Raw genomic sequence first — 72,089 nt, forward strand, 5'->3', positions numbered from 1 at the left:
TCTTCTATGACATTTTTTGTGATGATGCCTGATTTCATCATAGAATGGGAGGGTTGCAGGATCGTCACCATATTCGTCATAAAAACAATCTTCTATGACGATTTCGTATTCGTCGTTAGCATTTTCGTCATAGAAGTGGATATTTCTAGTAGTAAAGCATGGTGCTTATACGTTGTTTACCTGTGGGTACACCCTATATTCCAAGTCATGTGGTAGATCACGGATGTGACACTCCCGTTGAGTCCTTTATAGTCCACTCCCCGAATATAGGTATACAAGTAAGATCTAGGTACGAAGGAAGACAAGCTCTGTTCTTAATCTTCCTTAGTAATATCCCTTATGTGTATATATGAAGTTGATACTAGCCATCACTGCTAGGTGTAATTGCACTAATCAATGTATGCTTTGATTTGTAATTACGAATAACTTAGGAATTATTCCTCTAATATTCTACTTAATCATGCTAATGCCATAGATAGGAGTATTCTAAGTGATTAATGATTAGTTATTATTTATTATTCATATACATTTACCTCTTGACTTACCCCTGTTATGAGTAGAATATTAGTTATGGTTTACTTCTCTATCAATCATATAAGTTATCAATACACATCCTCGCCTGACCTTCTCTGTAGTAAAAATATAAATAACGATACCTGAAATAATCTTGGGTAAAGTGCTACAATGGTATATTATTTGTGCGCTTGTAGATCCCTTCCCTTTCATATCTATATATTTTATCTAGTCAGATGAAATAATAAAGAGCTGCTTAGTATCATTCTAGTAGTGATGTTAGGTAGTGCTAACAAGCATCTCAGCCATCATCACTAGGGATGACAACCTAGTAAAGTATTAAGAGATGTAGACATATAGGCTACTTAAAACAAGTGACAAGTTAATAAATACCAACACCGACCATCAACGAGCCTAGCCGCCATGTCATCGGCGACCCAGGCCATCGAAGATGGTATTGTTCTTCCCCATCTCTTTGTAGAACTTCCTATAACACCCAAGACGAATGGCCACCAGCAAGCCACTACAGAACCCAATCTTGAAAGCCTTCTCTCAGCAACGGTGGAACCGCTGAAGTACGCCATGAACCATGGTGGACGAAAGGAGTTGCCGCTCTCTCACTCAGTCTAAAGCTAAGGGATTTAGAGGGAGGGGAGGGGAGAGAGACTTAGTGCACCCATACCCGACTTCAATAGGCTAGCCTTGAAGATGCACCCAGACTCAGTGTAGTTAAGATGCGTGATCTAGGGAGCACGCATCAGGGAAGACATGGTATACGATGGTTCCCGGCATAATAAGTGGTGGGGACGGTGTTGGAGGTTAGGACATTCAACACTCACGCACTTAAATACGCCAACCTTGAAGATGCACCCAGACTCAGTGTAGTTAAGATGCGTGATCTAGGGAGCATGCATCAGAGAAGACAAGGTATATGATGGTTCTCGACATACTAAGTGTGGCAGAACCACCCAAAATAACACACTTCTAGAGGCGCTCGTCTTCCACTAGACACTAAGCACCTCAAAAGGGAGCTACAATGGGCAGTTCCATCGAGCACACCCTAAGAGAGAACTCGAACAATCCATGTTTTTATCTAGAATCCAATAATGAGAACAAGTTTATAATACTTAGTCCATTTCATACAACAAGAGTTCTCAGAAATATATTATTACAATACCAAGTTCAGAGTGCGGAATTTAGACAACAAAATTGAAATAAACATCTAACGATAAGATACAAGGATCCATCTATGCCCACAAGAAGAATCCTCCACACAACAGCCACTCCTCAAGCTGCACCTGCAATAGGGGTAAATAAACCCTGAGTACACAATATACTCGTAAGACTTACCCAACTAGTGAGAATAATTTCCCGACTCCAAAGGATATGATAAGCTTTATGGTTTGCTAGGTTTCCTTTTTGTGAAAAGCATTACTAGTAGTGAATCCTTATGTATGTATTTTATTAGCAGTCATGATTAGTTTATTAGCTAACCATTCTATGTAAGCACTTGTTCTACTTTCAAGCAAGAGTTGAGCAATCAGATCAATTCATCCCCTTTCATCTTCCAGATCTTACTACGGTGCTAGACCATAGCCAAGTCATACCGTATCACATGGCAATTCACGAACCAATGTATCCCAGCTAGGTATCCCAAAACACACGCCCCACTTGTACCCCAGGTACAAGCAAGACCAACCCACCACTCTCCTATCATGGGGTCTAGGTCCCTGTTCAAACTTAGACTCCAAGCCCCCACTCCTGAGTCACGGACTCAGTGTGGTGCTTACACCTCCACCATCCCTGCCTCCAATCAGTCGGTCCAAAAAGAGCCAGAACCCATGACAAGAGAGCAACGAGCCTTTCTGCTCCCATAAGCAAGTATGTGGTCAGGATAATAAGTCTGTGACTTGACTACCATCCACAACAACGGACGGTCCTTAACCAACACGGATAGGGAAAATAGTGTAACCAAGCTATGCCCTATTGGCCATGGGAACAACCTATTACACCCACCAATGCGCGTACCATATCCTTGCCCAGTCTCCATTTCCTTTCACCATTTTATCATGAGAGTAATAATAATAATCACCTATTGTGAGTAACGGTAGATTACTCATGCTATCGATAGCCTAAGCATAGCAGCTTCTTGACCTATGCTTGTAGGACTCATAGGTAGGTTTATATATGCATGTAGTTTTAATATAAATCCTATAACGTAAATGCACATCACATATATATATATATCCAGTGATTATTCAAAATAAGGGTTATGCACCGGGGCTTACCTTAGGTAGGCGGATTGTCAGCTAAGTCAATCGTCGGTGGCTCCAAAGCTTCCTCCTATACAAGAACCTCCTCCTCATACTCCTCGATCACCTCCTCGCACTCCTACTCTCCGATGGTCACGAACACCACCAACTCGTTCTCTACATGCATACAACGATGATGCAACACTTAGTATTTTAGCAACAACAACTTTTAAAATAAGAATACATCTAATAATCTACTAAGCTAACTCTAATGACTAAGATACTAAGCTAACTAGTATTTTCATCAAACAAGGTACAAATTCACCTAACACATATTAACTTAACAACTAAAATCTATTCTTGCTTGTACAAGCGATTTAACATATATTAAAACAAGGAGTATCTAACTACCCTAAAGCTTAGCATATTCTAAGGCTACAAAAATTACAGCAAGCACATAACAATACCATGATGCTGCTATAAAATTTTTAGGGCTAAAGCTATCACCAATTTAGTACAAAAATTCCTACAATAATTCTCCTAACAATATTGAACATTTTCAAATGATTTAATAGATCCTAGTATCAACATGTATATATATGAACTAAGTACACTAACAGATAGAGCACAATTTTAGGAACTTAACAAAATTTGTTTCATAATTTTTGGACACCTACATGATTTTATATGATTTACCAAAGATTAGCTCAAAAATTATATTAGAAAACTATTTCTAATTCCTTATGAAAAAGAAAAATGAAGCCTCCCGCGCGGCCCACACACGTAGCCCACAGTGTGGCCCACGCGGAGATGGCCCACGATGGGAAACCCAGCACACGCTGATGTTTTTGCAAAATAGACCTCGCACTTCTTACAAATTACAACTAAGTACTAACACTATTTCTCCTCTCTCATAACTTCTCACTTAACCCCTAGCCTTTCCCTAATTCACCCCCACGCACACTCGACGACTCAGTGCATGGCAGCACGACGAGCGGTGGCACTAAGTGCCTATGTCGGCCACCTAGGACCTACGCGGGCCCACCTAATGGGTCGATCACCATCTCTGACCCGAGCGGCTACGCTAAGCGAAGGTGCAGGGTGACACGACTGGCTGGGGAAGGCTATAGAGGCGCACGACCATCCACGATGGCGGCGCCACTGTTCTAGTGGGCTGAGGTAGCTATAGGCCTAATGGATTAGTGCATGAGCATTAGGAGGCTACCATGGACTAGGCCAAGGTGACAGTTAGGGCAGAAGATGATAGAGGAAGGCTAGCCACATCCGGCTGAGCCATGCGGCGGTGCACCGTGGTGGCACGGTTGTGTCAGCAATAAAGGGGAGGCAGTAGCGGTTCGACTAAGGTGCGCAAGGTGGAGAGGGAGTCAAGGCGGTGCTAGTGGTGCAAGTGAATTGTCTCGGGAGGGACGATGGGAGAGCTCTCCACACCCGCAGCCGAACACGGCCTTATCGACACGGCGGTAGGGAAACTCCAAAATTGGAGCTCGATCGGGCGCCATTAAAGACAGGGTGGGGATGGGTAGCTAGGTAGTTGTGTGACGGAGCCAACAACGCGATGAATTGACTTGAGGTGATCTCTCCCTGATGAATTTAATGGCACGGCTCGACGGCGACAGCAGAGAGAGACAGACAGGACACGACAGGTGGGCTCGGCTCATCCTCGCCTTAGTAGGACATGGTCGATGCTATCAGGACACCCACACGCAGGCAGTACAGACAAGGCACGTGCGCATCCGACTAGCATGGCCCGTGCGACCGCATTGTCTTAAATGACAAGGCGACTGTGGCTCGACCATGTGGGCGCGGTAGTGGTGGCCTCAAACTGGGCGGGTAGTGGCACAGGGTTACAATGGATAGGCACAGATGCGATGATGATGTGACAGCAGCGGCAGCGTCATGACGCGAGGCTGGTCAGTAGTGCATCGATGCGATAGCAGCGGAGCGTGGCCATGGCGGCACCAATGGCGGTAACGCAAGGTAGGGCAGCAGGGCGCAGGCCAGCGGCTCACTATGGCCGTCCTCGACCAAGCCCAGGTGGCCCGATCGACCCAACATGGCGGCATGGGCTAACCGCGTGGGACGCGGTCATGGGCGCGGCGCCAACCATCCCGAGACATGTGATGCGCACGAATTTTAAAGCACTAATCACGACCAAACCGTTGCTCCTAAACCTAAACCGGCTTCACTCCACTCAAGATGGCATATGGAACTACTAAATTGAATCATAGCACTACACCACTCCTTAACCCAATCTCTCCAAATAAATTGCTAAACATAGCAGTGTCTAGCTATCCACAAGCTTAGAAATTTTCTAAGTGTTTGAACTAATCTTAATTTCATATTGCATTTCTAAGCTACTGAAAATATTACTTAGCAATATTCTTTTTCAATACCAAGCATTTCATTGTCATCTACAAAGTTCACATTTCAAACTTCATTTAAGTGTCACATACATGTTCTATAGCATTTTTGTTCAATAAAAATTAGTTTACACCCCTACTTGTTAACTGTACGAATCGTGGAGCAAATTTCGTTTCGCATTTTTGTTGATCATTTTAGTTGCAATGCATTATCTACTAACTTCACCACATGCATTAACACACAAATACGATGCTCATGACATGTTTTAGTAGATGATTAATGGTGTAACACCGAGGGCGTTACACTAAGTGGTGGGGATGGTGTTGGAAGTTGGGACAACATTCGACACTCACGCACGCTTCCTTGAGTTTTGGGCTTCTTGTGCATCTTCCTAGATTTTGGCATGAACACATGCCCCTAAATTTTGGAATAAATTTTGGTGTGAACACATGCCCCCAAATTTTCGATGAACCCACTATCCCCTAGGGCTATAAATTTGGAGGCAAGGCAGAGTAGAAGGAATACTGCTTGTTTTCATTTGTTGTGCTATGTCACATATCTTTTCTTCTTTGTTTTCTCCTTCTAGTCTTCTTCTGAATAATGGCTCATAGCAAGTGTCCAAGGGAGGAAACTATAGAAGCCACGGATCTGCCTCCGTGCCTTCGTGTCCCTCTTTGTCGCCAAGGGTGAGAGGGAATGCTTTTTTATCTCTATGGCCGCCTTGCATTAATCCTTTGAATATGTAGGCTACCTCTCATGCTTGTAACACCCTAGTGTTAAGCTTGAATTTTTCACTTACTTTGCATGAGCATAAGCATCATCCATTCATTTGCACTCAAGAGCATGAAATGATAAATTTACTAATTGTGATCCCTTTCATAAAATGCTTAAATTGCCTTGTGACTGCTTAGTGATCATGCTTGATAATGCAAGTAGGTGTTGGTTGGTCACCAAAACCACTTAGACACACTTATAATGAAAAATGGAACCAAGTTTATATTCATGAGTTGGTCCAAAGATGCTTCTAAGTGATGGTATTACTAGAAAGGCCCTTTATTAGGTTGATTGTTTGACCTATGTTGACTAATTACTTAGAGGGCTTGCATGGTAGTGGGACTTCAATAAAAGTTGTAGTTTAGATTATGTAGAACAAACTTTGTTTAAGGGTCAAGAGCTAAATCAGTGCCTAGCTTAGCCAAACAAGGCTCACAAAAATCAAGTTAATGTTGTTTTAGAACTCCAAAAATTTTCCTAAGTCTTAAACTGCTCTACAGTTTCAATGTACCCACCTTTGGTGATTTTTAGTTTGCAAACCAGTTTGAATTAGACGAAACTTCCTTAAGCAAACTTGGAGTACTCCTGTAGCTCTACCAAGTGGTGAAGTTGGTTTGCCAAAATCCATCACGGTTTAGGAGTTCTAGTGGTTCAAATTGAGTTTGAGACACTATTTTTAGGCCTGAAACTGGCCTCGCCGCGCGCCGTGGTGGCCGACAAGGCGCAGGCCACGTGCGCTGCATGGCAGTCGTACACCGGCGTTGGCCTGCCCTATCGAGCCAGATAGGAGAGCACTCGGTCGCCCACACTCCCGCGCACTCACTCACTCTCTCGCTCTCCCTTTCTCTCGCTTGCGCTCATCAAAATGGAGAAAAGTGCAGCGCCGTCGATGTCACGCCATCGCCAGCCGTGCTAGCAACCTATGCCGCACCACCACTCAATTTGTCTCGCCCATAGCTCTACCGCATAGTGCGCTACCCCATCAACCCGCTAGCAATGCTCCTTGAGCATAAGTAAAGCCCCTCTGTGCCATCGCCATGGTCGCCATGGCCGTAGTGCGCCACCGAGCTTGCGCTCGCCGTGGCCAGGCCACCTCATGCATGAATCGCTCTCTCTCTCTCTATTGTTCCATAGTTGTTAGGTTTAGTGGATGTTGTAGCCACTAGCTTTTGCCCAATGCTGGCCTCGCTGGAGGAATGACGGCACCGCACCGCCGTGAACCAGCCGTGCCGCCACCATGCACGTCATCATGGCCATGCTTACCTAGTCTTCTTCCTCTCTTGCTTTTAGATGCTAGGGATCGCCTAGGGATGGTAAAGCTCATGGGGAAGACGGATGCATGATGCCTCACCTAGCTCATCGGAACACCGCAGCGTAGCCATTACGCTCATGCCACCGTGCTGCCATGCACGCGGCCATGCTTCACCGGTGCCTCCTAGAGCCCAAATCCTAACCCTAAATCTCCGCGAGGTCACCCTCAAGCTGTAGCCACGCTCGTCCAAGCTCGCCGTGGCCAGAGATGGCCAGAGCACCACCGCACACTGCTGCCGAGCCACCATTAGCACTACCGCCATGCCTAGTCGGTAGAGCTTTGACCACATAGCTTGTTGGGTGCGGAATTAAGAGGGGAAACCAACGGTGGTGGCCGGTGTCGCTATATACCTCGTCATCGACGAGCTCTCGATGCTCAAAACCATGCCCCTGCTCTCTGTGTCTGATGGGTGGGGCTAGTTGATCGTGGGGCCGGGCGTCAGTCACAGTGGGGTGCGCTGTGCTCGGTTGTACCTAGCGTTTAACAAGGTTTTGATGATTTTCTTTAATTGTTTTTCAGAAATTGATGCAAAGTTGTAAAATTCATAACTAATTCTAGGAGTGTCCAATTTAGGTGAACCAAATTTTATTAGCTTCATCTTGATGAGTACTATATGTTAAAAATATGAAACTTGTTATATGCTACAGTTTTATACCTTGTTTAAATTATCTTGTTTACTCTCTATTAATCTTGAAAATCCATAACTTGAGTTTGGGAGATGCTAAAACTATGATTCCAATTTTATTGGTCATGTTTTGACATGCTATAGCTAGGAAAAATATAAAACCTATAGTTAGCCTACTTGGAATATGACTTCTTATTTTGGCTCAATTAAACGCTAGTTTCTTGTGAAATTTATTGTGGTAGATCCATGTAACATATGGACATGGAATTATTTGTATAGTATTCTGGTGTTATGAGAACTATAGGAAAAATAGTAAATCTGTTGCTTAACACTTTTCGCCATGCTAAACATATTTAAATTGCTATAAACTATATAACTTGTTATTTTTGTAGAGGTTGTTGTACTTGTCCAAATAGCATGAAATTTTAACACTAGTCTCTTGAGAGCATGTATAAGCTTTAGTAATTTTTCTAGAATTTATTAAGCACTGGAAGTAGCAGTTCCAATTTTTCACCTGAATTAATTGATAAATTAATAAAGGCATATATAAAATTGATTTGGGTCTAACCATTATACGTTTTAACATGTTGGTGATATATATAACTAGCTGGTATAGTTGGTTATTCCTAGTTTTGATTGGTTGTATGTGCTTAGTTATTTATTGCTCTATAATTCACTTGCATCTAGTTTCTTGACTTGATTGCTTTGTGTGAGCTTGATGCTTGTTAGTTAGATGATTTGGCTAATTGAGATAAGTTGTTAGATGCAGGTTTAAGGCCTCTTACTAATGATGAACAACTTTATCTTAGGTTGCTAGAATATGGTGAGTGTATGTTTGCTTTGCTAGAGAAGAGATATGCACCTACTCAGTAAACAAAAAATTATCTACTAGAGAGGAGATATGCACATACTCCATAAAGCAAAGTAATCCTGTCATTATCTTGTTATCTTGTTGCTAAAGATTTGTATGTATATGCATTTCATCGTACCATAATTGCACTTCATCCCTTGTGCATTCTCTGTATTTATCTATACCTTCATGCATATAGGATCGCCGGAGGGGATAACACTTCTGGAGTTCGAGGCCATGGGAGAGGAGGACCAGCAGGAGACCCAGCAGTAGGAAGTTCTAGAAGGTGAAGAATAGGTCCAAGAAGAACTGCCTAAGTGCCCGTACTATAAGCCCTTAGCCTACTTGAAAGGCAAGTCCCAGAGTATTCTAAGTTTCCTACCTCTCTTTTTACAAATGCACATAAGTATAATTTTTGTATGCTGCATTAGGTGATAGGAGTTGAATGAAACCATTGGTGCATAATTCCTACCTTGTCCACTATATATAAATATACCTTGAACCCTATGTAGGTCTAGGATCAGATAAATGTTTAGCCATGCTTAGTTCGGTCGAAGTCGGATGATTTTCTGTCACCTGTGAGCTATAGGTGGATACCTAGTCATGGTTGGCTATATTTGCTATTGTGGAAAAGAACCATGTGATGATGTAATTGGAGGTTGGACAAAGTCTATGTTGTAGGTTGACTCATATGATTCCATCTATGCCACTTAAGGACCGCATCATTGTTGGTCCTCGGTCATTTTGAACATAGCCTCTCACTTAGCTGGCCAAATAACTCGTTCCGACCATGAAGCCGAGTAGCTCAACTAAGACTAAGACTCATTCTATACTAGTGCACACACTGGAGGTAGTAAGGATGTGCGGGGAGCTAGATGTGAGCCCAAGGGGAGGCTAGGCCTGAGCATCCTGGCAGCTGGTCAGTCCCCGAGGGTACGGCGCTGATCGAACCCACGAAGTTGAGTCCTGAGTTGTACCAAAGGTGACCCAACGCGACCCCGACGAGGGAAATGTGGGTTTGTGTTAGGATTTCTTCCCAACTGGTTGCAATCGATTCGAATTGCTATCTCTCCCAGATAGTGAGAAACTTGACTGAGCTTCCTTCATCATAGTAACACTGGATGGAACATGATGGTTATGATAATTATATGATAAACCGGATATGGTTACTATTGAGATGCTTATTAATCAAGTGATTGCTCTGGAATAGGTGCAAAGTTAGCCATAATAAGCTTCACTAAACTTGATGCTAAAATATTGACTAAAATATTAAAAGTAAGGACTTATGGTAGTAATGCTCTTTTTGCAAAGTTATGCTATCCAACCAGCTCCATTAAATAAGCCTTGCATATCCTTGAGAATCTTTTTATTTCTCTCCTATTGGGTAAGTCTAGCTGAGTACATTCGAGTACTCAAGGTTTATCCCACCATGTTGCAAGTGAAGTTCTCGGTCTGCTGAAGATGGTGGCTAACCGCTGCTGGACTCGGTGACTCTATATTTATTTCTCGCCTATATGCTATTGTTGGAGGATATTACTTATGCTAGCAATATATTTAGAACTTAGGTTATTGGAATCATTTCAAAGCTATGTTGTTTTCTCTAAATCAGATTTGAACTTGATGTTGTATTATTTATTTGTGAACTCTATTGTAATATCATTTCCGTTGCAAACTTCATATATGTGATGTGTATTTGCTTAATCGTGCGATCTTGGTTGTGATGTTGATTTACCAAGGTTCTTCGTGACACTCGACAGACTACCGGGTTTATATAAGTGCAAGTGTGTGCGTGCCAATGCGTTAAGCGAGGGTAGCTGTGCTTGAGCTTGTATAAATTAGACAGTTCTGTTGCAATGCAACAGTACATTGGCCAACTCCAGCGGAGGTTGGACAACAATTGATTATGCATGCTATCGAAGCACATCTTGCTAGGTCCATGGTATCTTCATCTTCATCCTCCGAGTCGGGTCAGGATATCTATAATCTTATCCGTGAAAGGAGGGAGGCCAAAAACCTGTATTTTGAAGCCACGCTTGAGGTAGGTCGGCTCAAGCAATGTCTCGATGCTATTAAAATAGCCCTGTCTGCATCTGAATAAGAGACCAATGTTGCTCAGATGAGGGCTGATGAAGCTCATCTAGGGCAGTAGGTAAAATTTCTTTGAAGAGTCTTTGCTTTTATATTCGCAACTTTATCTGGTAACCCTTCATTTTCATTAGATCTTGAGGAACAGATGGTTGCTTCTCATTGCGAGATTGAGGAGGCTCGTCATTGAGAGATCGACCTAGAGAATCGCCATGAGACCCTCCAACGTGCAGCACTTGGCGTAGTTGCAGCAATCAACGCCAGGGGTGTTTCTCTTTAAGATCACCTGCAAGATATCTCGGTTCGTGCCACAGAAGTGGCAACTCATGGCATCCACTATGATGCCAGTGCTGCTCTTGCTATAGTGCAACTACGTTTAGGGCATGAGCTCTGTCACCTAGAATCTAGTTTTCCGGACACTAATCAGCTGGAAGATCAAAAGGACCTGATTGGAGACTTCACTGATGCTGCCAAGGCTATCGTAGTGACCATCCATGCACAAAATGTTGTAAACAATGTTTTCATAGGACCATAGATTATATCTAGGGTCTTATAAGTTATAAGTAAACAATGTGCTATTTAAATGTCACTTTTGATCCTATGTCTTTTATTGTTATTTTTTGTTCTAAAGGTGATACTCTAGGTGTCAGCTATTTTGAGCCGATGAGACTCGGCTATCAAGCATCAACCCAAACTAAATACTTTGGTAGTACATCTTTCCATATTTTCCATTGAGGTCTACGCGATAATAGATCTATACCATATCGTGGTTTGCACATACAAAGCAATAGATCCTTCGAGGTATAAAGATTATAGAATCTAAAGAATGACGTAGCACATCACAAAACTTCACCCTCAATGAGGTTCTCTACCTTTCATCTTGCAACCCTCACAGTCAAGGGATGTGATCTGCTTCTTGACCGTGAGAGCTACAAGATGGAATATAAAGCACCCAATCTTGAAGAAGGAGCACCTCGCAAACTTGAAGCACCCCCAATTGAGTTTGGAGTCCCTAAACAGGAGAGAACTAGATGATTACAAATCTTCTATTAACACAAGATCTGCAATCATTAAGGTCAAGCTCCTGTTCAATGGCAGCACCTCGCCAAAGATGGAGAAGGAGCACCTCACAAAACTTGCACCTGCATCTCAGTGAGGTTCTCTATATTCCATAATCTTGCTACCTCTTAGCGTCGAGGGATGCAGATCTGCATCTCGATGCTAAAGGGCAGCAAGGTTATAGAATCTAAATCACCCAATCTTGAAGGCCTTTTCCAAAACACCTGGTGAGGTGCTTCATCTCCATCTTGCACCTCACAGCTAGGAGGAGGCCATGAGAGGTGCAAAGATGAAGACAAAGCACTTCTTGGCGATGAGGAAAGATACAATAGCGCTCAGGAGTGTGTGGATTGAGCCCAAGAGGTGCATCCAAACCCTAGTTAAATAGGCCAGCCTTGAAGATGGAGAAGTGCAAGTAGTTGGGAAATAACTCATGCTGACTTTACTGCCAGAAGGCCAAACAGTCGTGGAGGGCCGATGGCCATAACACATATCCCAGTCGGCTTAGCTTTTCATACGACTGAGAAAATACCACTGCCGCATCTATTGTTAACTCATCGATGGTAGAAGTTTTAACTGCTGGTTTCCTTCCTCAGAAGGCCTCACTATCGGTCCAACCGGTGGTGGAAACATAACACAGTCCCTTCTATCACTACGGCAGTGAAAGTGGAGATAATGATAAGTCAATCAATAGTAGTGTTTGAAACATAGGAATCCTTTACTCTCTTGTTGTCCTCCCTACTAGCTAGCCTGCTTATCCTTATGTTGGGATTTCTCTTTTGTGTGTCACTACAAATATCATATACATCCTTTACCCCCTCTCTAGTCTAGTTGGTATATTAGTTAGTAGATACATGATGGTTAGCTATCACATTCTTTAACCATTGCTTCCCTAAGGATAAATACGATACCTTGGAATACTCCTAGGTGAAATGCTACAACGGTATTTCTATGTGCTTGTGGAATATTCTACATGAGCATAATAAATACCGATAATGGTAATGCCACGAAGAGACTTTTGTCAACTTACATCCAAGGTGGCGCCCAAGACAGGTAGGAAAGACCTCCAAGCGACAACCAAAACTATTCATGGGAGACTAAAGGCCCGACAATGGTAGGGGAGTAGTTGGACCTAGAGCACCAAAAGACTAAAGCACCCATAGATATGTTGAGAATATCCCCCTATTATACCATCATAATTGTAATTTGACCACCCATGCATGTGTCAACTATAAATACGAGCGTGGTGTAGATGACGAGACATGATCCATTGATTAATGCCATTTGTTCCATTTTGATTTGAGTGTTTCCTAGTACTTTCTACCCCCCTATGGGCAAGCCTTGCTCTCCATCCTCGTAGTTCCTGTGTTGGGGGTTTGGATAGTGACGACCAGCCCCACAGTTGGCAGGGGGCATCGCATCACACGTGGCAGGAGGAGTGCTGCCAAATAACTTTCTACCGGCGAGGCAACCCATGCCTCATCTTTGGTGGGAAACCCAGCTTGCCCACCACCCTAGCCCCTAATCCTAAACTAGATGTCGGTATCTCCACTCGCCCTGGGCATGGGCCCATCTACCATTGATATCCTAGATTTTGTTGTTTCTCTCACTATGCAGCCATCCAATAATGGTCATCCTGAGGGTAATGTGGAAACCTTCGGGAACAAGGAAGACAAAGAATCTTGATGAAGGGGAAGATGTAGCAGAGCTACGTGAACACTAAGCTGAGCTGAATGAGAAAAAGCGTAGGGTCAAAGCGATAGAAAAGCCCAACCAAATTAAAGCCATTTGCCATTGGCGGGAGGGGGCCTAGGAAGAGCTAAGAAAGATGGACAAATACCTCATAGTGAATGACAACCTCCCTCACCCACACCTAGAACCACACCCTCACATTCTTCAACCCAATCGTTATCGCTACCAAGACTCACAATCCCTCAACTCCAACCACTCTACCCCCACAACGTCGTCCACACCACCAAAATCTCCAACAACCCATGCCATATGACCTATAATCCCCGCTATCACAAATCCTCTAGACATGAAAATGGCCCTGCCTACTGTAAGGAAAATAGACCCCATAGGCCATTTGGTTTGGATTTTGGTGTTTGATGTGCATCAAGACCAAATTGGACTAATATTATTTGCAAGTGTTTTTGATGTAGCTCAATAGGATGCAAGGTGTACTTGGACCAAGAGGAAACAATGAGATGATTAACACCTCCATGAAGACCTTTGAAGCTTGGTAGAAGTCCTACAAATAATAAAAAGAGTCCAAGACACAAAGCGAAGAAACCCGAGACGATACACGGAGAAGACAACATGAGGGAAGAAGAAGTGTGCTCCTACTGTTGCTCACAATGGGACCACCAGCATCGAACTGTGCTAATGCTTGTGGAGTAGGGGCGTCGAACCAAGAGGTTCAAGGATTGGGCCATGAGCCCACTCATGGTGGAACCACCATCCATGGTGGTTGGTGTGTGGAAAGGACTAGGAATTCAAAAAGGATCCTAACACATCATCCGATGCAAACTGACAGCCTAGTCCAATGGTGGGCTAGAGCTCTCTGGTCGTGATGATAGTGGCTCACTATCAAACCACCCTAGGGCGTGGTCAGATTGCTAGGGTGTGGCACTGATAGGTAGGCCCAAGGAGGGCAGGAGGACCCTTGGAGGCATGGTAGGTGACCATTGCCATGTCACGGTCGGACTGCCTAGGCTAGCGGTTGGACTGCCAGAGCTTGCCCGAGGGTAGCTTTGGCCCAACGGCCATTTGGACTGGGGAAGGCTATAAATACCCCTCAACCGGCCAAGACAAGTGTGGTGGAGTTGGGAAACATACCAAGAGTGTTGCTACCCCATTTTAGATCTCTCCACTTGCATAGTGCTTAGTGATTCACATGATGATTAGTGTAGGTTCTTTGCAAAGTGCTTAGGCTAGTTAGACCACTGCTTATGCACTTACTCTAGGTTTAGGCGGCCTAGTGTTTAGTGAGTTTTGCATACCTCTTACCACTCGGTGCTTGCACACACCATTATTTTGCACCGGAGGGGCTTGTAGCCATGTGAGACCACACCAACTATGTTTGTGGTGTGGCTGCCACCATGTACTAGAGAGAACGAGGCTCATAGCGGTTTGGCCAAAAGCTTGAAAGTGAAGAAGGCAGAAAGCGGTCCGGGAGAGGGCACCTTGGAGACCCACTTGTGCGTGGGGAAGGCCCGGGGGGCTATCTACAGAGTTACCCGACCAGGAGCTTGGCCCTTGCGACGACATCCTTGCAAGGGGCTCCAACACGGACTAGGGACAAACGAGGAGTGATAGGGATGGGGTTCCTGATCTTCCGTCAGGTTTAAGATAACTATTGATTTGGTCAGAGAGCGATACACCGATCTGGCTTCAAATCATAAAGACCCGAACCCTACAACCTTAGCATCACATCTCCTCTAGTTATCAACCATGTCACAATCCAGTTGACATCGCCAAGAAAGCTAATCTCTACTGTGAATTGAAGAACACAAGCAAGAACAAAATAAAATGAACTCAAGTGAAGTGACAATTTGCGGATGTATGATTAAGATCTCAACGTGGGGTTTCACAAACCAATAACGGCGATTATTCAAAGATAGATTAATCTAAATCAAAACCCAAACCCTAATTTCCATAAAGCATCTCAAAACGTTACAGGACCCAACGACCCAAAAGATGGCGACGTAGCGCCCTAACAGATTCTAGATGTCAACTTGTTTTGATGATTCTCGTTGATTCTGATGGAATTTTGATGTGGGACTACTTGCATTAGTTATCTTATCAAATTATCTTTCCATCCATATGTGGATCGTCAATAACGGAGTTTGTATGCGACCTAGATGTCTGTTTTACTACACGCTGCTCTTGGAGTCCGAGATGGACTCGAACTTGACTTGGATTGGGCCTCCAACTTGGCTTGGATGCCCTTGATTGCCTCCTATGGTGGTGCCCAAGGAGGAGGACGTCCTTTGGCATCTCTAAGGTGTTCTCCATCTCCTTGGGGCGTGCTTCAACTTCGGCCAGGGTCCCAAGGGTGAATATCAGGCCCACAACGACGACACAGCTTTCGGCAGAAATAGTGGCAACTTGTCATGATAGTTTGGAGGCCTTGCCGACGTGATCTTGAGGTCAAACCTGATCCATTTGTGAAAGCTTATCAAATAAGGTTTCCATCAAGTGCTCATGGACCTCAAACTCACTCCGAATGAAGCAGTTATGGCCTTGCACTCAGAATGTTGAGGAAGATCTATTCCACTTGCTTTTCCACTGTCCATTTGTAATGTCCCGCTGGTATAGTCTGGGTATTATTGTTCCTAATTCAGCTGATATCTTTGAGCTTGTTTGGCTGAGCTGAACTTTGGCTTGTTTGGCTTATTTTTCCAGCCAGAGCAGTATTTTTCTCTCACAACATTCTAGCATGAACATGAACAGTGAAAATTTCAGCTCAGCCGAACAAGCTCTTTGTCATTCTTGAATACCTGAAGGATCGGCTTAGAGTGCCTTTTTTCTTGGAAGTCATTGTATCAATGTGTTGGGCTATCTGGATGATGAGGAATGATATTATCTTGAGGAACCTTGCGCACTCTATCTCCATATGTAAGCTAGTCTTCAAGCAGGAGTTTGCTCTGGTTATGCTAAGAGCAAAGGCTAGTTACCACCCTTACATAGATCAATGGCTAGAAGCTTACGGCCCTGTTCGCTTCTCTTATAATCCGTCTTTTTCGATTTGTTTTTTTAGCTGGAACAGTATTTTTCTCTTACAACAAATCAGCCGGAACAGTGTTTCGGCTTGTTTTTTTAGCGAAGCGAACGGGGACGTTGACTTCTTTTTGTTTCCTGAAGTCATGTTTGTAAACAGCTTGCTTTATTTTTTAATAAAATTCCAGTAGGGGTCTTGACCCCTCCTGTTCCATAAAAAAAAGGTAAAAGCATGCTCTCGAAATGAGTGACAATATTTCAAGACAATCTAATCCAAAGAAAATCTGATAATCAGATCCAAGTGGCAGAATATAGTAGCGTGGCATGTTTGAAATGGCCTGGCAACAAAAAAAGATCATTACGTATTTCATATGTCTCTCCTGAAAGAAGTCGTTGCATTATAAGGAACAAGCAAGCAGAAAACATTCAAACCAGCAGTGAAGCAATATCCATACCCAAATCAAATGCAACTAATTGAACTTTCAGCTCAATTTGACTCATCCTACGACGGACTTGAAGGAGCTCCTCAACATCATCCCTGATGCAGGGTGGTACAAATACAGTAGGAGGTTTCAAGTGGTAGAGGCCACGGGTTGCTATGTACATTGGAAGAGCACCCTGCACAATCACCATAGCAGAAATTGATGTTGTAAGAGCTGGACTTAGCAATTGCACATGTAAATCTTAGTTAGAGGTGTGTAAATAAGCAAACCAAGTAAGGCCATGTTTGGACGTAGTCGGATTCACATCAATCCATATGTGGTGGTGTAGATTGGACTGGAACTTGAATTAAATTATACCCCAATCCACCCCGACATATATGGATTGAGTTGAATCGAACAACATCCAGGCCTAAAAGTAGAATTAGAGCCTGCAAATACGAAAACAAGGCCCGTGCGCTCACGATGTGGTCAAGGTGGGCATGAGTGATGAAGAGATAGTCCTAGCAGACGGCGAACTGCAGCCCACGGCAGATGACCGAGATCCCTTTGATGGCGTACCCTTCCACCTCCACGCTGAACAGTAAAGAGAATACAGTAGAGAGGGAGGGCTAGATAGCAAAACTGCCATCTTCTTCCTCTAGACACCACCATGGATGCCCGGGGGAGGAGTTGCGCAGGGGATGAAGTGGCTCCGGCCGGCTTGCGACTGGGCGGCGGCGCTAGGCGAGCTTGCACGGGCCCCGTGGTAGCCCGCAGGGCGATAGCGGCGTAGGCAAGCAGCAGACCGACAGTCAGTGCGCGGTTGGGAGACAACGACTACCCACACCGGCAGCGGCAGTGACCTTGGGGCAGGTCTGAGCCTTTGGAGGTATGATTTGGTGGGAGACTATCCGGAGCGGCTCGCCGGTGATGAGGAAGGCCGACCTGGGGGGTTCCGAGTGATCGAGGTGGGGGTGGAGCGGAGAGGGAGGCAGAGAGGGAAAAGGAGAATAGGAGAGAGCGCACGGACACCAATGGCGGCGGCGACCACCAAGCTAATGTTTGGGGTGGGCGACATCACAGCCGGATCAGGGGTCGCCCTGCCCAGTGCCGCTAGATAGATAGATAGGAGAGAGGGAGGCAAGCCGGGAGGGAGAGAATGAGGGGAGCACGCGTGCCCGCTGCCGGAAATCGGAGACGATTACGTGGGGATCGGGCGCGTGAGTCGCGCGCGTGAATTGTGGCATCAAGCGGCTAGCTTTTGTTGCGCGCGGGAGGATGACGAGGATGATAAACACGATCTTGACCGTTCGATTTGAGCGAGTAACGAATGAGAAGACTTAGAAGTAAATCTCGACAGTTGGTTTTAAATATGTTGTTTTTAGGTATAGTTTTTTGATTGGATGGATATGGCTTCTTAGTGGGGGTCGTTCCCTGGGGCAGGTTTAGCAATGTAAATGATGGTACATTAGTAGGTAGATAGATAGATTGAGGCCACGTTTAGTTCGGCTGAATTGGCGCCGCCAAATACACTGTAGCTACACTGTTAGCTTCGTGTAAATCATGGTATATTAGTAGGTAGATAGATAGTTGTTTTTATTTAGTAATAATTGTCCAATCGTTGACTAATTAGGCTCAAAACGTTCTGTCTCGCAAAGTACAACCAAACTGTGCAATTAGTTTTTAATTTCGTCAATATTTAGTACTCCATGCATGTACCGCAAGTTTGATGTGACGGAGAATCTTCTTTTTGTATAGTGTCAAAGTTGGAAATTTGGTGGAACTAAACAGCGCCTGAGTTTTTCAGAACTCTAAGTCGTCTAAGCCTCTCTCCCATCGCTTCTTGTTTCTAGCGTTCAGTCCCGTTAGCTTCGCGTACTCTTTCCGCCTGCTCCGTTTTTGCATGTAACAATACATCAAGGCCACGAGATGCTGCTAAGGCACCGTTCTGCTGGGCGCTGCAACTAAATACTCAGGAAATAGAACTAACGCCCGTGCACTAAGCGCGCCGTGGTGATTTAAATACAAATTGGTGATCCTTTTGTTAGTTTTCTTTTTAGGCATGTTCATCAGATCGGGAGGTCTTGGTAGTAGAAATAGATGTTCGGATTTCACAGAGAGAGAGGGGGGTGATAGGTCACAAACCATCGAATGCCGTAGTTGTTGAAGCTCCGGCCGGGGTTTCGTTGACGGACGCCATCTGCGCGCCGGCAGCGACGTTCGGTGAAGAGGGAGTCGGCGCTGTGGCGTCCTCGGTGGCGGCGTGTGCGTCTCGGTGGCGTTGCCGGCGTCGGTGGTGCTTCCCGTCGCTGGCAGCGCCCCTTCTTTCGATCGGGTCTAGGGTTAGGATGTCGGTGGGGTGACTGGCGGCGCGGTGAACCTCGTACTGCGAGCCCCGGCCCCCACCTTTCCTTTATAGCGCTGTGCGACGGAGGCCCACCAACCATGTAGGGTTGGGCGCCCCCGATCAGGGCGCGAGGACAAGGCCCAGTTAGGCCGTGGGCCTAACTGGTGGGAGATCAATCTAACATTCTCCCCCTTGATCTCTCATCTATTCTTCATTCTTTAATTTCATACTCAAAACTTTCAATTCATATTTTTCTTGCTTCCATCCTATTTCATCACAGATTAGTACATAGAACTGTCCCATCGTCACAGCAATTAGTGCCGTTAGACTAACAGCCACAATACACTTCTCCGTTTTAAAATGTACACTTTCTTTGGGCCCTTCATATATTCAAGAATTATAGGTTTTCCCTTAAACCCATGCGAGCATTTTTTCTATACTTATATGCTCAAGATTTATTATATGATCCCGAACTTTATCTTTCACAACATAGTACTTTATGTCAATGTGTTTGGCAGCACCACTTGACCTATTGTTGTGAGCATACTGTACCGCTGGGTTGTTATCACAATACAACCTCAGTGGTTTATTTATATTATCAATCACTTTCAATCCGGGTATGAATTTCTTCAGCCAATTCACCTGCCCCGTTGCCTCATAGCATGCTACAAACTCGGCATACATTGTCGAAGATGTAGTTACGGTTTGTTTGGAGCTTTTCCACGATATAGCCCCTCCTGCGAGAGTAAATACATATCCTGACGTGGATTTTCTTTCGTCTTCCGCATAATCAGAATCTGAATACCCCTCTATCTGCAGGGAGTCAGATCTTCTATACGTAAGCATGAGGCCTTTCGTACCCTGCAAATAACGCAGGACTTTCTTCACTAATTTCCAATGTTCAATTCCTGGATTCTTTTGATATCTGCCAAGTAACCCGGTAACAAAAGCTAATTCAGGGCGTGTACACACTTGAGCATATTGTAAACTTCCAATAGCTGAAGCATACGGTACCGCTTTCATTCGGTCAATTTCATATTGGTTCTTGGGACACTGATATTTCCCAAATCTATCATTCTTGACTATAGGAGCAGGTGAAGGACTGCACGTATGCATACTAAATTTCTTCAGGACCTTTTCTATGTATGCCTTTTGCGATAATCCTAGAACCCCTTTTCTCCTATCTCGGTGAATCTCTATTTTCAAAACGAACGAGGCCTCACCGAGATTCTTCATATCAAAGTTTGAGGACAAGAATTTCTTCGTTTCCATTAGTAGATTGATATCACTACTAGCAAGCAAGATATCATCCACATACAAAATTAGGAATATGTACTTTCCATTCTTAAACTTTGCATAAACGCAATTGTCCTCAACATTTTCTTCAAACCCAAAACCTTTTATCATTCTATCAAACTTCAAATACCACTATCTTGAAGCTTGCTTCAATCCGTAGATTAATTTCTTCAGGCGGCATCCCATATTTTCCTTTCTTTTTACGGCAAAACCTTTCGGTTGTGCCATATAAACATTTTCTTCCAAATCCCCGTTTAGGAAAGTCGTCTTTACATCCATTTGATGTAACTCTAAATCATAGTAGGCTACAAGTGCCATTATAATTCTGAAGGAATCTTTACATGAGACTGGAGAAAATATCTCATTGTAATTAATCCCTTCTCTTTGCGTGAAGCCTTTCGCCACAAGTCGCGCTTTAAATCTTTTTATATTCCCTTGGGAGTTATATTTCGTCTTATAGACCCATTTACAACCTACTATTTTGGCTCTTTTAGGAATATTTTTTAAGTCTCAAACTTTATTGGTACTCATTGATTTCAATTCATCTTCCATGGCCTTAAGCCACTTTGATGAGTGGTCGCTTCTCATGGCTTCTTCAAATGAGGTGGGATCATCCCCTATCTGAAATTCTTCTGTTTCATAAACTTCATAGTCATCAGTAATAGCTGATCGTCTTATTCTTTGAGACCTTCTAGGTGCCTTCGGCACTTGTTCCACATTTGGCTGTTGTAGTTCTTCCTCATGTGCAACATTTGGTTCTATAGGTTCCTCAAGGATAGGTTCCTCAAGGACAGGTTCCTCATGTTCATTCATTGTCGCCACGGGAGAACTTACAATAGGTGTTGGCACTACAGTGTCCTGCACTGTCGGTGCAACGGCAGCAGGTAGCGTGAAGAATGGTTCTTCAACCATTGGAGTGGGCACATGTACCCGCTTCTCCTATAGGCTGATTTCTCGTGCTACCATGCTCCCCCTGATCATGTTATCCTCTAAGAACACAGCGTGTCTTATTTCTACAATCTTCGTATGTCTGTCAGGACAATAGAAGCGATATCCTTTCGATCTTTCTGGATAGCCAATAAAATGGCAGCTGACTGTCTTGGAGTCTAACTTTCCTATGTTTAGGTTAAACACTTTTGCCTCAGCTGGACAGCCCCACACACGCAAATGGTTAAGTGAGGGTTCCCTTCCTGTCCATAATTCATACGGTGTTTTAGGCACCGATTTACTTGGTACTCGATTAAGTATGTGAATGGCGGTTTTCAGTGCCTCCATCCATAAACTAATCGGTAATGTGGAGTAACTCATCATGCTTCTTACCATATCCATTAAGGTACGGTTACGTCTTTCAGCCACTCCATTCTGCTGAGGCTCCCCCGGTGTGGAGTACTGAGCAACTATGCCATTTTCCTGTAGGAACCTTGCAAATGGTCCAGGAATTTGGCCATATGGGGTATGTCGCCCATAGTACTCTCCACCTCGGTCTGATCGTACTATCTTAATTTTCTTATTGTGCTGATTTTCAACTTCAGCTTTAAATATTTTGAATTTATCCAATGCTTCCGATCTTTCTTTAATTGGATAAATATTGCCATAACGAGAGTGGTCGTCTATGAATGTTATAAACAAGTCATAATCATCCACACTTTTCACAGGAAAAAGACCACATATGTCTGTGTGGATTATTTCTAAAATTTCTGTGCTTCGTTTGGCATCTTTCTTAATTTTCTTGATATACTTTCCTTTAATGCAATCAATATATTGTTCTAAATCTGAAAATTCTAAGTGCGGGAGAATTGATTCCTTAACCAATCGTTCCATTCTCCCCCTCGAAATATGGCCCAAGCGACAATGCCATAATTTCGAAGAGACAGTATCAATTCTCTTCCGCTTCTTAGTTACATCCGTAGATGGGGAATCATTCATATTCTCATCACATACATTGTTCGCATTCTCAGCAAGAGATAATAAATAAAGCTTGTCTTGTCGGAAGGCAAGACCAACACATTTATTATTAACCAGTATCTTACACTTGCCATCACCAAAATGGCAATCAATTCTATCATCATCAAGTTTCGAAACACTTATCAAATTTCTATGCAAAGAGGGAACATAAAGTACTTCTTTAAGTCTAAGTACAAAACCATTATTCAATTCTAAAGAAAAATCTCCAATGGCTTCAACATTGGCTTGCACTCCATTCGCAACTTTAATCGTTCTTTCTCCTCTTTGCAAGGTTCTCGTCCCACTTAACCCCTGTAAAGAATTTGCAACATGAGTAGTTGCTCCTGAATCAACCCACCAAGTGGATTTGTCATAACATAAATATAGGGATTCATCTACAAATATAATAAATTCATCATCTTTCTTTAGTAGGGATTTCAGGAAGTCTGGACAATCCCTCTTGTAGTGTCCCTTCTTGAAGCAGTGCTTGCACTGATCTTTTTTAGCTCCACCATACTGCTGATTCTCAGAATCCTAGGGTTTCTTTCCTTGTGAACTGGAGGAAGAGGTCTTATCCCACTTAGGTTTTCCTTGTGGTTTAGAATTCTTGCCATTAAAGTTCTTTTTTTTGTTGTCCTTCACAAAATGAGCAGATTCACCTTGTGAGGACTTTATCCTCTCCTCTTCTTGAGCACACATTGAGATGAGTCTTTCTATGCCCCATCTTTCAGGCTGCATATTATAGTTCACAATGAAGGTGTCATATTCTTTTGGCAAAGAAGCAAAAATCAAATGAATTAGGAAATCCTCCTCCTTCAAATTCATTTCTTTTAGCTTGGATGCCATAGTGTTCATCTTCAAAATGTGCTCTCTTATGCTACCTCCAGTGAATTTCTCATTCACAAGCTTCTTAATCAGTGAACTTGTTATGGCCTTGGTAGACCCAGTAAACTAACTCTTGATTTTCTCAAGATATTCTTTGGCAGTAGCACATTCAAGGATGGAGCCCCTTATCTGTTCTTCTATGGTGGCTTTGGCTACCAACAGGCACTTGCGGTTGGAGAGAGTCCATTGCCTATGTTCAAGGTCATATTTTATTCTTATTTTAGCATGATCACGCTTTCGAGAAGCGAAATCAGCGTCAGATTCATTGTCACCTCTCACCGGGTCCTCTGGCTCAGTAGGACACGGTGAGGTGACGGCAAAATCGACCTCTCCCAATGCAAGTTCCAATTCATATTTCTCCCGCCACACACGGTGATTGATTCCGTTGAGTGTTGGGATGTTGGCAATGTTCACAATGCATTTGCCTCCTGAAATCACACCAAAGTAAGTAAGAAACATTTATACATAAAATTTCATGCTTTAACTCAACGTTGGTCAAATTAAAACTTATAACTCATCCATGCAAACATTTTACATCACCGTTGGGCAGAAGTAAAATTAATGCACAATTTCTCATGGATAAAAAATTATAATATTGTTATTAACAACGTTGGTCAGAAAATAACAATATCATAATCGCATCAAAATTATCAGAAATTCATTTCTCTTAAAATTAAATTATCCCGTTGGTTCAAATTTAATCAAAGAGAACAATAATTATCATGCACAGCAGAAACTTTAATAATCTTTCATATTATTATTTTCCAGAAGCACTAAAAATTTACTATTTTTCTGAGCAAAATATCGTTGGATAAAATTTGCATAGAAAAATTACATCAAAATCATTCAAATTCATCAAAATATGCATTTAAATTACTCCTGGAAAATAATAACAAAATTTTATTTTTCTTCATTCTTTCATTTTAGCCCAGCGTGGCCCAGCTCACCCAAGCACGCGGCCCGGCCAGTAGCCCCAGCGCGGCCCAGCTCGCCAGCAGCGCGCGGCCTGGCCAGCAGCCCCAGCGCGGTCCAGCTCACCAGCAGCCCGCGCTCTAGGGTTTCACCCCAGCGCAGCCGCATCTCGACCGTTCATCATATCCGACGGCTGTCCAGTGATTTCGCCAGATCAAAACGACAGCTGACCTCTACCCCTGAAAAAACCCTAGAGCTCATTTCCTTTCTTCTTCCCCGCCTCTCTCAGTCGCAGCGAAGACAGCCGCCACCGAGCAGCCGTGAGCGAGGAAAGCAGAGCGGGCGGTCCTTTGCGTCGTCGCCGGCCCCCTCGCCGGCACGCGTGCTCCCCAATGGGTGAGCACGCCGCCATCGAGCGGCCTGGCCACGGCACTCCCTTGGCCGAGCCCGGCGAGCCCGCACCCCAGCTCGGCTTCTTCTCCGGCGCCGGCGAAAAACCGGTTCGGCTCTTCTTCTTCCGCGCCGGTGAAAGTTCATCGACGCACCCTAACCCTACCCCTTCTTTCCCCTTTCTTTCTTTGAGTTGTTCTTTTCGGGTTTATCCGAATGGGAAAAAACTAGGGTTAGGTTTAGGGTTTGTTCTTGCCGATTAGTTTTCTTTGCCTTTTATTTCTTTCTTTTCATTCATCCGATTGGAAAAAATGAGATTAAGGTTAGGGTTCGACCCTTCTTCTTTCTTCTTCCCCTTTTCTCTCTTTTGGATTTGTGTCTAGGGTTCTCAGAATCCGACCCTCCCTTTTCCCCTTCTTCAATCCCTTGTTCAGTTTTGATTTTGGGAATTAGGGTTAGGTCTTAGGGTTTGGTTTTCTACTTTCTTTCCCGATCCGCATCAGATCGGTCGGTTTCACTTAGCCGATCTGATTTCTTGTCGAATCGTGGCTCCGGTACCATTGTTAGTTTTCTTTTTAGGCATGTTCATCAGATCGGGAGGTCTTGGTAGTAGAAATAGATGTTCGGGTTTCACAGAGAGAGAGAGAGAGAGAGGGGTGATAGGTCGCAAACCATCGAATGCCGTAGTTGTTGAAGCTCCGGCCGGGGTTTCATTGACGGACGCCATCTGCGCGCCGGCAGCGATGTTCGGTGGAGAGGGAGTCAGCGCTGTGGCGTCCTCGGCGGTGGCGTGTGCGTCTCGGTGGCGTTGCCGGCGTCGGTGGTGCTTCCCGTCGCTGGCAGCGCCCCTTCTTTCGATCGGGTCTAGGGTTAGGATGTCGGTGGGGTGACTGGCGGCGCGGTGAACCTCGTACTGCGAGCCCCGGCCCCCACCTTTTCTTTATAGCGTTGTGCGACGGAGGCCCACCAACCATGTAGGGTTGGGCGCCCCCGATCAGGGCGCGAGGACAAGGCCTAGTTAGGTCGTTGGGCCTAACTGGTGGGAGATCAGTCCTAACACCTTTAACCCTCCTTCATCACGGTACCTGATGCAAATAAGATTTGGATGGGGGACACTATATGTCCACCTAAACACATCATCGTAGAAAAAAAGAGTCAGGCCGGCCACCACCGAGAGACCCGATCTTTTCTTTATCGGAGAGACCCCTCTTCTTTAGGTTGTGTTTGGTTGGGAGGCAACGTAGAATGAGAAAGTCCTGCGCTAGTGGGATGGGACGAATACGTTTTCTGTTTGGTTGAGAGGGGATGGGACCAATCCATTTTCTGTTTGGTCCAGAGACATAAAAAATGGGATCAGATACTGACATATTAGACCCATTTGTTGCATTTTTTTTCTTCCCCTGGCCTTATCCCTTCGTCCCCAACCCATTGAGCTTGGCACCCTGATTCCACTGCCCATGCCTGCGCCTCCTCCGCTGGTGACCATGCAACGCGATGCCCGCGCCTCCTCCACGTGGCGCCCCGAGCCGCCTCCTCCACAGGGCCCGGAGCAGCCACCTCCGTCGGTGCCTCAATCCTCCTCTGCCTGCGCGGTGCCCAGAGCTCGCCTTGGCATGTTAGCAGGCCACAACTCGTCCGTGCACTGGCGGGGTCGCAACTCGTCCGCCCAGCGGTGAGGTCAAAACTCGCCCTTGTGGTGGTGGCGGGTGCAGCTCTCATGCGTGGCGACCATGGCGGAGCCCTCCCACGCAGCCACGCTTGGTGTGTCTCCTCTTCTTCCTCCTCGCGAGCTTGCGCACTCATCCCACTGTCTGCACCGAATATTCAGACGTGGGACGTCCTCGCCCCCAGCGCCCCCCCAACCAAACAGCACTGATCCTGGGCCTGTCCCATCCCGTTCCAGTTGGTCATCGAACACTACCTTACATGACATGTGGTGTATAGTAATCTCAAAGCAAGTTGTGACGCTCATCCTGGCAACGCCGTTAGTTTATACGAGGTTCTATGAAAGGCAAGGGAGACAGTTGTCTTCCATTGAAAGCTAACGACAAAATTGATGACCCTTCTAATGGAAGCTTCATGCAGCTGCTTGAAGATAGCACTGGTGATCCAAAAGAAAAGAAAGAAAATTGCAGCACTCCACAGTTCGGCCGTGTTTGTTTCGTTAAAATTTGGCTGCTGCTGATGCTTTTGCTAATTTATTATGAGAGAAAAGCAATATTCGTTCGGTGAAAAGTACTGTTAAAGCAGTGCTGCAGAACAAGACGTCTTCATCTTCCTGCTCGCCGAGTCTTGACAGGCTTGTCACTTGCCCCTATGTTGCAGCCAACCATTCATGCTCATGGTGATGTGGGCGAAAGCTCTTGCCCCAACGTTTTGAGGGTGGTTTTGTCAAAAAACTTTTCGAGGGCGGTGATGGAGATTTCAACCCTGGTGAAGAGGAATCTGGAGAAATTGCTGCACCAGGTCTGAAGGTTGGTAAGACATATTTCTGTAATGAAGTAATTCATAAATGGAGTACACATAATTGATATGAGATTATGGCTTTCATGCACCTAGGATAATGATGAACAAACTCCCTCCAATGAACTTATCCCAAATGTTGGCATGACCTTTACATGTATATATACTATGTATACTTATTTTTTGCACCTAAATCTTGGGTATTCCATTGAATACCCACCTTTGCGGCCGCCCCTATGCAAAAAGAAGCTCATTGGGGGGCTCTATCCGTGCAACACAACAAAAAGGTGCTCCGGCTGTTCTTGGCTTCGGCAGCAAGAGCTGGTTTTCTCGATGGCGTTTGGCAAGAGCCGGAGCCATAGGTTCTGTCCGCTTGTCTTATGAGTCGTACTATTTCAACAACACAGTAAATCAGCGAACAATACTTTTAGCAATGACTTTTCAGTCAAGCGAACTAGTCCGGCCGGAGCCGAAGCCGCTTCCGAACCGACCCCATAGGATGGCCAGCCTCCAGTCAGACCCCCACGTACCAGTGTTTCGGGGTGTGTTTGGTTGAGTTGTGGCTGTAAGAAAAAGTTGTTGTAGGCTGTGAGCTATGAAAAAGCTGCTGTGGGCTGTGAGCTGTAGAAAAGTTGAAAGTTGTTTGGTTAAACAAGTACCTTCTATCTTTATTTCTCTTGAAACAACTATGTAAGAGCTTTTTATTCCACCAATTTCGAAAAGCAGAAAGCCAAAAGCCAAAAGCAGAGTCAAACCAACTTTCAAAAATGAACTATAAAAAGCAGCTGCTTCTAAAAAATCACCCTCCAAAAACAGGTCATTTGGTTGGGCTTTTAGCTTTTGAGGCCAAAAAGCCAAGGCCAAAAGGCCAACCAAATGAACCCTTCCTCCCACTGGAAAACGGTCGAAATGGATCCCGATTCCCACGGATAAGGCCGTGTTTAGTTGGCGGAAAGTTGGAAATTTAGCTACTGTAGCACTTTCGTTTTTATTTAGCAATTAGTGTTTAATCATGGACTAATTAGGCTCAAAACGTTCGTCTCACAATTTTCAACCAAACTGTGTAATTAGTTTTTTCTCGTCTATATTTAATGCTCCATACACGTATCGCAATATTCGATGTGATTGGTACTGTAACACTTTTTAGGAAAACTTTTCGCGAACGAAACAGGGCTAAAACTGTTTTATCTGGCCACGCCAGCCACGCAACGCAACACAGCCGGCCTAACTCTATGCCATCTCTGTTGTCAACAAAAAAAAACTCTATGCCATCTCGATACGACAGCCGACAGATGGGCCATTGTTCTCCACATGGCCCACATGCCATGTGCAAATAGGACCTCCCATCCCCCGTCGCGCCACTGATACGTGTGGACCAGGTAATTTCCGATCTAATAATTAATTGTGTTTCTTCCCCCAAAAAATTGATATTGATCGGAAAAACCAAGACTAAAATAGGGGCACATGCGCTCGAGTTCGACTTTCCTTTCTCTCCCCAATCCTCCTCTTCTTCCTCTCTGTCTCTAGCTCGCGTCGCCTCTTCCCTCCCCGTCCAGGGGCCTGCGGTGTTCCAGAAGGAGCTGGAGGCTACCTAATCCGCGGCTCGCCGCGCCAATCCCGGGTCAGCAATGCTGCAGGAGTTCGTAGACAACGTCATCGCCGTCACCAAGGAGTAAGCAGCCTCTCCTCTCCTCATACCCCCGCGGCGATTTCAGTATGTGTGTATGCGGCTATTCCAGGGAATGGGTCGTCAGGGCGCGGGGAATCGGCGAGTTGAGAGGGTTTGGTGCGTGCGGTAGGAGATGGTTGTGGTGTGGTTTCAGGGTTACGTGATTGATGAAGGGGTTCGGGCCACGAGCTGCTCGTTGCTAGCTTGGGATTAAGTTGGGTCAATATGTGCTGCTGTAGATTTCGTAGGACGTTGGACTCGGCACTGATTACCTTAACACGCTTTTGTATATGCACTACTAGTTATTTTCGTATGCCCAAATTATGAAGCTGATTGCTGCAGATCTGTTAACAAAGGATGCTTGAGGTTGAGGGTAATGCGGGAACCATGGCATGGTTCTCACTTCCAATGTTTCCTTTTTTTTTTCCGTTCAAAGCCATGACATTGTGCAATCGAACTATAAATACAGGCCACTAGAGTCCAGGAAAATTGTTTTTACTTTCTGACATTACGATAGTAGATTCATTGTGCGCACTAACATGCGCAAGGGTGCCCTTATTCAATCCGAGGAAGGCAGAGGCTAGCTCTAAATGATCAGCATGAACACTCCCTTTGCTATTGGAGTGCACTTGCCTGTGATGGGCAACCGGTAACGCGGAGGTGCACAACCCTCCCTAGAGCAACTTAGCATGAGTTAGTTCACATATGATTGAACTTGAGTATTTAGATTTTTTACAAGCAAACAGTATTAGTATTGCTTATTTAGGGTAATTCTATATTATTTTTTATTCTATTTCTCCCTATATATCATTGATTAGGAATTTTGAAAGGTATGTATTGTGCCAATGCTGTATTAACTGACAAATAAAAAACAATGAAGATATAGAGCTGTATTAACTGACAAATAGCAAATAATGAAGATACAGTGCTGTTTTTTGGACCCCGTATGTCATTACAGGTTGAATAGACCAGTTAGAAAAAATAAGCTCTATATTATTGTTCTTCTGAAGGGCGGACCTGGTGCAAGCGGTAGAGTCTTACCGCCTGTGACTGGAAGGTCCTGGGTTCGAGTCGCGGTCTCCTCGTATTGCACAGGCGAGGGTAAGGCTTGCCACTGACACCCTTCCCCAGACCCCGCACAGAGCGGGAGCTCTCTGCACTGGGTACGCCCTTTTTATTATTGTTCTTCTAATAAATCCTATTTCAAATGGTTGCAGTAACTATTATCTACTATGTATGGATTTTTAGTGATTTTGGGATAGGAGTGGCCATGCTCAGAAAGATTTAGTTTGATGAGCAAAAGGCATAGTTCGAAAGATTCTTGTAGCCTGAGAATTTGATGTAAGGAATTGCAGATTTTATAGAATATTCACAAAATTAGACACACAATTTCTTATGAACTAATGCTTTGTTTGCTGCTTCATGAGAGCAAAAATTTATTTGGGCAAACAGTAAACAGTTCGTGAACTTATTTGGCCTCTACTAATGAATTCATTTGTGGTTCTGAAACATATAACGGTAACTGCTATCATGGAAACAATCCCATCTGATGTATATACCACTGGATTTGCTGTACTTGGTTCTAGGGTGAATAATTGAACCTTTGTACAAGATACCAGGCAGGTTATTGAATGATTAGCTTATTTGATATTTACAAAAGTGGATCCCTAATTACATTGGCTTAGAATATCCTTTTCAAAGATGTTAATAAACTGTCAGATGGGATTATCTTTGGCATTTTATGGGCTTGTGGACCGTAACATCTGACTTTGATAAACTAAATACTTATTTTACCTTCTGTGTGCACAATGCTTGTAACCCAGAATTTTGTTGTTGTGGAATCGTGGAGGAACTTTCATTTCCATTCATTTGATGCATGTGTTCCATTGGAGCATGAGGCTTTTGAAATCCTTGGTTCCATGTATAGTTCTGTGCATTGCTGATAGTTCATCTTGTTTTAGCCCTGCTGCAGAGTTCTACTTTAAACCACTGATTTGCATTTAACACGTGCTCCATGGGAGACTGAAACATTAACTTTAGACATTCTTGATTTTATCTGTAATTTGTTTTAGACCAGAAACAGAAAAATACAAGTTAGTTGATCTTGTCTTAGACCTTCTGTAGATATTGCTAATTGACTTCTGGCACTTCTATTGGCAGATCTGTGAAGACATTCACATATGAGTCACTGAACAACATTGCAAGGTTCATAAATGGAATGTCAGCGCTCTTATTGACACTATTACCTGGAAAAGGCAACATTTTAGAAGGCATAAGTGGCTGGGAACTTAGGCCAGCACTCCGTGGGCCACGTCTTCCACGTTGGATGGAAAGGTAATGTAACTTTCTTCTCATGACTTCCATTAAGGTAGAAATTTATGGATGTGATGTGTTTGTAGCATTGAGGAACATTCAATACTTAAAACCAAGCAGATAAATAGCGAGTATTGATTCCCTAAGCATAATTTATTTATAAGCATTTGAATCCACATGGCCTGTTACTTCGTAGCATATTATATACGAGCTACTTCCTCCCATTGAGAACTATTGTTGGTTGATGCAGAAATTTGGATAGACTCTATCGATATTGAGTACATGGTAAATGATATGGTCCAGTTTGTTTCCATTTGCATGTGAATTTACGTGAAATATTTTTGCCTGGTGAAATATCCCATCGCCCTGTATATTTATGTTTCCTTTTATTATTATTATTATTAGTTAGTTCTGGATAACCTAACTAGTATATGCTTTGTTTTCTTAGGTAACATAGTTTTACTCTGTTCTGATAACTTCATTCCTTCTTTTGAAATTAGTGGGGTATCTTCGTTTAATGAGTTCATCCATGATCTTTCTGTTGATTCGGATGCTGAATCAATTGCTGACTCTGTCACTGGGGATGATGATCATGAAGAGTTTGTCTGCCCTCCTTCTCCATTATCCCAAAGTTCACGGTTATCGCATGCAAGCAGCTTTGGTAGACGTGATCGTCGACTGAGGAGACATATCAGATATGCAGTTTCTTGGATACTATGGCCATTGAGATTCTGTCTTTCTTTAGTATTCATTTTGTTCAATGCCATTAAATTTCGGATGGTAAGGTCAACTGCTAAAGGTGCAGAAACTCCTCATCTCTCAAAAACTGGTCTTGCCAAGAAATCATTTCATATAAGGGATCAGTTTCTCCAACGCACAACTGATAGGAGGCGTGGAGTTTTTGAGGTAGTAATTGAGAACTGAATTTCCTTTCATCTGTTTATCTACTTTCTGTAACAAGTTAGGATAATTAGAACCTTTCTTGTTCAAATTTTCATGCACATATCTAGTATTCATCGACCTACTTCTTTTTGCATAGGATCTTCATCTGGCAATTGAGATTTTCATTGAATCAGTCTTTGACATCATTCACAAAGCAGCACATTATATTCTTTCTCCTTCAGAAGTATGGCAGAACCTGTTTTGCTGGATTCATGGAAGTGGTCATGATACTGGTTCTGTCGTTGATGTATCGACAGCTAATGTTGGCAGTGATAATCCTGTTCCAACGGAGAGGAAGACCGTGTATCGTCATTCTCTGAACACAGATTCCCGGACATGTGAAGATGTTATTACTGAGCTTGGGTGAGAAACTCTGTCCTTTTATTTATGCTATGTTTAGAGCCAAGGTTTGGGTTATCAAATAGATTTAGTATCATAGACATGTATGTAGCTTCTGATACTACTGCTGGGTATTTTGCTGTGAAATGCTAGCTGTCATCGTATAGTAGATAATAGATATATCAGCCTGGTTATAAAGAACTCAGAAGTTTCTTTAGTCAAACCTTATTTGTTATTGAGTATGTCGTTATTTTCATCACTTATTGATTTTTTTTCTGTGTGGTTCTTTCAGGTATCCTTTTGAGGCTATTAAGGTTGTTACTTCAGATGGATATGTCGTGTTACTGGAGAGAATTCCAAGGTGAAAATAGTGACATTCTCGTGTTATTTTATTTCCTGATATTTATGGATTAAAACCTGATGCATTACCCTTTTAGGCGTGATTCACGGAAGGTTGTCTTGTTGCAACATGGAATATTGGACTCATCTATGGGGTGAGTGATGACCAATTACTCTATTGGCAATGTTATTGACATTCCACACAAGTTTATGACATTTGCCTCAGTTTTATGTGTTTCTGATTTTTGCTGATATCCTTTGCTAGCAGCTTTATGACCCAAACTTACAGTTTTGCCACTTTGCGAGCATGTGATAGTGATATCATCAACTGTTTCAAAAAATAAAGTTGTATTGAGTTGTCTGACTGTATGGACAGTCAGACAATGCAGGACCTCTAACAAATGGCAAGGTCGTCTACACTACTAAGCTTAGCTGTTATAGTTGTTTCTTTGTTTGTGGGTACTGATTAGTAAATAGCCAAAATTATGATGCAGTGCAGTAGATATTTTTGTTGAAATCAGAACATTGATTGATCAAGAGTGTTGTGTAATTGTCTACCTGTGTATGACATTTTTGCCTTTGTCTGTAACATCTCTGACCACTATCACCTGGTGAACTTCTGATCTGTGAGCAGACAATGCTGTTTTCTTTGTGTAACTGTTGCTTTTAGTCAATAGTGTTTTTTTCTGGTTTGGAATGCTGATATTTAGCAATTGTCTTTAACCAGTTATGCATTTAACTAACTGTTTTTTTACTCCTCTGGCTGACAAGAGTTCCTTGAAGTTAGACATGGACATTATAATCATATAAATTACTTTATATGTTTAGCGTTCTAAAAACTTCAGTTTATAACTGTGCTTGCCTGTCAGTGGTTTCCCATGGATAATTAGAGCATTTAATGCTGAAAGCACTGTTTATATTTGAATTTTTTTTAATGCTATATTGAAAATAGAGTCCAAGTACTGATGGACTGCTGAAATGATAAAGTTAATACAGTTAATTTGGGGTCAATGGGAAACTTTGAGTTAAAAATGGTTAAGCCTGACTTTAGTTGAAAGCAGTTTATCTTATGTTTACGATATACTTCTTGGTATTGTTTGGCCCCCATCTGTTATCTTGTTATATATCTTTTCAGCTGGGTGTCAAATGGTGTTGTTGGCTCACCAGCATTTGCAGCTTATGATCAAGGTCAGTAACAGAGACTGGATGTAATGTACTTTTAGTGATGTGAATTAACTGCTCATAGTTCCTTTTTTTAATTAGGTTATGATGTTTTTCTTGGAAATCTTCGTGGCTTGGTCTCAAGGGAGCATATAGATAAAAATATTTCCTCCTACAAGTAAGTTAAGCTCCTGTGTATGTTTGGTTTATCACGAGCGGGAAATGCATCTAACATGTGAATCAAGTTACTTCGTTCACTGTAATTGCTTATATGTGTTCACCATTCCCTCTTTGCCAGATACTGGAAATATTCTGTTAATGAGCATGGAACTAAAGATATGCCAGCAATTATTGAGGAAATTCACAGGATCAAAACTTCAGAACTTGGCAAAAGTCAGCCTCAATCAGGTGAGGGGACAGGAGATCAAAATGATAAGATAAAAAATTTGGAAGTACAGGCTTCACAAGAAGACAGTATAGAAGATCAACCCTACAAGCTTTGTGCTGTATGTCACAGCCTGGGTGGTGCAGTTATGTTGATGTATGTGGTTACTTCAAGGATCGCACAAAAGCCCCACAGGTTGTCGAGACTGGTCCTACTATCACCTGCAGGTTTTCATGAGGATTCCAATGTGGTATTCAGTATGGTAGAGAAGCTCATCTTGTTTGTTGGTCCAGTACTTGCACCACTAATTCCTGGACTTTACATACCAACTCGGTTCTTTAGGATGCTTCTAAACAAATTGGCTAGGGATTTCCATAATTATCCAGCTTTGGGTGGACTTGTCCAGACCCTTATGGGATATGTCGTTGGCGGTGACAGTTCAAATTGGGTGGGAGTGCTTGGTTTGCCCCACTACAACATGGATGACATGCCTGGTGTGTCATTTCATGTTGCGCTTCACCTAGCCCAGATAAAGAGGGCAAAGAAGTTCCAAATGTATGACTATGGCAGCCCTGCAGCAAATATTGAAGCGTATGGAATGCCGGAACCATTGGACTTGGGAGCTCATTATGGTCTCATTGACATTCCCGTGGACTTGGTCGCTGGGCAGAGGGACAGAGTTATCTCGCCATCCATGGTAAAGAAGCACTACAAGCTGATGCGGAAGTCTGGGGTGGAAGTTTCATATAATGAGTTTGAGTATGCTCATTTGGATTTCACATTCTCACATAGGGAGGAGCTTTTGTCCTATGTTATGTCCCGTCTACTTTTAGTAACCGGTCCAGGTAAAGGGCGCATCAAGCAGACCAGCATGCGCCTCAGGAGGCAGAAGAAAGTTCAGTCAGAGATTGAGGAGAACATGGAGTGCAGAGCCAAGGAGGAATCAGATGAACTAGCTGGACATTTGGAATGATATGGAGCCTGCAGGTTGAGAGTGTGTTGTGAGTTTGTGAATAGGCGTCTCTATACATTTTACACTGTGTGGAAGAGATCTGGGTAGAATAGGTCCTCTGTTTTTAGTATCATGTTCATGGGGATCGTTTTTTTTTGGGTATCCCTGTAAGTAACAGTAGAGATAAGTATGCATAGACTGTGTAGAGCTTTATGTGTCCCGCTCTTTTAAGTATCGAGAACGAGAGCATGGTTAGGAAGAGGATGTTTTGTACTTGGCAAATGTCCCGTGTTCTTGCGACTTCTTTTGAAGAATGTACGCATGCAACCAGTCACAGCCGTTCGAAGAATAGTGATGTCAGGCATGCATTTTATGGACAGTATTTTTTGTAGGATAGGTTATGCCAAATTGCCAATGCGTTTCAACGGAATCAAAGAATAAGACTAACAATTGAAGTTTGCACACCGTTACCAAAAAAGAAACATTTTAGTTTGGAACCAATTTGTTAGTTGCATGCGTGTTAATGGAGCATGAATAATTAGCATAGAAATGTAATTCTAGTGTCTTTGGAATCGATCAATCGAAGCAAGCTTCCTTGTTCACTAGTCACTAGAGCTGCAAATTCGATCGGGGCACTCCTGAATCGGTTCCTGTGAAATTAGGGTCAGGGTCTGTGATCGACCCTTTCTTTTTATTTTCTCCAGCCCCAATGAGCACTGCGTTAGGTTCATTTTTTCCATACACATCATTTTTTAACATTAATCAAGTTCTGAATTTGCCATTTTGGGTAGCTATATCATTGCTACCCTAATGGAAATATATTTCCTGTCCCATAGTTCTATGTTTCACCGCCATAATTTTAGTAAGATCTTTCAGTCAATTCTATCAATCAGTCAGACCTGTATCACGGTCATCCGTGCATAAATTGTTCTCAAACGATGGTACCTTCTGGTGCTTATTCGTTATAATAGGTAAAAATATAACATGACATCACAAATTATGATGCAAATATGCTTGGCATGTATAGTATAGTGTTAGCCAAGAATGGTGCTACTGAAGCAGTTTCCGTGGAATTTTCTTCAACAAAATATTATGATTTAGTAGCATTCTGAGATACCACAAATTTCTGTCATTTTCTGCTAGTTTTCCGTCCCAGAAACCTTGAAATGCTGCTATACTGATATAAGCTTCATCTCTAAAATGTGTGAATGCTTTTTCTATCTAACAGGGACAAGAAGTGACTCTAAAAACTTTCATGAAATTCCTAGTGTAGTCAACGAATAAATAAGTCAGTGAGGCTGTGTCTGCAGCTGTGAGGTTACTCACATAAGTTATTGAACTTTGATCTTTTCGTCCACAGTATAAACAGTGAAAAAGTTACTTCTCTGCTAAGAAGAATGGTCAAGTCAAGTTCATCCTTCAGTCGTCAAAGGATGTCTTGCAGCATGCCTCGTTAAGCTCGAATCCAGTAGTAGATGCGGTCTTGCTGCACATAATTTATTGTTTATGCGTGGACTGAAATTGGCGTGGCTGCGAATTGCGATGGCTATACTAAGGGTTTGTACGCTGTTCTACCGCGACCTCGATGTGCAACAATGCAAGCGTGTGGACATACGTGTGGTCGCGACCGGTGGCGACCACGCTCTTCCTGGCGCCACGACCTCAAGTCTTTCACAATTTCCGACTGGCGTGGCGACCCCCGATGGCCCGATGGGCAATGGATCATTGCGCGGGCCATCCCGCACGCTCGCAATCAATGATCTATATGAGTGCACGCGTGCGCCACCGTGGGACCTCTAATACGCTCGCAATCAATGATCTATATGAGCTGACGTGGAGGTCGCGTAGATCGCCATGATTACCAGTAGTTGAAGACGACGACGTGGGGGCCAGGCCGGGCCGGTTGGCGCGAGCCGAAATGACATGAGAGGAGGTCGGGTCCAAGGCAGAGGGAATCCAATCCGCCCAAGGCTGAAAGCGCGGGGTGGGCGGGGACCGCAGGTGCACGTGTGGGTGGTGGGCCCGCACCCACGTTCCGACGCACACGCGCACAGGATTAGAGTTGGCTGGTTTGTATCGTTGCTGGTTCGTGAAAAGTATTACTGGTTGGTTTGTGTGAGAGAAAAATACTGTTCCGGTTAAAAATTTACGATCGTTTACGATAAGCCACAGCCAAACGAACATGCTGGTACAGCTGTACAAGTCTCCTCTGTCACCTCGTCTCGTGTTCAAGTGCAAACACCCAGGCTGGAGCCCTAGAGCTCACTCGCTCAGCTGGCATGGCAATCGCATATTGGCATGGACAGTCTATCACACTGCCTGCTTACCGCTATCTACCTCTATATAAGCGGAGGCCGAGCTCAGTTTCCGGCAGGCGACCCAAGCGTGCCACTCTCATCGTCTCTTCTTCCAAGGTTCCCTCACCTGCTAGCTCCCCCAACCCAGAACCAGAAGGATCGTTTCTGTTACTTCATAGACAGAGGGAGGAGGATATATAGATGATGAAGAAGCAGAGGGGCTCTGGACGCGGGGGACTCAGCAAGGTTGCGAGGGAGCACAAGGCCAGGCTCTACATCATCCGCAGATGCGTCGTCATGCTCCTCTGCTGGCACGACTAGTAGCTAGCATTAGCCACCATATAGTAAGAACATGACCAAGAATCCTTTCCGGCATTGCAGCTCCTATATACCTCAACACCTGACTGCTACTTCTTTGAGTTTATTAGTTTCGTTTTTCTCCATCTCCTTTTTTCTTTCTAATTTTGTTTTGACTAGCATATATTGCTAGAGAATTAGTCATAGTTATGTACATACGTATATTTCTAATTGATGGTACCTTAGTATATGAACTGTGCCTATCCACTTTTGACCACTCGATTCCCTCCATTTCTCTGCCTAATTTGTGGGGCCTTATTTCATATTCAAGGATAGGCCCCAAGCCATATGTGGACTGTGCCTATCCACTTTAATCCACGTTTATACTCTCTTTAATCTCTTGCAAGAGATTCAACATGCCATCCCTCCCAGATTGAAATCTCTTTAACTGAACATATCATTTTGTCCATATCTCCACGGTGCACTCTCTCTAGCTAGGTCATTGCAACGTAGCTAAGGCGCGCGGTAAGGCCTGTTTACCTCATCACCTCTAGCTCCAACGGCCAAGTTGGATTTATATTTAATTTAAACTCTAAACAAAATGCATATGCTACAGGTAAATGTTCTCAACGTATACCTCTAACGTCAGATTTACTCTAAGATTTCTGCAAAAGGGTACATTTCTCACGTCGATCTAGTCTAGAGATATATATAGCTTCATGCGTGGTAAGAGCCGAGCAAATCGAGGTATGGTAATGTGTGTACTTCAATAATGATGCAAGGATGCCGCTAGTAATCCTGTAAACAACAAACGACGACAACATCGTCAGCAGTAGGAATTGCTCTTTGTTCCATAAGACAGGTGACAAGGTAATTAACGCCCTTGGCAGTTTCAGTGGAGATTTTACAGGAGTTTCATAGATATTGAATATAGATGGAGAGAGATGATGAATGTTTAGTGGGATCACTACTACATAATAAACGATCACTGCCGGCCATCACTGTTGGAAATTTAAAACCGACACTGATAGCTATATCACTACCGGTTCGTGAGAAAAAAACCTATTACTGCCAGATTTTCTAACAACCCGACAATGATGGATATTATCACTGCCGGTTGATATAAAAATCCGACAGTGATGTCTGTCAGTGTCGGTTGTATTACCAAACCCGACAGTGATCTATAGTTCCGAACCTGAAATTTTTATCCATCCTGGTTAACTCCTCCCTCCCATCCGTGAGATCTTTCCTCTGCTCCTCCCCAACTTGCCAGACCACCTCCTCTCCAAATCTCGTCTCCACGGACGTAGAGGCCACCTCGTCTCGCACCTCACCTCACCGTGCGCCTATGCCACCGCTCGCTGTGCCACCATTCCAACAGCGCCGCTGCTCTTGGCCACACCGCCTTACCATGCGCTCGCGCCCGAAAAAAGTCTACATAACCCCCCAACTATTTTCGGGTGGACTACTTCACCCCCAAACTATAAAACCGGATTTTCTACCTTCTGAACTTTCCAAAACTGGTCAAATAACCCCAAGCGGTTTTGGACGGTGGTTTTGCAACAGTGATGGTGGTTTTATCTTTTTGTTTTTTATTTATTTTCACTGAATCTTTGAAAAATCATAGTAAATCATAGAAAAATCATAAAATAGAAATCTAATTTTGTTGGACTCCACGTGAGTAGATCTACACAATGAACATATAATATGGTATGCTTTAGTATAAATTTTTTGCTGTAGCTTTAGATCTATGTTTTTCTATAATTAATTGGAATAATTCATAGCTGCAGCTTCTATAGTCCAATTATGGTGAATTTTTTATGGTGGGCTGATTATTGTATGCTTGAACTGTAGTAAAAATTTCATATTCATTGGATCATGTATAACTTAGTTATAGATTTATTTAGGTTTATGCTTGTTAAATTTATGCTTTATCTATAACTAAGTTATCCATGATTCAATGACTATGAAATTTTTACTATAGTTCAAGCATACAATAATTAGTCCACCATAAAAATTTTACCACAATTGGACCATAGAAGCTACAGCTATGAATTATTCCAATTAATTACAGAAAAGCATAGATATAAAGCTATAGCAAAACTTTATACTAAAGCATGCCATATTATACGTTCACTGTGTAGATCTACTCATATAGAGTTCAACAAAATTAGATTTTCTATTTTATTATTTTTCTGTGATTTACTATGATTTTTTAAAGATTCAGCGAAAATAAATAAAAAAAGAAAAAGACAAAACCACCATCCGAAACCGCTTGAAGGGTTATTTGACCGGTTTTGAAAAGTTCAGGGGTAGAAAATTTGGTTTTATAGTTTGGGGTAAAGTAGTCCACCCTGAATAGTTGGGGGTGTTATGTAGACTTTTTCCCGCATCTCCTCGACGAGCGCAACCGCGCCCTCGTGTGTGTGGCACGGAGCATCACCCAATCAGCTGTCGGGATCTCCTTCGCTGCGTGCCGGGAGCGCGGATCCACCCCGACGAGAGCGCGGCCGCACGACTCGGCGCGGATCCACTCCGACGTAGGTGAGCGGGAGTAGCGTGGGCGAGCAGACAGCGCCGCGCGACTTCTTTTACCTCTGGATCATGGTGCTCTCTCTTTCCCCAATCTTTCTTTCCTTTGCAATCTTCCCTTCCCGGTGCTCTCTCTCCCACTCTGTCTTCTAAGATCTGGTGTTGGAGCGGCGAGGGGCGCAGCCTCCGCCGTGAGACCAAGCTCGTCCTACTTGGCGGCATCTCCACTCTCTCCCCCTCCTGGCCTCCCCTCCCCTCCCTCTATATTGTATGAATCAATTTGTGGTTGAGTTGACTGTGATGTGTTGAACCCTTTTCCTTTGTGATGTACGAATCCATTTGTGGATGAGTTGATTTTTCATGTGTCGAACCCCTCCTTTGTCAGTGATGTATGAATTGTTTTTGGATGAACTGCTTGATGGAGCGGTGGCGGTAGCTAGCGACCATGGCGTGGCGGTGGTGGCGGCGGTAGCGAGCATGCTCCAGCAAGCAGGAAGCATGCTTGCTGTATTCTTTTTTTGTTTTTTAAAGCCTATCACTGTCGGATGAGATACCGGCACTGATAGCTAGAGGTATCACTGGGGTTTGTAGTAACCGGCAGTGATGTGAACCCTCATCACCGTCAGTTCAAAATCCGACAGTGAAGGCGGATTTTGAATCGACTATGATGTGAAGAACTGGGGTAGTGGATGAAATCATGGGGATAAATAAATTGTCTACCCTATTCACAAAAAAATGGTCTAACATGGGAGTAAGTTTTTTCTTATATATTATTTCAAAACAACGATTATTGCAAGTCAAATTAAAATTTTTTTAGAATACACGTCGTGAAAAAGAAGATGGGCCCACCTACTTTGGCCATCGTCGCCTTTTCATCTTGATGGGCTTGGAAGGAGGCCATTTACAATCCACTTTAATTTAGCCCAAGAGAACTTCACTTTCGGCAATGGCCTGTTTGGATCTATTTATTTGGGCTAAATTGGAAAACATACTTCATGAATTAGCTTTTTTGACTTAGAATTTGATATTCTGCCAGTTTTCGAATCTTAAGTATGGACCTATGTTAAATTTAGAGGGTAAGAAATAAATAGGAAGTGAGATTCATCATCCTTGCAGCCCATTCTCCTTCGTTCGTTTCTTTATGTCTCAAGAAACTCATCCAATGCCGAAGTAAGTCAAATTAGTTCCAACTAGCTCATCAACCCGTGCAAATACGGTCTTCAATCTTCCTCCCCGCCCCTTCAATTTATTTCCTAACATAAGAACGTTCTTTTAGGCAAACTCTGCTTCAACCAGGTTTTTTGTAAAACATTTAGCCGAACAACTTGTCATGGTACATAAAAATGGTGAAATGTCCATAATATTCTTCTATTCTTTATTTTTTCTTTGTTTATTTATTTCTTTCCTCTTATTCCCCCTTATCCTCTACTACATCCGGTTGTTGTCCATTTCTCCACCCCTGCTTATCTCGTCGCTCTGCCCTGCCTACCATCTCCATCCTGCTAGTGACTCTGCCCAGCCTACACCCCCGGCTACTCTGCCCCGTTCACGCCCGGTGATTCTGCTCCAGCGCCTCTGTCCGCCTCGGTGCCTTGCCTCATCCCACGCGCCTACGGCGGAGAGGTATTTTGGGGCTAGCCAGCAAGCAAGGACAACAGAGCCAGGAGAAGCTTGTTTCAGCTTCGTCTGTGGCCCATACCTCGTGAGACTGGGTTTTCTAAGGTTCCACTTCCACATTAGGAGCTATCCTTTTCCACCGGTTTGGTAAAAAAATATGCAGAACTATGCCTGAAGCTGCAGCAGAATCTCTACCAAACATTCCTTTAATACGAATTTATTTGAATCACTTTAAGATTTATCAACTCTTGTTGTATCGTGTTAGCTAGAACTTTGGGTCCACGTGTTAGGTTCGAACTCTAGTGTTTATTATACTTTAATGTTATTAAAGTATATTCTTTATAATAGCTTCCATTGGTATTTATACGTAAGATTCAGGGGATATTTTAGTTTTTCTTTGATAATGACACACCATCGGTAATTTATATTATGTTTTATAATGATATACATGGCAATTAAAAAATAGAAAATGTTTTGCATTATCTTTCATACGGTAGATGGGGTAATTTCGATGCAAATGGAGGGACTATATATATATTTTTTATAATGACAGAGGTGGACAAGTTTTGAGAAAATAGTGTACATCTTATGATTATATTAGGGATAATTAGTTTACTAAATTGTAGGCTGGATGTTTCTAATCACTCTAATTATTTCTAAGATTTTGCGAACACAAGGTTGATATGTACCTTTGTAGTTCGGATTTGTGATGAGTGGTTGTCAACGTGATTTGCGTCTTAGGTTGAGTTTGTGAACTAACCATGGCGTGAGTTGGGTTGTGCAACATGTCTCTTGTCTTGTGGTGCGCAGGTGTGGAGCTCGGAGGTGGTGGTTGACGGCGAGGTAAAGGTCAAGTAGGAACGTGCCGTGCCGATGGACCGGGAGCGGTGAAGGACGGACATGAGGCTTGGACCGAGAGACCAAGAGACCGGGTGACTAGCCGCGGTGGCTGACATCTAGGGACATCGACAAGCGCAAGTGTACATGGGAGTGACCGTGTTGACCGAGTCAAGACGGCGAACGAGCAAGTCGAGCGGAGGCTCTTGAAGACTTGGCGCCCGGGCTGTCGAAGATGGCGGTGACACGCGTCGAGTGGCGGGGGACGCATATGGAGTACGTTACTCGAGGGCGGTTTGGTGGGTTGAGCCTCCAAACCACCGGGTGGCGGTTTCGCGAGTTTGTTCTCAAAACCCGACCGGAGGTTCCAAAGAACAGGACGGCATGTGGCAGAATCACAGAGGTTGCGTCGAGGCGAAGCAAATTCATGAAGGAAGCAAAGTCGTCCGATCGACTGAAAAATAGTTGGACCATAGCGCCCTCGGGTCAGTGGCTCGACTCAAAAATATTTAGGGATAAAACTGAGATGGTGTAATAGCCGTGTTAAATAGGATGACTATAAGAAAAATGGACCCTTGGCCCATTTACTTTGGATTTTGGTGTTTGATGACCAACACAACCAAATTGGACTAATGAATTTGCAAGTGTTTATTTTGTAGTTCAATAGGGTGCAAGACGTGACTTGGACGAAGACGACGTGGTGATCCGATGACCAACACCTTAAGAAAGACCTTAGAAGCACAAGAGAAGACCCAAGATATCAAGCAAAGTCCAAGCACGAAGATTGGAACCAAGCCGTACGCAAGATCGCGAAGAAACGAGCTCACTGAGATGACCGGACGCTGGATAAGCGACCGGACGCTGGGCAGAGGACTCGGTAGACAGGCGACCGGACACTGGACTAGACGCTGGTGGAAACCGACCGGACGCAGGACAGCAGCGTCCGATCGAGTACAGTAAGGTTCTAGAGCGGCAAATCTGCGACCGGACGCATCCGGTGGCAGACGACCGGACGCTGGCCAGCGTCCGATCAGTATATTGCCGGCTCAACGGTTGGGATGACCGGACGCGTCCGGTCAGGACGATTCAGCGTCCGGTCAGTAGCCGTTTCGCAGGAATTCGACCCCAACGGCTACTTTCTCAGTGAGGCTTATAAATACAACCCCCAACCGGCCATTTGAGAAGTGTGGAGCTGAGGAAACATGCCAAGGGTGTTGATACACCATTTTAGTGATCTCCACTTGCATGGTGCTTAGTGATTCATCAGATGATTAGCGTAGGTGCTTTGCAAAGTGCTTAGGTTGATTAGACCACCGCTTATGCGCTTGCTATAGGTTTAGGCCTAGTGTTTAGTAAGGTTTGCATACCTCTTACCACTCGGTGCTTGCGAGCACCATTATTGTACATCGGAGGGGCTTGAAGTCTTGCGAGATCACACCAACCGCATTTGTGGTGTGGCCGCCACCGTGTACCGGAGGGAACAAGGCCCGCGGCGTTTCGGCCGGAAGCTTGATAGTGAAGATGGCGGGGAGCAACCGTGAGAGGCTTGCCAGAAGGCACGTCGGAGACCCACTTGCGCGTGGGGAAGGCCCGAGGCTATCCACTGAGTTACCCTACCGGGAGCTTGGCCCTTGCGAGGGGCTCTAACGAGGACTAGGGGGAAGCTTGCACGCTTCTCGATACCTCGGTAAAAATACCGGAGTCGTCGATGGGAGTTTGCATATCTCTACCTTGCTCTTTAGCTTCCACATTTACATTGATTACTTTACTACGTTTGCGGTAGAGATAGCAACACATTAGCAAAACCGTAATTGCACATTTAGATAGTTTATCTTTTGCATAGGTTTTGCTAAGGTTAGAAAAAGAGGCCATAGTTTAGAGTTAGAATTTTAAGTTACCTAATTCACCCCCCTTCTTAGGAGTCACGGTCCCTTCAATTAGTATCAGAGCAGGTTGGCTCATATTTGGACCTTTGGCGTAACCGCCATTGAGCCGATGCTATTGTAGAGTGGTTGGGATAGATACCGCTAGGCCTCCACAATTTTATGGCACTAACTTCCTCTACTATAAAGCTAGAATGGCTTGCCACCTTGAGGTGGTTGATTTGGGTGTATGGAGAGTCACTCATGATGGGATGAAACCCATCAAGAATCTCGAAAAACCCACAAAGAGTGATAAAAAAGAAATGCACTTCAATGCTAGAGCTAAGAATTGCTTGTTTGAATCATTTAGCATGGATGTGTTTAATCAAGTGTTCACCTTAAATACGACACATGAAATTTGGTTAAAACTCCAAGAGCTCCATGACGGCACAAGTAATGTCCGTGAGCAAAAACATTGTCTAGCTAAGCAAAATTATGATTCCTTTACTATGAATGATGATGAGCTTGTTCATGATATGTATTCTCGATTGAATCTAATCATCAATGAGCTCCATTCAATAGGATTATTAAAGCTAGATGATGCGGACATCGTGAGGAAGATCATCTCCGTTCTACCACAAAAGAAATATGCAAGCATCATAACCATCCTTCACAACATGGAGAACTTGAGCACCATGACCCCGGGCATTGTCATTGGCAAGCTAGTGGCATTTAAAATGTCATGTAAGATGGGTCAAGGAGAAGCATCTTCATCAAGCAAAGGCAAAGCTCTCGCTTGTAGCGAGAAGAAAAAGATGAAGGGCAAGAAAGTTGAGTCAAGCTCAAGCTCAAGATCCTCAAGTAAAGAAGAAGATGAGGACGATGATGATGATGATGAAGATTCAAGTGATGATCAATCTTCCTCCTCCACCTCCGATCTTGATGAAGAATCAATCAAAGTGACCAACAAGGTGGAGAAGATGATCCAAAGGCTCAATGTCAAGGGTGTGCCCATCCAAATTCAAGATTTCATTTTCACAAATCAAAGAAATGAGCAAAGAAAGAGAGGATGCTATGGATGCGGCGAGTTGGGGCACTTTGTGGAAGTTTGTCCAAACAAGCCCACACCCAAGACAAAGAAGAAGGCATGCAAGAACCAAGCCCTCACATCAATAAGATCATGGGATGATTCTTCAAGTGTAGAAGAACCCCATCACAAGAGGCGAGGCCGCAAGCACTCATCATCAAGCTCTTCTCGTGTGTGCCTTATGGCACGAGGTAATGAAAGCTCTTCCTCTAGTGAGAGCGATAGTGATGGTGATATGCCTTCTTATCATGAACTTGTGCAAGAAAATCTTAATTATTCTAAAGCTTGCACTAGTCAACAAAAGAAGCTCAAAAGGTTAAAAGAAAAGCTAGATAGTTCACAAAAAGCATACAAAACCTTGCTTGAACAATATGAGAACTTTGCTAATCTCAATGTTGAACTATCTACTAAAATTGAGAAACTTGAGACTAGTGCAACAATAAATGCATGCACAATCAATGATGAGCAACTCTTAAAGAAAAATGAAAAATTAAAAGAAAAGTTAGCTAGCTCACAAGAAGCATATAATAGTTTGCTTGCTAAAATGGAAACCATGTGCAAATATTGTGATGAGCTAACTAATAAAGTTGCTAATCTTAAAGCCGTTAGCATAACCCCCACCAAGGCATCTAAAAAGAAAAGTTCTATCTTTAACATGTCTAAAAAGGATGCCTCTACTTCTTGTAATGATTTATGTTTAGACTCACCTTTGTGCAACCAAGTTTGTGTTGAGAAAGTTGTTGTAGATACATGCACACAAGAGGTTGCAAAGGAGAATGAGCAACTCAAGAAAGAAGTAGCTCGCCTCACCAAGGACTTGACTCAAGTGAAAGGCAAGGCAAAGCAAACCCAACTTCATCAAGATGACACTGTCAAGGGAGTGAAGAAGCTTGATGAAGGACAAACTGTGGTTTGTTACGTGTGCCACAAGAAAGGTCACAAGTCCTATGAGTGCAAGGTGAAGAATGGGGGAGGAGCAAAGAAGAAGGAGAAAAAGCAAACAAGTAAGCTCTCCAACACCTACACCAACAAGGTGGACAAGAAGGCATCCACACCTTATCTCTTGAAGAAGATGAAAAATGATAAGGTGGTGGCCATCAAGGTGAATAAGCAAGCCATCAATGAGGTCAAACTCTTTTGGGTGCCAAAGGAAATCATTTCAAACATGAAGAGCACCAAGAAGGTTTGGATCCCGAAAGGGAAGTGAGAAGTCTGTCGGGCTATGGGGAATTTGGAGTCTTGGCAAAGTTTGGGTGTATTTCATGGGGTGCATCATGATGGACAAAGTCATTGCCAAGTAGGTTAGTGAATACTATGGACCCAAATTCCCCTTCCCATGTCAGGTAACTAGATGTCATTACTTTCAATTAGTATTCATTTCAATTGGTATTGTTTTTCAATTAATATACTCTTAAAGCATCTAGTTATCTTTCATGCCTATGTTTGCATTTACATGCTTAATCTTTTGTCATGCATTCAATAGGTATATCATATGGTAGGCTTGCTCGGTTTTATTATCAACCCTTAGAGCAAACCTACATGGTTTAAAATTGTTTAGAAGCACGGCACATAGCTTGTTTTACAATTAGTTATCTAATATGTGCCAAAGTCCAAATTGTTGATAATCTCTCCCAAATATCATCTTTCAAGTGGTATTTTGATACTTAAATCAATGTGCACAAATTTTACAAGTATTCAACACTTGTGTGCACAAATTTAGGGGGAGCTTAATCTACAAGTTGGATGCTTTGAGACTAACACCTTTTTAAGCTTATCTTGTGTGTAGTAGTCTCATTGCAAGGAAAATGGAGTCCCTGGAGGAAAGCATTATACTTCAATTGGTAGAAATCAAATTGATTTTCACATGTGGTATTTCTAAACCGATATCACCATGTTGATCTCACTTTGATATTTATTTGCTTTCTCCATGCATTATATAGATTAACCTCTTCTGTGTAATAAATTGCTAATTATGCATATGCTTTGCTTTTTATCATATGTATGCATAAATTTAGGGGGATCTTAGTCTATTTAATGTGATAGTCAAGTTTTGTGACCGATTCCATGCTAATCAAATCCTTCTTGTGGTTCACAAAGGTTGACCCTTCCTTGTGCTACTAATGTATTCCTTTTTGGGTGTTTGATGCCAAAGGGGGATAATTTAGAGGACCAAAAGCAAGCTTTAATAAGTTACAAGTAGTAATGGTCTGAGAAAGGGAGGAAAGTGAATTATAGATTAGTCTAAGTAATGGGAGAATTTTTTTAGAAAGCAAGCTAGGCTTTAATCCATAATATCACATGGGGATATTTGCAAGGGCAAGACAAACTTTTAAGTAAAGTTTTAATTGGTATTTGTCAATTAGTATCATATAACCTTGCCCTTTGCATTGCATCCTAGCAAGTAGGTAGTTTTTAATCTCTAAATTCTTATCATTTGCTTGTTTTGGTCGTGTTGTCATCAATCACCAAAAAGGGGAGATTGTAAGGAAAATGGACCCTTGGCCCATTTACTTTGGATTTTGGTGTTTGATGACCAACACAACCAAATTGGACTAATGAATTTGCAAGTGTTTATTTTGTAGTTCAATAGGGTGCAAGACGTGACTTGGACGAAGGCGACGTGGTGATCCGATGACCAACACCTTAAGAAAGACCTTAGAAGCACAAGAGAAGACCCAAGATATCAAGCAAAGTCCAAGCACGAAGATTGGAACCAAGCCGTACGCAAGATCACGAAGAAACGAGCTCACTGAGGTGATTGGACGCTGGACAAGCGATCGGACACTGGGCAGAGGACTCGGTAGACAGGCGACCGGACACTGGACCGGACGCTGGCGGAAACCGACTGGACACAGGACAACAGCGTCCGATCGAGTACAGTAAGGTTCCAGAGCGGCAAATCTACGACCAGACGTGTCTGGTGGCAGGCGACCAGACGCTGGCCAGCGTCCGATCAGTATATTGCTGGCTCAATGGTCGGGACGACTGGACGCGTCTGATCAGGACGATTCAGCGTTCGGTCAGTAGCAGTTTCGCAAGAATTCGACCCCAATGGCTACTTTCTCAGTGGGGCTTATAAATACAACCCCCAACCGGCCATTTGAGAAGTGTGGAGCTGAGGAAACATGCCAAGGGTGTTGATACACCATTTTAGTGATCTCCACTTGCATAGTGCTTAGTGATTCATCAGATGATTAGCGTAGGTGCTTTGCGAAGTGCTTAGGTTGATTAGCGTAGGTTGATACACCATTTTAGTGATCTCCACTTGCATATGCGCTTGCTATAGGTTTAGGCCTAGTGTTTAGTGAGGTTTGCATACCTCTTACCACTCGGTGCTTGCGAGCACCATTGTTGTACATCGGAGGGGCTTGAAGTCTTGCGAGATCACACCAACCGCGTTTGTGGTGTGGCTACCACCGTGTACCGGAGGGAACAAGGCCCGCGGCGTTTCGGCCGAAAGCTTGATAGTGAAGACGGCGGGGAGCATCCGGGAGAGGCTTGCCGGAAGGCACGTCGGAAACCCACTTGCACGTGGGGAAGGCCCGAGGCTATCCACGGAGTTACCCGACCGGGAGCTTGGCCCTTGCGAGGGATTCCTTGCGAGGGGCTCCAACAAGGACTAGGGGGAAGCTTATGCGCTTCTCGATACCTCGGTAAAAATACCAGAGTCGTCGACAGGAGTTTGCATATCTCTACCTTGCTCTTTAGCTTCCGCATTTACATTGATTACTTTACTATGTTTGCGGTAGAGATAGCAACACATTAGCAAAACCGTAATTGCACATTTACATAGTTTATCTTTTGCATAGGTTTTGCTAAGGTTAGAAAAAGAGGCCATAGTTTAGAGTTAGAATGTTAAGTTACCTAATTCACCCCCCCTCTTAGGCATCACGGTCCCTTCAATGACCTCTCCCATTTTCATTCTCTACTTGCTCTAGGTTTTTCCCTCCCCTTGCTTTTTGTGAGAGGTATACAAATTCCAAATTTATGTAAGAAACTTGTGATTTTAGATTGGGAATGGAGTCCCGAAACCTCCACTTAGGCCTCCGGGGTTCAATTTTCTGATTTTTGTTCACTGAGTTCTCTTTTCGTTTTCCATTTTTGTTCATGGCTTCGATATAGATTTTCCAGAGTTTGGGTTAATCCCAAGAAATGATTTGTTGGGGATGAGTTCATAGGTAGTTGAATTTCTCGCAAAATTTGGGAGCGAATCATGGAGTTTTGAGTCAGATTTTGTCGGTTTTGTTGTCACCCTTTTTCTGTTCTTGAAGGCATCGGTCTCCTATTCTTCTGCTTGCACACAGGGTCAGACAACAGGGCCAGCGCAGTGCGCCGCTCGTCCTTGGCTAGCAGCCCCAGTCACTCACGTGCAGTAGGCAAGCAGCACCTGTTGTTCTTCATTTCTTCCTGCTTGTTCGTCGTGGGAGGCCAAGCAACAGGAGCCGTGTGCTCCTAGCGTCAGAGCTACGCTCGGTCCAGGTGGGCACTCACACAAGCGCCTTGGTCCAGCGACCGGCCGCTCGCACAGGTGCTCTACTCAGCGGTGAGCAGCTCCACTGCTCAAGCCCCTCTATCTCACACTGTCTCTCTCTGTGCCCGGCGGCGAGTAGCACCACCGCCCGCACTTCTCTCTCTTTGTTCGATTGCATCCGCTCGCTTTCCCCCGTCACGGATAGTCCGCACCAGTGATAGACAGTCCACAATCCCTGGTTCGACTGTGAACAAAAACTTTTTCTCTCCGTCTGTTTCTAAGTTTTGTGCCTGCGGACTGTCCAAGGTCAGACTGCAGACAGTCTGCCATCCATCTAGCAGACAGTCCGAGCCTGCAGTGCAGACTGTCTACTCTGTCCAGTGTTTGTGATTTTCCCTTGTTTTCAGGCGCTTGTTTTAGTTGAATCTAGATTGTTCCGTTGTGTCTTTGGTTGATTCGTGGTTTTATCGTTCATGCATACATTTGCTTTAGGGGATTTTACGATAGCAGCTAAATATTTCGAAAGAAATTTGAAGCTCCCATTCACCCCGCTTCGGTCGCTGTTTTCGGTTCTTCATATTTATCTTTTTTAGAGTCTCATAATGATTAATGTGAGGAGCATGTTGCAGGCCCCCAAAAATCAGTAATATTAAGATTGTTTCTTTGTGAACCTTCGGGGGTTACGATAATTTGCAAGATGAACATATATTACCCGCTTTTGCTATTTTTTTATGTATGGGGTATTTGTTCTTTTTTCTCGATCACGTAAAAGGTTTGCAAGGTAGAGAAAATGTTTGATACAACATGTCTTAGCGGTGCCCTAGGAGGTCAGAAGAGTAGTACATGTACATCCAGACCCTCCCTAATGTACTTAAAGCTATACTCTTACATTGGACACTAATCAACCTGAATTTCGGCGCCATCTAGGAGGCCTATGCCCGGACCGCCGAGCGGCGGCGGCGCTGATTGTGCGGACTCAAGTCGCCATCCGGTGGTGTAGAATCTCTGAAATGCTTAGAGGGGGGTGAATAGGCCTGTAAAAATTCAACTCAAATCAAAGTAAAATTCACCCGTGGCACTGTCGTTCTATGGGCGCGGCACTGCCGCACCTGCAGGAGAGATTAGTTCATAGTTCAAAATCTACCTAACGAAATTTTGATTGGGTAAATTTTTTAGCTTCATGCAGGGTAGTAGATCACAGATTGACAGCTGAAAGTGGTGGGAAGACCACACATAAGTAGATCAACCTCAAACTTTAGAAATCACCTCAATCAACAATATGTCATGCAAGTAATGTAAATCAAGCACAAGTGACACAATGATTTATCCCATGGTTCGGCTCGCCACCAAGGCTTGCATACCTCCACATTGTTGAGGTTAGCCACTAAGGCTTAGAGTTTTCCAGCCCTTCCTCGTTCTCAAGTCAAGGAACTCAACTCTTGAGATGAGGGGTGAGTTTACTAGTTTTAAGAGATGGTTACAAATCTCCCGGGGCTACCACACAAGTTGGCAAGCTCCACGGACAATGCTCTAGCCGGCTAGGAGCCAAGCTCCAAGAGTAACAAACACAACGTCGGTCAAAACGTGAACCAAGTGTTGTTTAGAGTTTGGGAATCGGTGGAGCTGCTCTCTAATTGAGTTTTGGACCCCTTATCCCTAAAGAATTGATGGGGAAATCAATGAATTTGCTTGGGGGCTTGAGGTCAACAATGGAGTGAGAGAGAGAGCTCCTGCTCTATTTTGGACATCTTGAAGTGAGGAAGAAGAGAGCTGGTTGCCATTGGGAAGGAAGGGGAAAGGTATATATACCTCCCAGCCCAACGGTTACTTAAATCGCAGATATCTGTTAGGGAGGAAAGGAAAAGGTATATATATCCCCAGCCCTCAACGGACACCGCACCCAAGGGGTCAGGCGAGATAGAGCCCGTGGCCTAGAGGTCGGGTGAGATGAAGCCCATGACTTTGGGGTCAGGTGAGACGGATCCCACGACCTTGAGGCTGGGCGAGACGGATCCCGCGACCTTGAGGTCGGGCGAGACGGATCTCGCACCCAAGGGGTCGGGCGAGATGGATCTCGCACCCAAGGGGTTGAGAGAGCCAGAGTCCACGACCAAGGGGTCAGGAGAGCCTCTCTTGAAGTGCAACAGTGCCGCACTACGCAAGACATCAAGAGTAATAGTGAAGTGTAGACTGTCTTGGGTATAAATTTGAGGATGCTTGTGGTTATTTGAGCACTTAGTAGAACATATTAGCTTAAATATTATGTCCCCCTATATAGTACAACTTTTCCTATACTCAAATTCAAGATATAAAAGAATCTTAAACCTCTTTTGAGTTTGAAGCCATCTATATTTATAATTAGAGGCTCCTCTGTTTTATGTAGCATCCTCGAATATAAATTTCCTACTTATCATCTCGATAAATTTTATTAGTTCTCTAGTTGCGTGGTCAGTATCACCAAAACCCATAATTAGGGCTTGATTGCACTTTTAATCTCCCCTTTTGGTGATTGATGACAACCAATTAGAGCTAACAAAAGATATAAAATAAATATTGAGATTTTCGAGCCATGGGTGTAGAGCCTTCCCTAAGTATGTAAATAGAGAATTGAATTCTTAGATTGGCATAAGAGGCCAAGATTCACATTTTAGTGAAAGTGATGGGGCTCCTCCTACATCCATGCTCCTGTGGGGTGTTGCATACTGTGTCAGGTATGTAAAACGTGATGCAAATGACAGTTTATGCACACATGTGCTTGCTGTTGCAGCTGGGTGCGGTACTGCCACACTAGAGTGCGGACTGCCACACTAGCTGTAACAGCACAGATGAGAATAGACACCACACAACATGTGATACATATAAGGATATACATTCTAGCACAATTGTATAACAAGCGACAACATAGATTAATATATGTCCATATCCCATACATATATAAAGTACTTAAGTAGCATAACAGATTCTTAAACTCTTACCTAACGAAGACTACTCTAAACGGATACGAACATGACTCTAGCTGCGGCAACCTCCATGGCGTTGAAAAAGTTGTTGACCCCTCTAATTTTCTCCCCCTTTGGCATAAAGTACCAAAAAGAGAAGAAAAGAAGAAAGATCAACACCTACTCGTCATCTCCCTGGATGTTCGTCCAATCAATATCATCACCTCCTACAGCCCTAGCACCTCCTGCAGCAGTTCTAGTACCACCATCACCATCATCGTTGTCGGAGTCAATACGTGCATGGCCCTGACAGTGAGTAGTGGCGGTGTAGCGAGTGGAACGAGTGGAATGCCTCGGCTCCTGTCTCTGACAGTATCCCTCCAGGGTCTCATCCCAATCTGTTGCTCGTCCCTGCTGCTCCTCCTCCTCATCATCATCCTCGTCATCTAAATCTGTGTCGAAGAGACTCAGAAGGTCATACTATGAAGGAGGTGGAATAGGAGGAAGTGGTGGAAGATCATGTCCACGCTGCTGACGCTGCTCAAGCTGTGTCTTATATGCTCTGTCAGCTGCATAGGTACACTTGCCAAAGATTGCCTTCAACCACTTGCCAAACTTCTTCATATTGCCTCCTTTGTGAGACCTAGAGTGGGAAGACTCAGGGATATCAACATGAGCATGAGAGCTCTCTGCTCCCTAAATAGCTACCGCTGGCTGGGTCTTCTCAATTTTATAGACGGTGTGCATCCCATCATTCGAAAAATAAAATTCACTGACCCTCTCAATCATGAACATGAGGTAAGAGGCATAGGGAAGCCCCCTCCTCCCATCCTCCACTGCAAATCTCAACTCAGTCTACATGAATCTAGGGACATTAAACCTATCCCTACCTAGAACAAATCTAGCCAACACATTTCTCACATAGCCATTAATATCTGAGGCTGCTCCATCCTTTGGGTTGATGGTGTTCCTAATGAAGTTGTTGAGGATGTAATAGAAGCTATGTAGACCATTCCTCTTGCCATCTGCCATCCTTCTATCTCTCCACATGTAACTGATGTCATGGATCTCAGCTCGAGGCTCATCATGAATGTAAGTGTAACCTCTATGCTCCTCCCCAAATCCAAAAATCTAGCTAAAAAGTGATAAAGTCGACTCAGTAGTGCTGACCATCAGTCATCCAGTGAATCTCATCAGAGGTCTAGTCATAGAAATATGTGGCATGAAACAGTGCAAGGACCTCTTCATTCCAGTTATACTAGAAACCCAAGATGTCTGAAAGCTGGAACCTATCACAAATTTTGATTACCTTGTCAAACTCAGGCTCCTCCTCCTACATCTCATCCCAATCAATATGCTACATCTTGATGATCTTGGTTTTCTTGTATGCAAGAATGGCAGTGGCATAAAAGTTAGAATGAAACTCATTCCAAAATCTGTAATCAATGCCCATGTAACACCCTAGGTGTTTGGCTTCCACTAATTGCATTTCATTTCATAAACATGTGCATCATCTATCTCATCATGCCTTTGTTACTGAAACATGCATATGCAACATTTTCCAATTGTGTATGTTTCATACTTGAGTGTTGTGAATAGTAATGGTGTAACATGTGAATGCAACCTGAGTTTCTTATACCTTGAAACATGGCAACATGGTAGTAATGTGACAAGTATAGAATAACAACAAAGTCATGCAACATGTGAAACATTGCATTGCAACATATGAGTGAATTGCTTGTTTTAGTTGCTTTATCACATGTGATCATTAGAAGTGGTATAACAATTTTGTAAAGTGGTTGATCATGGTCTATTACACCTTAACTACACTTAGGTTACTTGTTGGGACATTGTTCATGTAGATCAAAATGACCAAAATGCCCTCAAGTGAAGGTTTGACTAGAATTGACCCTTGGAGTGTCACTGTTTGACTGATTCGAAAGACCAACTTAGAAACCTTGCATGGCTATGCACTCTTTGCCAAAGTTGTAGCTAATTTATCAAGGAACAAAAGTTGTTTTATGACCAACTCATGAAAATGTGTGGAACATGCTCAAACATGGCCCACAAGTCAGAATTTCATGCTGGTTTCAACAATGAAAAATATTCTAAGTCATGACTGCAATTTCAGTGTGATTGAGCAATCTTTGGCTTGATGTAACTGCTTATCCATGGAAAATTAGATCATGGTCCTTGAAAAGAAATTGTAGCTGGATGGTACATCTACATTTTTCATGAACACCGTTTTTGCAAAGTATCATTGGATTAGCCGTATTAAGGCGTTGAATTCGCGCTGTCAGGCGGTTCAAGTCGACTGAATGCACGCTACAGTGACTGACCGAGTTCAGAAAACAAGCACCGCATGGGTAACACCCGGCGTCGGCCGGCTGATCGCGCTGCCACACGCCGTGGCTGATCTGAAGCCGCTGCCCGTTGTCCTCCACTTCAAGCCAGCGCCTCGCCACTCGCTCGTGCACTTGCCATTTCACCCTGCCCTCTCCTTCCTCCACGCGCATGGCGACAGGAACGCCGAAGTAGCGCCGAGCCAAATCCACCTCAACCGAGCGCCTTGGTCCGATTCATCCCAGCCACAGCACCACCGTGAACCTCTCTACGCCTGCGACTCCACCGCCACTCCATTTTCGCCTCAAGTAGATCTCCCCATGAGCGCGGCTCCACCGGGTCGCCATGACCACCGCCGGCCGAGCTTGCATGTGGCCATGCTGCTCGAGCCCCTTATCGCCCCTTCTCTCCCTTGCGCTAGCCTCTAGGTGTGATGCTGAAGCTCGTTGAGTGTGCCAGTAGGGCCATGACGCCGTAGCCTCGCCGGAGCCGGCCATGCCGTGGCCGAGCGCCGCCGTGGCCTTCGCCACCCCCTCTAGCTGCGTCATTAGCTACAATAGATGGTTCCCCTAGGTCCGCTTGGGTGAGGCGAACACGTTGGCACCGTTGCCTTCGCCGGAGAAGCCACCGGCGACGAACTACGCCACCGACCGTTCTTCCTCCCCTGTTTCTCTCACTGACGCGCGGGTCCCCATCGTCAGCCGCTGAAGCACGAAGGTGGGAGCCAGCCTGGGCTGCGCCATGTTTTGGGCCGCGCCAGTGCGTGTTCATGGGCCACCGTTTCCTCGGGCCGGCCCAACAACAGTGAAATGATTTCTGGTTTTGTTTTGTTTTAATTATTTCACAGATTTGTATAGATATTCAAAAATGTGTATCTCCTAATTGGTAGCTCCAAATGCTATGGTTCCAATTTTGTTGAGTTCCTAGTGATGTCTAGTATTTAATAAAAATATTATATGAGCACATGTTTTAGAAATTTAGGATGAATAAAATAGGACTTTGAAATGTGTTTTTAGATGCATGCAAACTTGTTTGAATTTTATCTTGAGTTTCTGTGGTCCAAAAATTACGAAATTTTGTGGGTAATCTATTATTGCTTAGTAGAAGCTCTGGTTAAAATTTCAGAGCTAGTGCATGTATAGTTTTTGAGTTATAGAATTTCTTTTTATCAATGGATGGATCTTGTGTGAATTTTCATAATTTTTCTATAGATCCAGTATAGGTAAAATTTGGTGAGTAAGGTTCTTATGCTAGAATGATGCTAGGAAAAATGTGAAATCTGTTGGTTGACACTTTTCATTAGGGTTTCCTAATTATGCTAAAAATAGGCATGCCACCTATTATTTTGGATACAGCAAGTTCTGCTTGCTCAATGGCTTTGAAATTTTTATGGTAGTCTATGTGAAGCATGAGATAGCTACTGTAATTTTTGTAGATTTTTACGAATAGTTTTGCTATATATTGCTTTAATCACCTAATTAACTAAATAAATTTGAAAAGGATATTAAATAATTTATTTAGAAGTTGGCACTATACTTTCTAGTGTTTCTCTGGTATGTGCAACAAGTTGGTAAACTTGGCTTGGTCAAATTATGCTTTTGCATCATCATTAAATAATTAAGCTAGTAACCCTGTCATTCCTGGACAAATTCTAGGTTTACTGGAAATTGATTTGGTTAACATAAGAATCGTGCTTTGCTGTTTACCACTGATTTGTAGAAAATTTCATAAGCTTTCCAGAATGTCCTCATACAAGTCATTTGGATTTGTATAACTCTTGTTGTGATTGAATTAAGGGACTACTTGTGTGCATATGAAACTTTAAATGTTGATTTATGAATGCCTTTACTATTTCTAAGTTTGTGGTAATGTTCCTAGGTGTTGGGCCTTTAACTGAAGATGAGCATCTTTATCTTAGGTTATGCAAGTTAGGTAAGTTTATCTTATTCTTTAAGTTAAGTTAGATACATGCTTAAAGTGATTTGAATAGAGCTATTTTACTCGGTAAACGGGTGTCCAGTGATGTTTTCGTTAAACATTTACTGTGATTCATTCATCATGAGCATCATGTCATTTCTTATGCATCCATGATATTTATCTCGTGCATTGGCATGCAATAGGTGTACCGGAGGAAGCAACACTGCTGGAATTCGAGGAACCGAGCGAGCAGCAGCAGCCGACACCGGAGGTTCAGGAGGTGCAGCCTTCAGGAGAAGTGCCAGATGAGGTCGCCGTTGAGTGCCCGGATCACCGTCCGTGCAACTTTGTGAAAGGCAAGCCCCGAAGCATATTAAGCCTCCTAATTTCCGAAATGCAGTTACAGTATTATTGTTACATATATTGTTGCGTTAAGTTTAGGTGTTGGATGCAAACACTTGCTGCATTGGTTATCCATTCCTTGTCTAGATATTGTTACCCTGAATCCTATGTAGCTCAGGCTCGTGTAGTGCTTAGCCCTGCTTAAACACGGTAGAAGTCAGGTGATTTCCTATCACCTGCGAGATATAGGAAGATACATGTGGCACGGTTGGCTATATTTGCTATCGTGGAAAAGAACCAGTCTTAATTTGAAATGAAGACCGGACGAAGGCTTGCCGGTTTGTAGTGACTCCGTCTGTGTCGCTTAAGGACTAATTCTTGGAGCCTTTCCTATTCATGTTGAACGCATGCCTCTCTCTTAGTTGGCCATGTTCGAAGACTGACCGTGAAGCCGAGTAGCTCAACTCAGGCCAGGAGTCGATAAGTATAAAGTACGCCTCGAAAGGGAGCCGTAGGCGTGAGTCCAAGGGCAGGTGATTTAAAAGTCCTGATCGTCCTGGCAGAAGGGTAATCCCTAAGAGCGCTGGCGCTGATTGAACCCGCGAATTTGGTTCCTGAGTTGTACCAAAGGTAACCCATGGCTACCCTTGCTAAGTATGCCAGGGTGAGAGTTAGGAAAAACCCCCTCAGCTGAGTTGTAATTCGATTTGAGTCGCCGTCTCTCCCGGTTAGTGAGAACTTGACGGGCTTATCTCCAATGTAGATACACTAAATAACACAATGGTTCGGAAATGATGATATGATGATGACAACCTTATTATACCTGCTATGGTTAATATTGTTTGCTCCTAATAAGTGAGTGCTCTAGTACAGGTGCTAATCTAGTGGACATGTAAATGATGTTAAGCTTGATGCTAAGGTTAAATTGGTTACTATAATCATAAGCTCTTTTATGCAACTGTGTCAAGCTAGCCCACCTGAAAAGCCTTGCATGATCCTTAGTGTCTTTTATTTCTGGTTTTGACGGGTAAGTCTAGCTGGGTACCTTCTTGTACTCAGGGTTTATCTCCCACCTGTTGCAGATGACCAGTTCTACTTTGGTTGCTGCAAGTACTACCTTCTCCCAGCTGGGGATGAAGACTAGACTGTCGGGCGCGGTCTCTACTAGTTCTCATACCTGATAATGCTTTTGTGGGACATGACTCAGACTTGGCAATGTATTTGAAAACTATGATGTTTTGTACTAAACTATGTTGCTTCCGCACACTCAAACTTGGTTTGTAATATGTTATTGGAACTCTGATGGATGTAATCCGAATGCTTATTCTGAAATGTTGTAATGGATGATGTGTTGTGTTGAATCACTACGATCTTGGTTTGTATGTCGAGAGTTGGTTGAAATCCTTCATGATTTCCAGACTACCGGGATTATGGGAGCTTAAGTACAGGAATTTGATCGCTTCGGTGATAGTTTTTGTACTTACGTTCTTATGATTTGGTCGGTTCTGTTATAGCTGGCATCAGAGCAAGATTTGACACTAAACATGTCATTTGTGTATTTAAAACAAAAGTATTTGTAAAAATCCTAAATTAAATACTAAGTATTGCCAGTGGTCATATCTCGTATGTCCAAATAAGGACTCTTAGGTGGCTTATTAAAGTACTAACTTGGGGGTTCCTGCTTGTTTCTATTTCGTTGTCCATACGGCGTGCTATTATATGGATGCCATCCGCTTGGGTGGTAATGTATGGATCAAAATACCTCTACGCTCTGGTAAGTGGGAGTTGTGAGAGCATGACCGTCCAACCATCGGTCTAGGGGAGAGTAGTTGTGGTTGCTCGCATACTTACATGTTCGATCATGTATCTATGAGAGTACTTAAATGTGGGTATCTCTGACGGGTAGCTGTGATACTAGAGTATATGCATCAGGGGATGCATGTATGAAAGTATTTAGTTTACTGCTTGCTTTTTATGCTTTTTGGGAAATTATTGGGCTGAAATGAAATTTTCTGCAGGTACACTAACAACGTATCGTTGTAGATCGACTAGCTACCGTATACGAGAGAACGTATGTATGCCACCGTATATTTCGCTAGCCTTTAAAATTTTCTAGGTTTGTGAGGACGTATGGATCGTGCATGCATCATGTTCAAGTATACATGGCATTTCTTGCATTATTCCCTCCCTTAAAATTTGATTGTCCCGACTAATTAAATTTCGTATCCCTTAAATGATTCTCCCCTTACGTTGCAACTTTTTGCTACAGATGGTGCGCACGAAACTCACTGCTCGCAAGTCTGCTGGAGGCAGGGCACCTCGTCACCGGTTAGCTCCTCGTGAGCCCCGTCTTGAGCCTACTGAGGCGGAAAGGCTGAGGACAGAGCTGGCTCGGGTGACTGCTGAGAGGAATGCGGCTTAGCACCGTTTGGAGCAAGTAACACAGGAAAGGGACCAAGAGACCCTTGAGGTTCAGAGGTTGACAGTTGCTCACCCGCAACTGTGAACGCATGTTGATTCACATGATGAACTAATGGAATGAAGCCTGGCATGAAGAGAATGTGTTGAGAGCACGACAGGTGGAGTTAGAGCAGCAAGTGGCAGTTGCTAAAGAGTACAATGACCATCTCCATGAGGAGGTTCACCTGTTACACAATCAACTTCACCCTCTCCTGCCACCTGATGATGAGGATGAGATGGGCTCTGGTGTCATCATGGCTGAAGGTGATGATGACATGGAGGTCAATGGACCCGAGGACGTCCCACCTGATGAGGAGGAAGATGAGGAGTTAGAGCCTGCTAGTGATGAAGATGGAGGAGAGATCTTCGACACTGACTCTGAGGATAATGCGTAGTTTAGCTTACTACTTAGCTAATGCGCTAGAGCTAGTCTTTTGTTGATCCTCATGCATGAACGAGTAGCTTTGTATCAAGTTAATCGTTGGGATGTAATATCGAACCCTATGTTACCCTTGATGTAAGTTTGGAACCTCTAAGGCTTCGATGTAACCTATCGAACGTGTTATGCCCACGTATGTGAGCTTTTGATGAATTTCGTCTTTGTGGTCTATGGATCTCGATTGTTGGTTAAATTCATCGCATTTATGTGTCAATTGACGCGCTTGATGAGTTGTGTGATTGTGATGAATGATTGTGCCTCTGTTGATTATATAAATGTATTCTCTCCAATGGACTCAGTTTGGCATAATTATACAATTCATCTACAAAAGTTTCCACATCGTCAATGCTCATTGGCTATACATTTTGCAGATGGCTTATAACCTTCGTCGCGGTCGTAGCATGGGAGATGAGGAACAACCACCTCCTCCACCACCCACACCAGCTGAGCTAATGCAGACAGTTGTGGAAAGTCAGCGCATGCTAGCTGAGGCTATGCGCCAGATGGCTAACCGTGAGGATCGGCATGTCCGCTAGGGACCCGAGCCGAAGCAGTATAGCAGCTTTAAGGACTTCATGGACACAAAGCCTCCTATCTTTCATGAGGTAGAGGAACCATTACAAGCTGATGAATGGTTGAGCACGATAGAGCAAAGGTTTGGATTGCTCCATTTGACCGAAGGAATGAAGGCTTCATATGCAGGACACCAGCTCCAAGGCCCTACAGGCATCTGGTGGACCCATCACAGGACCACTTTCCCTGCAAACGTTGATATAGTTTGGGACCAGTTCCAGACAGCTTTCAGGGGACACTTTATCCCTCCTGGTCTCATGGCCATTAAGCATACTGAGTTTATGAAGCTAACCTAAGGCAACAAGAGTCTTAATGAATACCTCCAGGCATTCAACAACCTGGCAAGGTATGCTCTTGAGTTCATGGATACTGATGCTAAGAGAATAGCTAGCTTCAAGAGGGGACTTTCCCCTAAACTGATGAAGTCTATGGGTAACTGCAAGTGTGTCACCTTCAACGAGTTTATCAGTGACACCCTAACCTAGGAGAATAATGACAAGATATATGCTGCTTCCAAGACCCGTAAAAGAAACTTTGAGGCTGGTGCTTCTCAGTCTAAGGCTCCAATGGTATCCAAGACCCAGTACCGTCCACCCAATGCTAATGTCCGGTACCGCCCACCTCAGAAGAAGAACCAAGCTAAAACTGGTTTCCGCAAGGGGTACACAATTTCCTTGCCAAAGAATACCTCTGGGCAGGGCAGCTCCAATGCACCACCAGCAAATAGGCCATGTCAGAACTATAACTAGCCTGGTCATTGGGCAAATAAGTGTCCCTATCCTCCCAAGAATGCTCAAGGAAACGTCCATCAGGGGCGTGTTCACTACACGACTGTGGAGGAAATTCCTGCTGGTGAAGTGGTCACCGCTGGTAAGTTCCTTGTTAATGATCACCCTACAGTTGTGCTCTTTGATTCGGGTGCTTCGCACTCCTTTATGAGTTCTACTTTTGCATCTGAGCATAATATGAATGTGATTACAATTGTCAAGGGTGGTTATTGTATTAGTGCTGCTGGAAATAATATCCTGACTAACCAAGTAGTTAGAGATGTAAAGATTGAGATTGGGGATCGAGAGTTCCTTACGGATCTTGTAGTTCTACCGAGGGTAGGAATCGATGTAATTCTAGGAATGAAGTGGATGAGCGGGAATGGAGTGTTGATCGACACATCAACCCGTGTGGTAATGTTGAGGGATCCTGTGGATAAGAAGGGTTTTCTAGTGCAGTTACCTCATGATATCTCTGTCCACAATACGGCCAATGCTACCCTAGCCAAAGCCATCGAGGATCTACCAGTTGTCTATGAGTTTCTAGATGTCTTCCCTGATGACTTGCCTGGATTACCTCCGGACCGTGATGTAGAATTCAAGATAGAACTCATTCCGAGTACGGCTCCTATTTCTCGAAGGCCCTATAGAATGCCGCCCAATGAGTTGGCTGAGCTAAAGAGTCAGTTGAATGAGCTATTGAAGAAAGGTTTGATTCGACCTAGTTCTTCTCCTTGGGGTTGTCCGGCCATATTTGTGAAGAAGAAGGACGAGTCTCTACGCATGTGCGTAGATTATCGCCCGCTTAATGCTGTGACTATCAAGAACAAATACCCTCTTCCTCGCATCGATATTCTGTTTGATCAGCTCTCCAAAGCTAAGGTATTCTCTAAGATTGATTTGAGGCCTAGCTACCATCAGATCAAAATTCGTCCTGAAGATATACCAAAGATAGCTTTCTCTACTCGATACGGCTTGTTCGAATACCTCGTCATGTCCTTTGGGTTGACAAATGCTCCGGCACACTTTATGTACTTAATGAATTCTGTATTCATGTTGGAATTGGACAAGTTTGTCGTCGTATTTATTGATGATATCCTGGTATATTCTCAGAATGAAGAAGAGCATGCTGAACATCTGAGAATTGTTTTAACTCGGTTACGTGACAACCAGCTTTATGCTAAGTTCAGCAAGTGCGAATTCTGGTTGAACAAGATACCTTTTCTAGGTCATGTGTTATCTGGAGATGGAATTTTGGTTGACCCTACTAAGGTGCAAGAAGTCCTTGAGTGGAAGGCACCTACTACAGTCACAGAAGTTAGAAGTTTCCTGGGATTAGCTGGCTACTATCGTCGCTTTATCCCGGATTTCTCAAAAATTGTCAAGCCCATGACTCGACTACTGCAAAAGGATGAGAAGTTTGTGTGGACTCCGAAGTGTGAAGAGGCTTTCCACACTTTGCGGACCTTACTAACCTTTGCTCCTGTATTGGCACAACCTGACATCGAGAAGCCTTTTGATGTCTATTATGACGCATGTGGCACTGGTTTGGGGTGTGTTCTGATGCAGGAGGGCCGAGTAATTGCTTATGCTTCACGCCAGCTTCGAAAGCATGAAGTCAATTATCCTACCCATGACTTAGAACTAGCCGCAGTTGTTCATGCCCTGAAGATTTGGAGACATTACTTGCTAGGTAATGTGTGCAACATCTATACTGACCATAAAAGCCTCAAGTATATCTTTACTCAACCCGAGTTGAACATGCGTCAACGGTGATGGTTAGAATTAATCAAAGACTACAACCTTCAAGTGCACTACCATCCTGGTAAGGCAAATGTGGTTGCTGATGCCTTAAGCAGAAAGGCCCATTGCAATTCCTTAGTTAGTGAAGACTTTCATCTGGCACACCTCCTTCATCCTGTGGTACTCCACAATATCACTATGGATTGCTCTCTTAGAAGTCGAATTATCGAACTCCAGAAGACTGATGTGGGTGTGTTTCACATCAAGCGAAAGATGAAAGAGAAAGAGACCAAGCACTTTAGGGTCGATGACAAAGGAATTCTCTGGTTTAATGATAGGCTTGTGGTACCCAAAGACAAAGAGCTTAGAAATCAAATTATGGCTGAAGCCCATTCTTCTAAATTGTCCATCCATCCTGGTAGCAGTAAAATGTATCAAGATCTCAAGCTGTATTATTGGTGGACTAAGATGAAGAAAGAAATCGTAGCCTACGTGGCAAGGTGCGATAACTATTGCAGAGTCAAGGCTATTCACATAAGGCCCGGATTATTGCAGCCACTCTCTATTCCTGGCTGGAAGTGGGAAGAAATTATCATGGATTTCATTGTTGGATTACCCACTACCAAAAAGGGTTGTGATTCCATCTGAGTTATCATAGATCGTCTAACTAAATCTGCTCACTTTATTCTGGTCAAGTCTACCTATCACCCTCACAATTATGCTGAGATTTACTTTCAACAAGTGGTATGTCTCCATGGTGTACCCAAATCCATTGTTTCAGATAGAGGACCGCAATTCACGGCTCGCTTTTGGGAGTGTTTACATCAGAACCTTGGCACTTATTTAATCCGTAGTTCTGCCTATCATCCGCAAACCTTAGGACAGACTGAGCATGTTAATCAAATTCTTGAAGACATGCTTAGAGCTTGTCTTATCTCTTGCAAAGGCTCTTGGGAAGACTGGTTACCTCTCGCTGAATTCTCTTATAACAACAGTTATCAAGAGAGTATCAAAATGGCTCCTTTTGAAGCTCTTTATGGCCGCAAGTGTAGAACTCCTTTGAACTAGGTGAAACCCAGAGAAAGAAGATTCTAAGGTATTGATTTTGTAAAAGAAGCCGAAGAGCAAGTTCGAACTATACAGAAGAATATGTCTGCCGCATAGGCTAGACAAAAGAGCTATGCTTACAAGAGAAGAAAACCTATTGAGTTTGAAGTAGGTTATCATGTTTATCTGAAGGTATCCCCTATGAAGGGAGTAAAATGTTTTGGAATTAAAAGAAAGCTGGAGCCTCGATATGTTGGACCTTACCACATTATCGAGAAAAGTGGAAGAGTAGCCTATAAACTCGATCTACCCCGTGAAATGGGAGCTATATTTCCGGTATTCCATGTGTCCCAGCTGAAGAAGTGTCTCTGTATTCCCAAGGAAAGAATAGCGACAAGAAAAGTCAACTTGAAATATGATCTTTCTTATGAGGAGAAGCCCATGCAAGTTCTGGATACTCAAGAAAGAGTGACTCATACACGAGTAGTTAAGTTATACAAGGTAGTTTGGAGTAATCATAGTGAATGGGATGCGACCTGGGAGCGGGAAGATTATTTAAAGGAAAACTATCTAGCTTTCTATACTGATTGGTACGCTTTCCAAATCTCAGGACAAGATTTTTCTAAGGGGGGAGGGCTGTAACACCCTAGGTGTTTAGCTACCACTAATTGCATTTCATTTCATAAACATGTGCATCATCTATCTCATCATGCCTTTTTACTGAAACATGCATATGCAACATTTTCCAATTGTGTATGTTTCATACTTGACTGTTGTGAATAGTAATGGTGTAACATGTGAATGCAACCTGAGTTTCTTATACCTTGAAACATGGCAACATGGTAGTAATGTGACAAGTATAGAATAACAACAAAGTCATGCAACATGTGAAACATTGCATTGCAACATATGAGTGAATTGCTTGTTTTAGTTGCTTTATCACATGTGATCATTAGAAGTGGTATAACAATTTTGTAAAGTGGTTGATCATGGTCTATTACACCTTAACTACACTTAGGTTACTTGTTGGGACATTGTTCATGTAGATCAAAATGACCAAAATGCCCTCAAGTGAAGGTTTGACTAGAATTGACCCTTGGAGTGTCACTGTTTGACTAATTCGAAAGACCAACTTAGAAACCTTGCATGGCTATGCACTCTTTGCCAAAGTTGTAGCTAATTTATCAAGGAACAAAAGTTGTTTTATGACCAACTCATGAAAATGTGTGGAACATGCTCAAACATGGCCCACAAGTCAGAATTTCATGCTGGTTTCAACAATGAAAAATATTCTAAGTCATGACTGCAATTTCAGTGTGATTGAGCAATCTTTGGCTTGATGTAACTGCTTATCCATGGAAAATTAGATCATGGTCCTTGAAAAGAAATTGTAGCTGGATGGTACATCTACATTTTTCATGAACACCGTTTTTGCAAAGTATCATTGGATTAGCCGTATTAAGGCGTTGAATTCGCGCTGTCAGGCGGTTCAAGTCGACTGAATGCACGCTACAGTGACTGACCGAGTTCAGAAAACAAGCACCGCATGGGTAACACCCGGCGTCGGCCGGCTGATCGCGCTGCCACACGCCGTGGCTGATCTGAAGCCGCTGCCCGTTGTCCTCCACTTCAAGCCAGCGCCTCGCCACTCGCTCGTGCACTTGCCATTTCACCCTGCCCTCTCCTTCCTCCACGCGCATGGCGACAGGAACGCCGAAGTAGCGCCGAGCCAAATCCACCTCAACCGAGCGCCTTGGTCCGATTCATCCCAGCCACAGCACCACCGTGAACCTCTCTACGCCTGCGACACCACCGCCACTCCATTTTCGCCTCAAGTAGATCTCCCCATGAGCGCGGCTCCACCGGGTCGCCATGACCACCGCCGGCCGAGCTTGCATGTGGCCATGCTGCTCGAGCCCCTTATCGCCCCTTCTCTCCCTTGCGCTAGCCTCTAGGTGTGATGCTGAAGCTCGTTGAGTGTGCCAGTAGGGCCATGACGCCGTAGCCTCGCCGGAGCCGGCCATGCCGTGGCCAAGCGCCGCCGTGGCCTTCGCCACCCCCTCTAGCTACGTCATTAGCTGCAATAGATGGTTCCCCTAGGTCTGCTTGGGTGAGGCGAACACGTTGGCACCGTTGCCTTCACCGGAGAAGCCACCGGCGACGAACTACGCCACCAGCCGTTCTTCCTCCCTTGTTTCTCTCACTTACGCGCGGGTCCCCATCGTCAGCCGCTGAAGCACGAAGGCGGGAGCCAGCCTGGGCTGAGCCGCATTTTGGGCCGCGCCAGCGCATGTTCATGGGCCGCCGTTTCCTCGGGCCGGCCCAACAGCAGTGAAATGATTTCTTGTTTTGTTTTGTTTTAATTATTTCACAGATTTGTATAGATATTTAAAAATGTGTATCTCCTAATTGGTAGCTCCAAATGCTATGGTTCCAATTTTGTTGAGTTCCTAGTGATGTCTAGTATTTAATAAAAATATTATATGAGCACATGTTTTAGAAATTTTGGATGAATAAAATAGGACTTTGAAATGTGTTTTTAGATGCATGCAAACTTGTTTGAATTTTATCTTGAGTTTCTGTGGTCCAAAAATTATGAAATTTTGTGGGTAATCTATTATTGCTTAGTAGAAGCTCTGGTTAAAATTTTAGAGCTAGTGCATGTATAGTTTTTGAGTTATAGAATTTCTTTTTATCAATGGATGGATCTTGTGTGAATTTTCGTAATTTTTCTATAGATCCAGTATAGGTAAAATTTGGTGAGTAAGGTTCTTATGCTAGAATGATGCTAGGAAAAATGTGAAATCTGTTGGTTGACACTTTTCATTAGGGTTTCCTAATTATGCTAAAAATAGGCATGCCACCTATTATTTTGGATACAGCAAGTTCTGCTTGCTCAATGGCTTTGAAATTTTTATGGTAGTCTATGTGAAGCATGAGATAGCTACTGTAATTTTTGTAGATGTTTATGAATAGTTTTACTATATATTGCTTTAATCACCTAATTAACTAAATAAATTTGAAAAGGATATTAAATAATTTATTTAGAAGTTGGCACTATACTTTCTAGTGTTTCTCTGGTATGTGCAACAAGTTGGTTAACTTGGCTTGGTCAAATTATGCTTTTGCATCATCATTAAATAATTAAGCTAGTAACCCTGTTATTCCTGGATAGATTCTAGGTTTACTGGAAATTGATTTGGTTAACATAAGAATCGTGCTTTGCTGTTTACCATTGATTTGTAGAAAAATTCATAAGCTTTCCAGAATGTCCTCATACAAGTCATTTGGATTTGTATAACTCTTGTTGTGATTGAATTAAGGGACTACTTGTGTGCATATGAAACTTTAAATGTTGATTTATGAATGCCTTTACTATTTCTAAGTTTGTGGTAATGTTCCTAGGTGTTAGGCCTTTAACTGAAGATGAGCATCTTTATCTTAGGTTATGCAAGTTAGGTAAGTTGATCTTATTCTTTAAGTTAAGTTAGATACATGCTTAAAGTGATTTGAATAGAGCTATTTTACTCGGTAAATGGGTGTCCAGTGATGTTTTCGTTAAACATTTACTGTGATTCATTCATCATGAGCATCATGTCATTTCTTATGCATCCGTGATATTTATCTCGTGCATCGGCATGTAATAGGTGTACCAGAGGGAGCAACACTGCTGGAATTCGAGGAACCGAGCGAGTAGCAGCAGCCGACACCGGAGGTTTAGGAGGTGCAGCCTTCAGGAGAAGTGCCAGACGAGGTCGCCGTTGAGTGCCCGGATCACCGTCCGTGCAACTTTGTGAAAGGCAAGCCCCGGAGCATATTAAGCCTCCTAATTTCCGAAATGCAGTTACAATATTATTGTTACATATATTGTTGCATTAAGTTTAGGTGTTGGATGCAAACACTTGCTGCATTGGTTATCCATTCCTTGTCTAGATATTGTTACCCTGAATCCTATGTAGCTTAGGCTCGTGTAGTGCTTAGCCCTGCTTAAACACGGTAGAAGTCAGGTGATTTCCTATCACCTGCGAGATATAGGAAGATACATGTGGCACGGTTGGCTATATTTGCTATCGTGGAAAAGAACCAGTCTTAATTTGAAATGAAGACCGGACAGAGGCTTGCCGGTTTGCAGTGACTCCGTCTGTGTCGCTTAAGGACTGATTCTTGGAGCCTTTCCTGTTCATGTTGAACGCATGCCTCTCTCTTAGTTGGCCATGTCCAAAGACCGACCGCGAAGCCGAGTAGCTCAACTCAGGCCGGGAGTCGATAAGTATAAAGTACGCCTTGGAAGGGAGCCATAGGCGTGAGTCCAAGGGCAGGTGATTTAAAAGTCCTGATCATCCTGGCAGAAGGGTAATCCCTAAGAGCGCTGGTGCTGATCAAACCCGCGAATTTGGTTCCTGAGTTGTACCAAAGGTAACCCACGGCTACCCTTGCTATGTATGCCAGGGTGAGAGTTAGGAATACGCCCTCAGCTGAGTTGTAATTCGATTCAAGTCGCCATCTCTCCCGGTTAGTGAGAACTTGACGGGCTTATCTCCAATGTAGATACACTAAATAACACAATGGTTCAGAAATGATGATATGATGATGACAGCCTTATTATACCTGCTATGGTTAATATTGTTTGCTCCTAATAAGTGAGTGCTCTAGTACAGGTGCTAATCTAGTGGACAGGTAAATGATGTTAAGCTTGATGCTAAGGTTAAATTGGTTACTATAATTGTAAGCTCTTTTATGCAACTGTGTCAAGCTAGCCCACCTGAAAAGCCTTGCATGATCCTTGGTGTCTTTTATTTCTGGTTTTGATGAGTAAGTCTAGCTGGGTACCTTCTCGTACTCAGGGTTTATCTCCCACCTGTTGCAGATGACCAGTTCTACTTTGGTTGCTGCAAGTACTGCCTTCTCCCAGCTGGGGATGAAGACTAGACCATCGGGCGCGGTCTCTACTAGTTCTCGTACCTGATAATGCTTTTGTGGGACATGACTCAGACTTGGCAATGTATTTGAAAAATATGATGTTTTGTACTAAACTATGTTGCTTCCGCACACTCAAACTTGGTTTGTAATATGTTATTGGAACTCTGATGGATGTAATCCGAATGCTTATTCTAAAATGTTGTAACGGATGATGTGTTGTGTTGAATCACTACGATCTTGGTTTGTATGTCGAGAGTTGGTTGAAATCCTTCATGATTTCCGGACTACCGGGATTATGGGAGCTTAAGTACAGGAATTTGATCGCTTCGGTGATTGTTTTTGTACTTATGTTCTTATGATTTGGTCGGTTCTGTTATAGCCCAAATCCTTACGCACTACATATGGATTGATTCCCCTTGCCTCTTCCACCAGCTTCCAACTTTTGGAATAGTTGACAATTGCATGCTGGCGAGAGTCATCTGAAGGTCTCATGATGATCTCACCCTCAAAATCTCTCATGCATCTGCCATCAAACTCAGAGAGATGCTGTGGGGTGTCAGGAATGGCATCAGTGGTATGACTTATCATCTCTAGCCTCTCCTCATCTTCAATGTATTGCTCCCGCCTCCCCCTATCACCCCTAATCACTCCACCTCAAAGTCATTTGAGACTAAATAGATGATATAGACGATATTTTTCGTTAGTAGTCTAGATATTGTTGATCTCGTCAAGACATAGAACATTTGGTTTTAGTTGTTTCTCTATCCAATGTTGTTTGGACAATTCAAGAAAATTGTAATTCAAAATATTATATGTGAAGTTGAGCTTATCATGTTAAAATTCAAATCATAAGTTGTGATGATTGTCTATTAGCATGTCATGACAAATTGCAACTCGTCGTAATATGGAAATCCTTTGGTTTACGATGATTGCTTCTAGATCTTAGTGATGAACAAATAATTTTCATCTTAAAGTCATACTCCCACCAAATAACGTCGTAAAACAAAATGACTTAGCGACAAATTTGGCTGTCGTCATGAGAAAATCGTCGTAGAAGGTCATATTTCTTGTAGTGGTCCCCTAGCCCCTCGTCTCCCCAGTCCCCCCGGTCCCATTCCCCTCTGATCCTTCCCCCCCCCCTCTCTCTCTCATCCCCATCATCGCCACCTCTGCCATCTCTTCCTCCCCGACGCCTACGTCGCCGCTGGATCCTTGTCTCTTTACTCATTCATCTTTCTTTTCCCCCTTTGGTCATTATCTTCATGCTCCCTCTTCTCAAATGAGGAATGGAGAGGAGAGGGAAGAAACTACTTGGGCCAGGGGTAGTAGCAGCTATCAGCGACGTTGAGGGAGAGCTGGCAGCTGCCGTGGCACTGCTAGAGATTGGCAACATGTGGCCAAGCGATGGCGATGGCGTGGCACGAGAGAAGAGAGAGGCGCGGGCATCGGCGTCAGGAGGAAGAAAGAGGGAAAGAAGTTACTACGGACCTGAGGATAAGAGGAAGAATAAATGGACCCTATAGTAAAACTGTTTGGGCGAAATCTCAATGGAGATTCAAAGTGCGGCACTGCCGCATGCCTAGCTCGACACTGTCGCACGGCAGGCGTGTCACTGCCGATCTCCCCAAAACAGTGGGAGTTAGCTATAATCTATATGACTCTCTGTATAAGATATGGACACATATCACCTATATACCATGACCAGAAACAAATAAACAATACAGACCATGATCATGATACATAAGTTGCCTTTTATAAATCATTTTCATGCACAATATGAAAATTTTCAACTCTTTTGCCTAGATACTAGTTTATCAAACAAAGGCATGCTAAAATTCAAACCACGTTACGAGAATCAAGTATATTTAGCTCACTATGCAAAGCACAAAACCTTGACTCATCGAGGGGCTTTGTAAATATATCGGCTAGTTGCTTTTCGGTGCTCACATAGCGAATTTTGATATCTTTTTTGGTTTCATAGTCTCTCAAGAAATGATGATGGATGTCTATGTGCTTGGTTCTAGAGTGGCTTGCGGGATTGTTTGCAAGCTTAATGGCACTTTTATTGTCACATAATAATGGGATTTTGGTAAAATGACATCCGAAATCATGAAGAGTTTGCCTCATTCAAAGTAGTTGGGCACAACATGCACCGGCTGCAACATACTTGGCCTCGGCGGTGGAAAGGGCTACACAATTTTGCTTTTTAGGACTCTAAGACACTAGGGATCGTCCAAGGAATTGACATGTCCCCGAAGTGCTTTTT

The 72,089-nt window shown here is 43.6% G+C and overlaps 1 protein-coding gene across 1 annotated transcript; it reads left to right on the forward strand.

The window, feature by feature from the left end:
• The first annotated feature begins 28,683 nt into the window (after positions 1–28,683).
• LOC136450006 (uncharacterized) lies at positions 28,684–35,701 on the forward strand. The gene is made up of 9 exons (XM_066450256.1): positions 28,684–28,905; positions 31,063–31,236; positions 31,716–32,121; positions 32,255–32,520; positions 32,789–32,857; positions 32,934–32,990; positions 33,971–34,023; positions 34,099–34,174; positions 34,295–35,701. Exons 1-9 carry the CDS (start codon positions 28,862–28,864, stop codon positions 35,352–35,354), a joined length of 2,205 nt encoding a protein of 734 aa, XP_066306353.1. The 5' UTR covers positions 28,684–28,861; the 3' UTR covers positions 35,355–35,701.
• Positions 35,702–72,089: the final 36,388 nt, after the last annotated feature.

Source organism: Miscanthus floridulus, chromosome 5, assembly GCF_019320115.1.
Source record: "Miscanthus floridulus cultivar M001 chromosome 5, ASM1932011v1, whole genome shotgun sequence".
Lineage (NCBI taxonomy): Eukaryota > Viridiplantae > Streptophyta > Magnoliopsida > Poales > Poaceae > Miscanthus > Miscanthus floridulus.

Excerpts from the sequence above, each read along its gene's own strand:
- LOC136450006 (XM_066450256.1), top strand. The coding sequence starts at position 28,862 with ATGCTGCAGGAGTTCGTAGACAACGTCATCGCCGTCACCAAGGA. Across the intron at positions 32,122-32,254 it reads GGAGGCGTGGAGTTTTTGAG|GATCTTCATCTGGCAATTGA; the intron begins GTAGTAATTGAG and ends CTTTTTGCATAG. Across the intron at positions 34,024-34,098 it reads ATTTGCAGCTTATGATCAAG|GTTATGATGTTTTTCTTGGA; the intron begins GTCAGTAACAGA and ends TTTTTTAATTAG.